At 37.7% G+C, this 70,514-nt stretch overlaps 7 protein-coding genes and 1 pseudogene across 9 annotated transcripts; 6 read left to right on the top strand and 2 right to left on the bottom strand.

The window, feature by feature from the left end:
- The first annotated feature begins 388 nt into the window (after positions 1-388).
- LOC122660402 (ABC transporter C family member 3-like) lies at positions 389-11,068 on the top strand. The gene is made up of 11 exons (XM_043855702.1): positions 389-605; positions 1,800-4,404; positions 4,725-4,811; positions 4,896-5,546; positions 5,654-5,818; positions 8,721-9,015; positions 9,133-9,341; positions 9,503-9,808; positions 10,219-10,282; positions 10,494-10,733; positions 10,854-11,068. The coding sequence occupies exons 2-11, from the start codon at positions 2,023-2,025 to the stop codon at positions 10,952-10,954; spliced, it is 4,500 nt and encodes a 1,499-aa protein (XP_043711637.1). The 5' UTR covers positions 389-605; positions 1,800-2,022; the 3' UTR covers positions 10,955-11,068.
- A 4,572-nt stretch (positions 11,069-15,640) lies between these two features.
- On the top strand, positions 15,641-16,165 carry LOC122659452 (uncharacterized mitochondrial protein AtMg00810-like). Its single transcript, XM_043854562.1, has one exon. It carries the CDS (start codon positions 15,641-15,643, stop codon positions 16,163-16,165), a length of 525 nt encoding a protein of 174 aa, XP_043710497.1.
- A 2,934-nt stretch (positions 16,166-19,099) lies between these two features.
- Positions 19,100-20,473, top strand: LOC122659451 (polygalacturonase non-catalytic subunit AroGP2-like). The gene is made up of 2 exons (XM_043854561.1): positions 19,100-19,187; positions 19,505-20,473. Exons 1-2 carry the CDS (start codon positions 19,137-19,139, stop codon positions 20,471-20,473), a joined length of 1,020 nt encoding a protein of 339 aa, XP_043710496.1. The 5' UTR covers positions 19,100-19,136.
- Positions 20,474-36,237: 15,764 nt separating this feature from the next.
- Positions 36,238-42,870, bottom strand: LOC122660400 (protein-lysine N-methyltransferase EEF2KMT). 2 transcript variants are annotated; one of them, XM_043855697.1, is made up of 10 exons: positions 42,638-42,870; positions 42,424-42,493; positions 42,029-42,166; positions 41,777-41,840; positions 41,589-41,664; positions 40,041-40,125; positions 39,554-39,610; positions 38,960-39,076; positions 37,190-37,260; positions 36,238-36,754 (listed from the first exon to the last, which is right to left on the bottom strand). In XM_043855697.1, exons 1-10 carry the CDS (start codon positions 42,733-42,735, stop codon positions 36,331-36,333), a joined length of 1,200 nt encoding a protein of 399 aa, XP_043711632.1. In that variant the 5' UTR covers positions 42,736-42,870; the 3' UTR covers positions 36,238-36,330. The 2 variants fall into 2 exon arrangements, with proteins under 2 accessions (XP_043711632.1, XP_043711633.1); XM_043855698.1 differs by having other exon boundaries at positions 41,589-41,661.
- Positions 42,871-47,922: 5,052 nt separating this feature from the next.
- Positions 47,923-49,991, top strand: LOC122659810 (GDSL esterase/lipase At1g54790-like). Its single transcript, XM_043854943.1, has 5 exons — positions 47,923-48,168; positions 48,403-48,603; positions 48,725-48,891; positions 49,158-49,428; positions 49,690-49,991. The coding sequence occupies exons 1-5, from the start codon at positions 47,931-47,933 to the stop codon at positions 49,962-49,964; spliced, it is 1,152 nt and encodes a 383-aa protein (XP_043710878.1). The 5' UTR covers positions 47,923-47,930; the 3' UTR covers positions 49,965-49,991.
- Positions 49,992-53,239: 3,248 nt separating this feature from the next.
- On the top strand, positions 53,240-56,550 carry LOC122657448 (GDSL esterase/lipase At1g54790). Its single transcript, XM_043852152.1, has 5 exons — positions 53,240-53,613; positions 54,177-54,377; positions 54,975-55,141; positions 55,390-55,660; positions 56,197-56,550. The coding sequence occupies exons 1-5, from the start codon at positions 53,298-53,300 to the stop codon at positions 56,463-56,465; spliced, it is 1,224 nt and encodes a 407-aa protein (XP_043708087.1). The 5' UTR covers positions 53,240-53,297; the 3' UTR covers positions 56,466-56,550.
- Positions 56,551-57,392: 842 nt separating this feature from the next.
- On the bottom strand, positions 57,393-59,302 carry LOC122658883 (annotated as a pseudogene).
- Positions 59,303-59,602: 300 nt separating this feature from the next.
- On the top strand, positions 59,603-63,304 carry LOC122658884. 2 transcript variants are annotated; one of them, XM_043854031.1, is made up of 8 exons: positions 59,603-59,978; positions 60,174-60,253; positions 60,562-60,622; positions 61,247-61,304; positions 61,534-61,591; positions 61,915-61,987; positions 62,528-62,647; positions 62,870-63,304. In XM_043854031.1, exons 1-7 carry the CDS (start codon positions 59,646-59,648, stop codon positions 62,618-62,620), a joined length of 756 nt encoding a protein of 251 aa, XP_043709966.1. In that variant the 5' UTR covers positions 59,603-59,645; the 3' UTR covers positions 62,621-62,647; positions 62,870-63,304. The 2 variants fall into 2 exon arrangements, with proteins under 2 accessions (XP_043709966.1, XP_043709967.1); XM_043854032.1 differs by lacking the exon at positions 62,870-63,304 and having other exon boundaries at positions 61,534-61,585; positions 61,909-61,987; positions 62,528-62,627.
- The last annotated feature ends 7,210 nt before the right edge of the window (positions 63,305-70,514 follow it).

The following is a 70,514-nucleotide window of genomic DNA, read 5'->3' as shown; positions in this document are numbered from 1 at the left end:
ACTCCGACAATAATTTCCTCACAATCCTTCTGCAAGACCAGATCGGTAGTTGTTCAGTAGAACCAATGCGTTGATGTTTGAGAGAGACATTTGATATTAGATTCCTAGACTTTTTTTTTTTTTTTGGTAATATTAGATTCCTAGACTCGATTACTTATTTGAACTCAATCACCTTTTATGGATTCCTAAAAAGAAAATAAAATAAGGAAAATGGAGGAAGAGAGATGAAAAAGAAAATAAAATAAGGGAAATGGAGTAGTCTTCGTAAATTGATATGAAACGTGGCACTAGGAGAAGGTTATTGGACAGGAATCTCCTCAATGTTTTTGGAGAGGATCCGGACTCATATTCCAAGGTAATCCATCGAACACGGTTTCCAAAGTTTATGGATCCACCGTTTCCTATTTGTGAGGAAGTACGCACGTTTCCGAGGACACAGACCTGCCACTGTCCTATTTCTCAGGAAGTCAGGAGTTATGAGGCAAAGTCATACACGCCCTTTTCCACTGTAACTTAGAAATGCTCCTCTTTTGTTCTTTGAAGAAATACAGGGGAAAATTTTTGGTCGGTTGAAACAGGGGATAGTTTGAAGCTTCTTCATCGAGGTGCACATCTCTCTCTCTCTCTCTCTCTCTCTCTCTCTCTCTCTCTCTTGAGAACCAATGTGTGATTCTTGTTATTGCTTGTTGGGCTTCTGATTTCATTATTTTCATAGTTTGCCGCATTGAGCTTTGCTGTTTCTGGTGCTGTTTGATCTCTTGGGGTTAATTGGTCAATACATAGGGAGTAGAGTTCTACTAGTTGTCTTGTATAATAGGAGAAATTAAGGCAGAGGTTGGTGTGCATTCCTGGAATGCATTCTAGGTCAGCATTCTGGGATGATAAAAATAGTTGTTTTTATCACTGAGAATGCAAAAACGACTTAAAATGCATACAAAACACAGCTAAAAGCTAACTAGCATCTCAAGAATGTGGTTAACTTATATATAACAAATGAATTTGTATATCTTAAGAGATGAATTGAATGAGTCACTTGACTTGGTGTATGGCTCAATCCAGTTATTGAATTAAAGATAAAATCAGATTGAGTGGTTATTAGAAGTGTTATATCAGTATGATTCCCCCCCCCCTTTCACATTCGATGATCTTCAAGTTGCGATCAATGGTTTGGCAAGGTTTCTTGCATAAAGCCACTGTATTTCAACATTTGACAGTTTTATGCACATGTTAATTATGTAGCTGATGTTGTTTATATGGTTACATTATTTTGAACTTTGTTTATGGATATGATATTATGAAAATTCAGTTTTTCAAATTCTTTTTATCTTGCTATAGAAATGTATTGCAATGCCTCACTTCTTGTTTTTATGATATGAAGTTTTGTGCCTTGCATTTTGCTTCGATGTGTTATTTTTATTCTATATATTGCTTTATTTTATCTCAAATTACTAAGTTTTTATTTTATTTTTGGGAAAAAGATCTCTGTCCGGGAGTGTGGCCTACGCCAGCACTCCCATGAGTCTATCTCTTTCCTCCCCATGTGACAAGACCCCTTATTCTAAGGAGGAGAGAGATAGACACATGGGAGTGCTGGCGTAGGCCACACTCCCGGACAGAAAACTGCTTCCCTTTATTTTTTGATAAAAACTACTAAGTTTTTATTCTCTATATAGATGTTCTCAATTGAACATGAACTAAATCAAATATAACTGCAATTTTTCCATTCTAATTTTTCCAACTCTCCTACTCTTTTATACATGCATTTTCAAACAGTTTATGCTGTATTTGTTCTCTAACAGGTTCAACTACATTTATGGGTGATATCATGAGACTTCAATATCGGGCTAAGTCTTTTGGAACACATAAGGTGGAAATGCTTGGAATTTAGATGCTAGAGTTTCAACAAAACTTTTGCAAATGGGCCTGTATCAATTCAAACTGTGGTAAAGTTGATAGGATTTGTATTATACCTACTTGAGCTAAGCCATCAAGTTAGAAACAAGAGAAAAGAAATTTGCAAACATGGATGCTTTTGAGGAATCAAAGAATGACATGAATAACTGGATTTCATTTTCTCAGTCTTCTACAACCATTTTTTTGCACGGGTTTTCTGCTTCTTCACACCTAATTTTGTTGTTAGTTTTATTCATTTCCTGGGCTTGCAAGAGACGCACGATGCCTACCCTTGAAAATTCAAAACCGATATTGAAGAATACATTCTTCTTATACTATTGGTTAGCTCTCATATCTTGCATGGCTCTTTCTTTCTGTGATCTTCTCCTATGCGTGTTAAACTACCTCTCTGGATATAGACATGGCTGGCTTGATTTACAAATTTTTGCCCAATTAGATTTTACATTTAGAACACTCACTTGGTGTGTGATCTCTGCTTACTTGCACATCCACTTTTCTCATTCAAGCGAGCGTCGATTCCCCATTTTGCTAAGGATTTGGTGGACTTTCTACTTCATAATGTCTTGGTCCTTTCTTATTATACATTTTGATTTGTATTGGAAACATTCGTCATTACCATTCCTAGTATGGGTCTCCGATGTGTTATCCATTATTTCTGGTTTGTTTCTTTGTTATGTTGGGTTATTTGAAAAGGGGCGACAAGATGAAGATCATCTTTTGGAGTCTCTTTTGAAAACTGGTTCCAATCAAAACAATGGTGACGATGGACAAGAACCAAGTGTCGGTGGAGATAGTGTAACTCCTTATGCAAATGCCAATCTTGTTAGTATTTTTACTTTCTCTTGGATGGGTCCTTTGCTTGCACTTGGTTATAATAAAACACTAGATCTTGAAGATGTTCCTCAGCTTGACAATTGTGATAGAGCCAATGTGGTGTTTGCTCGTTTTAGAAATAAACTTGAATATGATTGTAATGACAGTGGTAATGGTGGTCAAGTAAACACAGTCATGCTGGTGAAGGCATTGGTTTTCTCAACGTGGAAAGAAATTCTATGGACGGCTCTATTGTCCATTGTATGCACATTGACTTCTTATGTTGGACCATACCTTATTGATGTCTTTGTTCAATATCTCAACAGCAGTCACCAGATACAAGATAAAGGTTATATACTAGTGTTTATTTTCTTTCTTTCAAAGCTCATAGGGTGCTTTTCAGAGAGACACTTGTTCTTTCAATTGCGAAAGATGTCACTTCGGGTTCGCATTGCCTTATATGCAATAATCTATAAGAAGGGTCTTAGGCTTTCAAGCCAGTCAAAGCAAAGTCACACTAGTGGGGAGAATGTTAATTTGATGAGTGTTGATGTTGAGAGGACTGGCCTTTTCAGTTGGTACTTGCATAGTATATGGAAGGTGCCTCTTCAGGTTGTTCTAGCATTATTGATCTTGTACAAGAGCTTTGGGCTTGCTTCACTTATAGCTTTGATTGCCACAATGATTTTGTTGTTAGCAAATGTACCATTGGGAAAACTACAAGAGAAATTTCAGGGGGAATTGATGGATTCAAAGGATCGACGAATGAAGGTGACATCTGAGGCTCTGAGGAATATGAGGATTCTCAAACTCCAGGGCTGGGAGATGAATTTCTTGGATAAGATAATTGAGCTTAGGAACTTTGAAACAAGATGCTTAAAAAAACTACTTTATTCATCAGCTATGGTTTCCTTTGGCTATTTGTCTGCTCCCATGTTTGTATCCATGATTACTTTTGGGTTTTGTGTGTTTATGGGAATTCCGTTAGAGTCTGGAAAGATTCTATCAGCACTTGCTACATTTGAGATAATGCAAGGCCCCATATATAATCTTCCAGATCTAATATCTATGGTAGTTCAGACTAAAGTTTCCCTTGATAGAATAGCTTCATTCCTTTGTCTCGATGAACTTTATCCTAATATAGTACAGAAACTTCCTAGAGATAATGCCAATGTTGCAATTGAGATAGTCAAGGGGAATTTCTCTTGGGACCTTCATTCCCCTAATCTAACATTAACAGATCTTAATTTTCGAGTGTACCATGGTATGAGAGTGGCTGTTTGTGGTTCTGTTGGGTCAGGAAAGTCAAGTTTACTTTCATGCATATTGGGTGAAGTGCCAAAGTTATCTGGATCCATTAAATTGAATGGAACGATGGCCTATGTTTCACAATCAGCTTGGATACAGAGTGGAAAGATAGTAGACAATATATTGTTTGGTAAGGAGATGGACAAGGAAAGGTATGAGATGATCCTTGAAGCATGTTCATTAAAGAAGGACCTAGAATTGTTTGCCTTTGGGGATCAGACAATCATAGGAGAGAGGGGGATCAACTTAAGTGGTGGGCAGAAGCAAAGAATCCAGATTGCACGTGCTTTGTACCATGATGCTGATATTTTTCTACTTGACGATTCTTTTAGTGCTGTGGATGCTCATACAGGAACTCATCTATTTAAGGTAAAAACTCTTTGACCTCTACTTCTAAAGCCTTCATTGATGAAATTGGCTTGAATATCTGCATATTATTGGTTACATCAAAATTTTATTTAATTAAAATTGAGTTTAATCTAAAAATTGATCTAAGAAGAATGAATCATGGCTATATAACAAACAAGACATACAAACACATGATACTAAGAAATGCATGTTCTTGCATAAATCTATGTTTTGATATTATTGTTATGAAAGTATATTATATCTATAACTATTTGTGTCTTTTAAGTAATCGAAAATTCTTTCTGAATATCTAAATGTGAACATCTGAACTTTTTTTACAGAAGTGTTTGTTGGGAATTTTAGGTTCAAAAACAGTAATATATGTTACCCATCAAGTAGAGTTTCTATCTTCTGCCGATCTTATCATGGTAAGAATATGTTATCTTTCTTTTCTGGCTTCAAGTTTCTTAATTTGGTTTAAGAGTGACTATTTACTTTCACTTGTTTAATAGGTTATGAGAGATGGAAGGATTACTCAAGTAGGAAAGTACGAAGAGATTCTTACTTTAGGAACTGACTTTATGGAATTAGTGGGTACACATAAGAAAGCTTTGGCAGTCCTTAATTCTGTCGAACGTGGGGCTACTTTGGATAATTTAATTATTGGTGAGGAAGATGGCAATATGTTGTGTCATGAGCAACCTAATAAAGATGATAAGGAAGGGGAACCCAAAAACTGCAAAATAGAAGAACTTGTTCAATCAGAAGGGCAGCTTGTCGAAGAAGAAAAGAGAGAAAAGGGTGGAGTTGGTTTTTCAGTCTATTGGAAATATGTTACCACTGCATATAAAGGGGCTTTTGTACCATTAATAATGCTAGCACAAATTCTTTTTCAGATTCTCCTAATAGGCAGTAGTTGTTGGATGGTATTGTCTACTCCCGTTTCAGAAGATGTGAGTCCCCATGTTAGAGGATCCACACTTATCTTTGTTTATGTTGCTTTGACCCTTGGAAGCTCTCTTTGTGTCTTTATAAGGTCCATGCTCATTGTAACTACTGGATACAAGACTGCCACTCTACTTTTCAATAAAATGCATTTGTGCCTTTTTCGTGCTCCCATGTCGTTTTTTGATTCTACTCTGAGTGGAAGGATTCTAAATCGGGTTAGTAAATATGATTAGAGTTACTTATGACATCCAAATGATTTTATTTGATTAATGTAAATGTGAATTAATTTTAAATTCTAAATAAACTCTATTTTTGTATACAGGTATCCATAGATCAAAGTGCACTTGATACCTCTATTCCACATCAAATTGAAGAACTTCTTATGTCAATCATTGGATTTCTGGGAACTACTGCAGTAATGTCACAGGTTGCATGGCAAATGTTAATAGTTTTTATTCCAATGACAGTGACATGCATTTGGTATCAGGTAATTCTACAACCACTTCCACTTCTCATGATTAAAATTTCAATTCAAGCTCAGTCATATTTTTCCCATGGTTAATAGACTATAATACAAATTGATTCTAGTTTTGTTTGATTTTGAATTTGCTTTGTTCACACCTAGATTGATTTAGAGGTGGATGCATATGCTAGGGTGTGAAAGTGATGATTATAATTTTAATATTTTTTTCATCTTATAAAGAATAAATGAAAAAAAAATCATTTTTTCAATCACACATTTTTATGTGAATTAATAGAAAAGACGTCTTCTTTCGTATACCAAAATCCTTTTAGACAAAAAGAACAAACAATGCCAATGTTACCTAACTATAAAGTGCAACTAAAGCAACATGGTTGCGCTTTTAACATACATAAAATATAGATAAAACTATATAATGGTCTATTTGCTTTTGTTGGTAGCTCTATCGATTGAGAATTTACTAAAAACAAAATAATAATTAATAATAATTAACAAATAATAAATTAGTAAATAATTTCTCAATTATGCACTAGCTAAATATTAAATCAGTTCATAATGTGAAAATAAATTAGTAGATAATTTTAAAATCATAAATTGGTAAAAATATTCGAAAAGTATTAGATTAATTTATAATTCTTAATAACTAAATACTAAGTATTAAAGGAAAATGTCCATTGCAAAGCATTGCCTTAGTGGTCCAAAATCTTGTATCATCTGGATGGATTCTTTAGCCAAAGCGGCCATTGGATAATGGTTCCATATTTGGATTAGTCATGTGCTGTACTGAAGTGCCCAAAGTTGCAAAAGTAAAATTCCAAACCAATTATTCAAATTTGATAGATGGAAATTAATGTCATGTTGTAGATACTTGGGCAATCAAGAGAAGACTATAAGTGGACCTCTTAGGAATTAATTAGTTGATAATTTCCAATAGGAAAAACTTCTTCTTTCTTCCATCCCTTCCATCTTTATTTTTCATTTCCCTTTGTTTTTCCATCTTTCCTTTACATCCCTCTTTCTTTTTTAAGTGAGACACATGAGCTACACTTTATTCGAAGCATGAAAAAACATTGAATTTAGCCTAAGTGAAGCACCTAGGCTGCACTACTCTGCATTTTTTTAGTTAAGTTGCACATTCATGTGCTTTTGGCGATAGTAAATAAGGCCATATAGTCCAGCCCATCATTAGCAAATTTAGATTTGGAAAAAAAAAAAGGGTATAGACACATGAGACTAGTAATTGAACTTAAATAAATGATCAAACTTTTTGAATGATGGTGCAGTGACAACTGTAAGAACTGTGGTGGGTTCAAGGTAATGAATCCCCAATTACAATTGGGTTTTTCAAGGATAAACTTTAAGCCCTTATTTGTTTGCCCTTATTATGGGTGATTTAACCAGAGGCATTTAAGATGAGGTTCCTTGGCGTATGTTTTTTGCTGATGATATTGTTTGATGAATAAGACAAAAGAAATGATTAATGCCAAGTTGGAATTATAGAGATCAACCTTAGAATCAATAGATTTTAAGATAAATAGAACGAAAACGGAAAAAATGATGTGTAACTTTGGTTACACTAGGACGAATAATGAGGTGGTGAAAATTGACGATAGCTGAGAGATTCTGCAAAGTGATTATTTTAGGTCTTTGAGCTCATTCATAAATAAAGAAGGTGATATAGAAGATGATGTTTCATAAAGTATTAAAATAGGATGGATGAAGTGGAGAGGTGCGTTCGAAGTTAGACATATTTAAAACTTAAAAAGAAAAATTTTATAAAGGGAGGTAGTTTTCTGTCCGGGAGTGTGGCCTACGCCAGCACTCCCATGTGTCTATCTCTCTCCTCTTCAAAACAAGGGGCATAGGTGTCTTTTCACATATGAAGGAGAGAGATAGACTCATGGGAGTGCTGGTGTAGGCCACACTCCCGAACAGAGTTCTTTTTCCCTTTTATAAAATAGTTATACGACGGACTACGATGTATGTTGCAGAATGTTGGGTAGTTAAGAAGCATCATATAGATAAACTCAATGTAGTGGTGATAAAGATGTTGATATGGATGAATGGCATAACTAGGAAGGATAAAGTAAGGAATGATCATATTAGAACTGATTTGGTAGCTCCGATACATGATAAGCTATGAGAAATTCATTTGAGGTGGCATGACCATGTTCAATGGAGGCCTTTGGATGCCCCAGTACGGAGGAGTTATTTTATTCAAATTGAAGGAACTAAAAGAGCCTGGGGTAGACTTAAAATGAGCTTAGGAGAAGTAGTGAGGAAAAACATGCATAAATTAGACCTTTTTATCAAGTATGACCTTGAATAGAGCTGATTGAAGGGCAATGATCTATATAGCCGACCCCATTTAGTTGGGATAATGTTGTTGTTGATTAAAAATTTTATAGAAAATTGGATGCCACAAATTCCAGATACAATTATGTTCATGTTCAATAAATTTCTTATCTAAAAATTTTGGGATAGACATTTTAGGTTATGGTCAACATACGAGTAATATATATAATTCATTGAACGTCTAATCAAAATAAAGGGGAAAAAACTCTATACGAGAGTGTAGCCTACACCAACACTCCCATGAGTCTATCTCTCTCCTCTTTATGTGAAAAGACACCTCTACCCCCTTGTTTTAAGGAGAGAGATAGACACATGAGAGTGCTGGCGTAGGCCACACCCTTGGATAGAAAACTACCTCCCTAAAAATAAGCATTCAAAAGAGAAAAGTAGAAGTAAATAAAATAAAATATTTTCCTAATGTAAGCAACTTAAGAAATCCTTCATAAAAAATCCTATATCTTTTTTATCAATAACAATACATTTATTACACATTTTTTACATTGTACCTAATTTCTTTTTTATTTTCTTATTTTTTATGAACCCTGTCTTGTAGCAATACTACATACCTGCAACACGAGAACTATCACGACTAGGTGGAGTATGTCAGGCTCCAATTGTACAACATTTTGTTGAATCTATTTTAGGTTCAACAACAATTAGGTGCTTTAATCAAGAAGAAAGGTTTCTAGATACAAACCTCAAGCTAGTGGATGTATATTCTCGTCCCAAATTTCATTTCTCTAGTGCGATGGAGTGGTTTTGCTTCCGTATGGATATGCTGGCATCCATCACATATGCTGTCTTTTTGGTTTTCTTGATTTCAATGCCAAAGGGAGTACTTAGTCCTGGTAAAATTTTGAATTTGAGATCTTCTAAAATCATTCTAATAATTCTTTAGGGGTCATGTTTGATTTCTCACATGAAAGCATGATTTTGAATTTTTTTTTTTTTTTTCTCTATTAAAGGTATTGCAGGTTTAGCAGTTACATATGGGCTCAGCTTAAGTATGCGTGGGGTCGTATGGGATTTTTCCAATCTTGAGAATAAAATCATATCCGTTGAGAGAATACTACAATATGCCCGCATCCCTAGTGAACCCCCTCTGTTTGTAGAAGAAAAAATGATAGATCATGAATGGCCATCACAAGGGAAAGTAGATATTGTTGATCTACAGGTAATGCCCAATTTAGACTCATCAAGTCTTAATCTCCTTAATTTAATCAAGTCTTAATATGTTTACTTATTTTCTCATTTTATGGAATAGATCTTCTAAAGCCTAATGATGTTGGATAATTTTTCTAAGTTTCATGATTTGATTATTTAATATGTATGTAGGTTCGCTATGCACCACACCTTCCTCTTGTCTTGCGAGGTCTTACATGCACTTTCTCTGGAGGGAGGAAGATTGGCATTGTTGGGCGAACAGGAAGTGGTAAATCAACTCTTGTACAGGCTCTCTTTCGTATGCTTGAACCTATAGCTGGTCAGATTTGGATAGATGGAATCAACATCTCCAAGATTGGCCTCCATGACTTGCGGTCTAGATTGAGCATCATCCCACAAGACCCCACAATGTTTGAGGGGACTCTAAGAAGCAATCTTGACCCACTTGAAGAGTACAGTGATGAACAGATATGGGAGGTGGGTGTTTTATCATTTAACAAACAATCTCTAATAATGACAAGGATAGGATAGACATGTCTTCTACATACTGACGAGTCACATATAAAACAAACATAACACAATTGATTGGCTAAGAAATGTAACTCAATGAACTCCTTCTTGTGGCTTTCTTTATTTTTTGTTCAATATTTGAATTACTTTTTGCTAAGATGTTGAAGTCATTTCATTGGATGCAATGGATCATCTTTGGGCCAACCTAAGTGATTGTCTTAGTTACAACCAGGAAGTGCACTGGTTTTATTTTCTTGTTTTTCATTTCCACATGGCATCCCTTTCTTATTTATAATATCTTTTTCTTAACTAACCTTTAACAATAAATTTTGTGTCATCTTGAATAATGTGTTGACATGGATTTTTTGTTGTTTTAGACTTTAGATAGATGTCAACTCAGTGATGAAGTTAGAAAGAAGGAAGGCAAGCTTGATTCTGCAGGTCGGTTTCTTCATATATTCACTCTAATTTAATTTTTTTCTACGTCAATTTATCCATGCATAAGTGCATTATTGTATGATATATCAAACTTCTATAGTATAACCCAATTTTCCTGCCCTCAACTCCTTTTCCAACAAGAAGTAGGGTAAGAAAAGTTAATGAAATTTAGATACCGAATGGCTAACCCATTTTTATATGGTGGCTGTCATAGTGACTGAGAATGGAGAGAATTGGAGCATGGGTCAAAGACAACTAGTTTGTTTAGGGAGGGCATTGCTCAAGAGAAGCAAAGTATTGGTACTCGACGAAGCTACTGCATCAGTGGATACTACAACTGACTATCTAATTCAGCAAACGCTCAATCAACAATTCTCAAAGTCTACTGTCATCACAATTGCACATAGGATAACATCTATTCTTGATATCGATATGGTCCTCCTTCTTGATAATGGTAAGTAACTAGTAATTAGTACACAATAATCAAATGGTTTCAATTGAGTTTGGTAATATGTCTTTTCAAACTTTTTTTGTGCATACCTAATCCGATTGATATTTTTCTTGTCTTAAGCAGGCCTTGTATTAGAGTATGATTCCCCAACTAAATTGCTAGAGATCAAGTCCTCATCATTCGCAAAACTTGTTAAGGAGTATACTCAAAGATTTAGTTCCTAGTGTTTGGAAGGCTAAATATGTGAGTTTTGAATGTTCAAAGTATTGATGCCAAATTGAAGTGAGGTGTATTTTATTTTGAGCATGACAAAAATTTGTAGGGAGATCGAGGCTACCTGTAATCACTAGAGTTGAAATTCGAATTTAGTTGATATATTGAGGGTAAAAAAGAAGATGAGAAGGGAAAGCAAAAACTGTTTCTTCATGCATGTCTAGTAACATTGGGAGAAATTTTAGTTATCCAACGGCATCTCTAAACTACCACAAACATCTACTGCATGGAACATTGAATAGAGCTGAAAATCTTTGGATAAGTAGAGCCCAAGTCCCATGCTCACATATGAAGTTCTAACGAAAATAAAGTTGGCCAAATCGAAAAGTAAATCTTTGAAAATCAAGTTAAAAATGTAATTTTTTAAAAGAAAAGGGCGGCTGAAAATACATGTGAATCTTCCAACACATTGGAACGATATGCTTGAATCCGAGTCTAAAATTTGACCTGCGAACATTTTAAAAAATAAATATAATTGAAACTGCCGCATCATCCATCCATGTGCTAAAACTTGGTTCCGATCTTTAAATGCAGAGGTATAATATAAAAATAGAAACCTTCGTGTATTAAATTAAAAGGTTGTAATGTACATAATGAGGTTGTTGCTCATTCAGATCAAAATATACAATGTTATATTGCCTATATCAGTCCTTAGTTGCAAACAATATAAAGATCTAATCAGACAATCATACATAATGAGAATTAATATCATTTAAAGTATTAATATTGGGTTTGATGGACAAACATATCCAACACTTTCCAGAGATTTTTATTCTCTCAATTTCTAATCTGTCAATTTCTGTCAATTTCCTCCTTAGAATATCGACACGTGGCTACTAGGAATCAAACGGTCAGATTTCAATCCCCAAATTTCACCCACCCAACTCTAACTTGACCCGAGTTACCCATTTCTCTCTCCTCACTCCTCCCTCTCTCAATGCCAATAAGCACAACCTCGACGATGATGATGGAAGACTACTCAACATGAGGCGGCGGTAGGAGATCAGGATTGGGTCTAGTGAGGTTTCAGTTGGAGTCGCTTAGGCTTCACTTTACTTGGTCTTCTGGGAATGAAATCGAAACCACACATCGAAGGTGAAGCAGAAGGGAAAAAAGATGGAGAAGAGAAGAGATTATCCAGAGATCATATCACACCATATCCAATTTCTTTCTATGTTTGCCATTGCTTGAGAATCAAGCATGCAATCCCTTGACAATCCATGATCTCTATATTATCTCCCTCAATCTCTCATATATAGTATTGTAATCTTCTCTTTATGGTATGTTTATTATAGGTGATTGAGTTTCCAACAAGTGGATTCCCTCACCTATTTATACACTCACAATTGTAATTCAATCAAAGGATTATCAGATAAAATATCAACTTTTATTATGGTATCATGAGCCTCTAGCTCCACCGAGCAAGAGAATTTTTTTTTCTCACCTCTTCCATTCCAACGTCCTCCCTCTCTTGGACGACATGGGCTCTCCTCCCTCCACCCCAAACACCTCTTCCACCTCCTCCACCATTGTACCATCCAGTACACCTAGCCTCACATAGATTCTTTCAATCAAGCTCTCATCTAAGAACTTCGTCTATTGTAAAACCCAGATTGTCCCCTATCTATAAGGCCAGCGCTTCTATGGTTACGTTACTAGCTCCAATCCTTGCCCCAAGGATGCATCGCAGGTTGAATCATGGGAGGAAAAAGATTCTTTAATCATGAGTATACCCATCTCTTCTCTATATGACGAAGTTATGTCCCTCGCCGTCGAAACCAGTAAAGAGATTTGGGACGTTCTTCATGCTGCCTATAGCAATGCCTCCACACCACGGATCTTATCTCTCAATGTTTCTCTTCAACAACTTGTTCAAAAACCAGAAGAACATGTTACTCAATTTTTAAGTCGGGTCAAGGCCCTTTCTGATGAACTCGGTGCAGCCGGCAAACCACTCCCCATGGAGGATCTCAATCTTCATATTTTTCATGCTCTACGTGCCGAGTTCCAACCCCTTGTTCCAACCATGATGGACCGTAAAGAACCAATCAGCTGCACTGATTTACATGGGCTCCTTGTCAGCCATGAGTACCTGCTTCAATCACGACAGGCTGTTGTTGACCCTGCTGCCAATGCAACTGCAAATGTTTCTCAATATACTCACAGCCCCCCTACCTAGCCCTATGGTCGTGGCACACTTGGTGGTTGCGGTCGGGGCAAGGGTGGTGGTGTTTGTGGCCCTCCCAATGGTCCAAGTGGTTTTGGATGCTCTAATGCATTTGCACATAGTCCTTGCATAGTCTGTGGTCGCACCAATCATCAAGCTCCCACTTGTTACTACCGTAATAAGGCCGTTGGTCAACAATCTCATCAAGCTCCCTCTCCATCTGCCTACCTTGCCATGCCCAACCCTCCATTGCTACCTACCCTGCAGCCTTACCCAAAATTTTCCCAACCCCAACCGTCCTACCCCCCCCAACCAACCATGGTCATTATCCCCCACCCACTACTAACCCTGGCCTAGCGACTTGGATTCCTGATACTGGGGCTACTCATCATGCGACACCTGACTTGCAGTCTCTCTCCTCATATGCACCCTACACTGGTAAGCATGGTTTGTTGGTTGGTGATGGTAACTCTATTCCCATCTCTCCCATCCCATCTCTTCTCGTTCTTTGTCTCTTTCTGATATTTTACATGTACCCTCTCTTTCTAACTCTTTACTTTCAGTTTATAAATTTGCTTCTGACAACAAGGTTTTCTTTGAATTTCATGCTACCCATTTTCATGTGAAGGATCCAACGTTCAATCGTATACTACTTACAAGGCCTAGCAAAGACGGTCTCTACTATCTGCTATCTCCACCGTTGCCTGTTCCCTCCACCAATATTGCTCAAGTTTCTTCCTATGATCACTGGCACCAATGTCTGGGTCATCCTCATGATCGCTCCCTTTGCCTCATGATTAATGATATCAAGCTTTCTTCGTCTCCGCATTTGTGTTTTGCTTGTCAAATAGGCAAATCATGCCGTTTGACCCTTTGTGAATCACATAATCGTAGTAGTTCTCCTTTATTTTTAATTTTTAGTGGCATTTGGGGACCCTCGCCCACTATTTCATCTGATGAACATTGCTATTTCTTAATTTTTGTGGATGACTTCACTCGGTATATTTGGTTTTATCCTCTTAAGGTTAAATCTGATGCTTTCTTTGTGTTTAAACAATTTCAAGTATTAGTTGAGCGTCAATTCTCTACCATAATTAAAAATGTGCAACCTGATTTGGGGGGAGAGTTCCGCTCTCTCCAATCTTATTTTGCCACTCTTGGCATTCACAATTGCATTTCTTGCCCTCACACTCATGAACAACAGGGCACCGTTGAAAGGCGTAATCGCCATATTGATGAGACCGGGCTGACTCTTATGAATCATGCCTCGGTCCCTCAATCTTATTGGAGTTATGCTTTTGAAACGGCAGTATACCTAATCAATCGAATGCCCACTCCCACCCTTTGGAACCTTTCCCCCTGCCATCTAATTACATCTCACCCACCTGATTATAGCTTTCTGAAAGTTTTTGGGTGCCTCTGTTTTCCTTTTCTTCACCCTTACAATAATCATAAAATTGATCCCCGATCTACTCCATGTGATTTCCTTGGGTACAGTTCTCATCACCACGGCTATCGTTGCATGCATCTTGAGTTCTGTCGCATTTATATTGCTCGCCATGTCCGATTTAATGAGCTTAGATTTCCATTTCGTGAAAACTAATCCCCTCCCCCTCCCTCATCCCCCTCACCACCATGGGCTTCCCTACCATTAACCACCTTACCCGATCCGCCATTACCCATAGTCCAAACCCCAACCCCTAACTCGCCACAGACCCCCTTACCCCAATCCCCCATACCTGGTGTTGATCCCATATCCCCCTCCCCTAGTCCGCAACTCTCCCCATCCTCAACCCCTCCATCGCCTCCCCCACATCACACATGCCTTCTACGTGAGCTTTATGATGGCCCCTCCATAGCACTTTATGACAATCTTACCCAAATTACTTATGACCCTTCTCCTCCTTTAGAACCTACCTGTTACACTCAGGCTGTGAAGGATTCTCAATGGCGCCAGGCCATGTCTGATGAGTTTGTGGCTTTGCTCAGAAATGGCACTTGGTCATTAGTGTCTCCCCCTACTAATGCAAATTTGGTTGGTTGTAAGTGGGTGTACAGGATCAATCGCAAGGCCTATGGGACTATCGAGTGATACAAGGCGAGACTTGTGGCCAAGGGGTTTCATCAACCACAGGGCTTAGATTATGATGAGACCTTTAGCCCTGTTGTCAAGCCTATAACTATCCACACAGTGCTAACTTTGGCTATATGCAATGGATGGGGTATTCGACAACTTGATGTCCAAAATGCCTTTTTACATGGTGTACTTAGTGAGGAGGTGTATATGACTCAACCTCAAGGGTTCAAAGATGCTAATTAGCCAACTCATGTATGCAGGTTGCACAAATCTTTATATGGCCTCAAACAGGCCCCTCGTGCCTGGTTCAGTTGGCTGTCCCAGTTCTTGATTCAGTTTGGTTTTCGGTCTTCCCAAATGGATCCATCACTGTTCATTTACACACAAGGTCCCATGACCTCTTATGTTCGTATGTATGTCGATGACATCCTTGTTACTGGTAATCAGCCCATGCATATTGATACGCTACTACAACAGCTTGTTTCTGAGTTTTCGATCAAAGATCTGGGCCGCTTAAATTTCTTTTTAGGGATTGAGGCAACTTACAACTCTGATGGCCTTACTTTATCTCAGTCCCGCTACATTGCTGATCTTCTCCAACGGGCTGGCATGTCGGATTGCAAACCGGTTCTTACACCTATGACCACTACTTTTAAAACATCTGCTGCAGGGGGTGTACCTTACTCTAATCCAACTAAGTACCGGTCGATAGTTGGTGCATTACAGTATATTACTCTCACTTGTCCAGATGTAGCTTTCTCTGTGAATCATGCCTGCCAATACATGCATAACCCTATAGAAGACCATTGGACCATGGTAAAGCGGATTTTATGCTACCTCAAACACACTGTTGATTATGGGCTCCATATCACCCAGTGCTCATCTCAAGATCTCCAAGCTTTCTCTGATGTCGATTGAGCTGGTGATCGTGACAATCATAAATCCACTGGTGGATATGCCATCTATATGGGAAATAATTTGATTTCTTGGGCTTCCAAGAAACAAAAGACTGTTGCCCGGTCCTCCTCTGAGTCCGAGTACAAGGCCCTTGCTGACGCCTGTGCTGAGCTCACCTGGCTCCACTCTCTATTTGGTGAACTTGGCCTCTCTACTTCTTTGGCCCCTGTGTTATGGTGTGACAACATCGGCGCCACGTATCTCTCGGAAAATTCAGTTTTTTACGCCCGTACCAAGCACGTGGAAATTGATTTTCACTTTGTTCGTGACAAAGTTGTCAAACGTGACCTTCAAGTCCGGTTTATTTCTACCAAAGATCAAATTGCCGACATTATGACCAAAGGGCTCAGTACGGCCAGATTCTCGTTTCTTCGGGATAAGCTGAAGATTTGTTCGCTCAAATCTTCATCTTGAGGGGGTGTATCAGACCATATCACACCATATCCGATTTCTTTCTATGTTTGCCATTGCTTGAGCATCAAGCATGCAATCCCTTGATAGTCCATGATCTCTATATTATCTTCCTCAATCTCTCATATATAGTATTGTAATCTTCTTTTTATGGTATGTGTATTATAGGTGATTGAGTTTCCAACATGAGGATTCATTCACCTATTTATACACTCACAATTGTAATTCAATCTAAGGAATAACACATAAAATATCAACTTCTATTACAGAGAAACAGAAGGGAAGAGAACTCAAAATCAGGCACTGCAATGGAATTTGAAGGGCATTGAAAATATATGAGGTGCCATTACAGAGCACAAGTGAGTTTCTTACAGGAACTAAGTATAAAGGAGTGAGTAATTGGGAGGGTTAAAATAGAGGTCGAGCTTTTAAGGGTAATGGGTTACATGTTCTAAAGAATTTCTGGGTTCAATTTTTCCAAAAGGTTCAGAGTTGATTTTGCAAGATCTGAGTTTATATCCCTGAGTTATGTTCATATGATTCATAGCTTGGGCTTTGCATTGGTTCATATTACAATTTACAAACATCAAGTTCGGTTAGATTTCTGTTTTTTTCAAGCTCTTGATGAGTGAGAGAGAAGAGGACAGCGAGCGCCGAAGTGAGAGAGGGAGGAGTGGGAGAGGAGAGAGAAACGGGTAACTCGGGTTAGGTTAGAGTTGGATGGGTGAAACTTAGGCATTGAAATCTGACCGTCCAATTTCAAGTAGCCAAGTGTCTACATTTTAAGGGGGAAATTGACAGAAATTGATAGATTAGAAATTGAGAAGATAAAAATCCCCTTCCATGTACTAAACTTGGTGTCGGGCTTGTAACGCCCTCTAGAGTCTGCCAGTCAAAAAAAACAAAAAAAAGAAAATTTCCATAAAGCTTTAAAAACAGAAAGTTGGGCTTATTATTTCTCCATTAGATTGTCTACTGCCAAAATTTTCTTGAATATCAACTATGTTATCTTTTCAATGCCTACATTGTTCTTCCCTTGCTATGACTAAAATTTTGAATTCCCCTCCTCTCAAAGTTTTCCTTCTATGATCATGCATGTTGATCCGAATTTTATAAAATTGATTCCTAGAGTGGCAATTTGAATTGTTCCAAGAGCCAACCATGTGGGATGTTAGCCTGGCCTAAAAAATGTATGGCTTAGGATCTTCACAAAAAAAGTTATAATCTTAATTATATAAAACATCATTACATCAGCTTTTCCATTGGTGTTATTGTTTCAGTGAATTTCTAACATCCAATTTTTGTAAGTTAGGAAAGTCAGAGGAATTAAGTGGTTTAAAACCTTTTTAAATGGGGAGGCTTTGGTTCCTTGAACAAACTTTACTTGGCTACTTTTCTTGCTTTCATTTCCAACTATTTTTTTGTCACAACATTTTGGATTGTATATGTCATAAGTCATTGTTTTAGTAGGCATAATTGTAAAGGAGTATTATGAGATGTAAAAGAGAATTTAATAATTTAGTTGTTATCTGTGTCTTCTCATCAAACTTTCAATTTGGATCCTCTGCTGCAGCTTGTCCATGCTGGTGTGCAGTCTCACAAAGGCAGTGGATAGAGTGGTCATTTCACCTATCTGTGTGAGGCTGCACGCTGACCGCACGGGCAACGGCAACAGAGGATTCGAATCCCAAACTTTTTGGACTGTCAATGCCCTTTTTTGGGTGTATTGGAACTCGAGTAATCAAAATTTTATTATTGGTTGAGTAGGGGACCTTACCAACTTCACAACTTGTATAGTGAGTTCTAATTATCACAGAAATTTAGGTCTCACGTGATTGAAATGGATATAAACAAAACAGTGCAAATCCCAAGGTTTTACACCCATTGCCATTAATTAAAAGAATTTTTAAATGGTTCATAGTAAAATCCACTAAATATCATAGGAATCCTCTATTGAGTTTGTTTATGTGAATTGGAAGGTACCATTTTGGATTAGACATATTAAAAATAAGGGAAAAGAAACACTAACTGGTGTTGTGTGTGGTGTGTACCTATGTTTAGACACAGTCAGTATGAAAAAAGGGCTGTACTACCCCTGAACCTTTTCACCTTTTCAAGGGGTGTGGCAGTCTTTTTGCGCCGATTAGCATTCTTTTTCCCTAAAAATAAGTAAATAAAAAATGTTTTGGCTCCATCTCTATTGTATGGTCCACCATAATTGGGTTTCTACCCTTTGATTTTCAGTGGTAACCACAAATTTGTGAAAGTTGAATTATCAACCAATTTTTGTGACATTATGGCTGCACGTGTTTGGTATGCATTCTTGAAATGCAGTGGATTCTATTTGTGTTTCTAAGTGCATACGAGAATGGTTCTCGTACGAGGCTGCACTCTTTTATTTGTTGGTACTACAAAATTTTTCCTCTATATAAATTCAAACACTCCATCTCCATGCAAGCTAACCTAACTCATTCCCATAAAGACACAGACCCAACTTATTCCATCCTCTGTTTCATTCACCATGACACATTCCATTCTGTTGCTTGGACTTCTGATATTAGCATACTTTAGTGTAAGAAAAATGACTCTCCAGATCTTCTATGGCGTGCTGCCCGTAGCGGCCTGTGTGGCGCAGAATGGGTTGCGCATGCAATGACCGTCTTATCCCCGTTCGAGCAAAACGTTTGGGCAGGGGTAAGGCGGTCATTCCGTGCGCAGCTCAATCTGCGCCGCAGGTACGGGCAGCGTGCCTTAGAGGATCTAAATTAGAAAAATGATGTTTTTTTCCATTATTCATTCATTTCAACATGGTTATTGCTTTATCCTTTTTTTTTTTTTTTTTTTTAAATCTTTCTTACTTGTTTGATATTTTTAATTTTCATGTTGTAGGGTTCTCAAGCTGAAAATACCTTTTCACAGTACTGGAAAGAGAATATTGGTCTTCCACTCCCTCCACATTGGTTAGCTGCAAAAGCTTCTCCATTAAACCTCCATCAATTGGCAATTTATATGCAACTTATGGAGGAAAATGAATTGGCTTCTCACCTCCATTCATTCTGTAAGCAAGCTAATGTTGCTTGTTCTACAAATATCCAGGTGAAAAAGACAACAAATGACACAACCCTACCACCAATTGCTCAATGGAATAATGATAGAATTGTTTATGAACACTCTCCAAATGATACACCCCTATCAATTGCCAAACAAGGGGGATTGCCATTTTTTCGAGAATCAATGGTAAAAGAAGGAGGTTTCATGCTTGTCCCTGATTTAAGAGACCCAATTTCATATAAATCATTCTTGCCAAGACCTCTGGCATCAAAAATCCCATTTTTCTATTCCCAAATCGAGGAATTAAAGAAGCTTTTTGGTGTAGTAGATGAATCAAACATGGATGAGTATATTCAAAATACCCTTGAGACATGTGAAAAAAGCCCCATTCAAGATGAGCACATCTGTGTGATTTCCGTCGAAGATCTCATTGATTTTATTGTCAAGAAATTAGGGCATCACATATGTGTATGGAGTACTGAAAGCATCGAAGGATCTTATGAGAATGTCACAATTGGAGCTGTGAAACTCATATATGGAAACCTCTCCGAACCACCAGTGTTATGTCATAGTCAGCCATTTCCATTTCAAGTCTATTATTGCCATGTTTTGCAGGAAGTAAAAATATATGCGGTTGATATGCATGCTCGAAAGAAAATGAATCATGCGATAATGGCATGCCACTATGACACATCAGCTTGGAACCCAAACCATAATGCTTTTAAGTTGTTGGGTTATGGTCCAGGATTAATTGAAGTCTGTCATTGGATAAACGAGAATGCATTGGTCTGGACAAAGAATCTCTAGGTTGAGCAGCATTCGAAAATATGATTATATCTTTCTAGTCTCTTGTTTGTGTTACATGTTACTGCTTATGCTATGAATTTCAAGCATAAATAATGATCTATTTTGCTTGATTATTATACCATTCATGTTTCAATATAATTTTTTTCTTCAATTTTATAACTTAATAGATGACAAGTTGAAAAAAGAAAACCCAGCTCAACTTGACCCTATCGCACTCTCAACTACCCTACACTACAAAAAGCAAAAGTTGGAAAATTATCGTCTCCATTTATCTGCCCCTCCATTTCCTCCATTACATCTAATATGCATGATCAACCTTAAGTAAAGACAAAAAAAAAAAAACCAATGAATGATCTACACCCTTTAGAAAAAAACGTTTTTTTACATGCATCAAAACAAACATATAGTCTCTTGAAGACTGGTTCATTGACATATCAAGCTTTTCATGAAACTATAATCTGAAATTGTAAGGGTATTTATGTAATATCCCTTCATATGTTCTAATATAATCCTACTTGTGTTTATGCCCAGGCTGTGAGGGTCAATCTAGTAATTAGCCCATCTGACCTAAACCCTAGTTTCTCTATATATACTAGCTGGAGGCAGCAGTCTGGGTATTCCAAACTAGATACTCAGGGTGTAATGCTTTAAGCAACCTTGTGCTTAAACCCTAACCCTAACATTCTTAAAGCATTAGGATTTTCGTTTCTTTGTGATCAAGATCGGCTTTGGATTTCGGAATCACGTTCGACTTCGTCTCAATTCTGGTTTTTTGATCGACTTTAGAGTTTTTATTTGATCGACCTTTTGGTGATCACGGAATCTAATCACGGTTACTGTTTTATCAAAGACGGCATCGATCAAAGCTCTTGCATCACGGTTCTAGTTTGAGAGGTAATTCTTTATCAAACGATCAATCAAGCTTGGAGATCTGTCTTCACGATTTTGTTCGAACGTGCGTCACGGCTTTCGTTTCTCAAAGTTTTGTTTTGATTTGGTTTTAAAACAAAGCTGCAACGTTTGCAGACCTTGGCAGAGAACCTTTATCAAAGGTTTTTTATTTGGTTGTTTGATTACAAAGACAAAAGCAATTAATCCCTTTTGATTTGATTGGTTTGAAAAAAAAAAAAAAAAAACCAAATCAAAAGAAGTTTTGGAGTTTACCTTTTGGCAGAGTACGTTATTGGCAGGGAGCTTCTATTTTTCAAAGCTCTTTTCTACTTCCTTGATTTGACTATTCAAAAAAAAAAAAAAAAAACAAAGGAAAAGTAGAAGAAGACAAAAGGCTTTAACTTTTGATTTGTTTTTTAGATCGGTCACTACCTACGGGTTGCGATCAGTGCCAGCCATCACCAAACAGCAGCCAGTGACCCGTGCCTGCCAGCACTAGGGTGCCCACCACGACTGTCGACGTCGCTGCACCGCCACCATCCTTTCCTCCGTCGTCTAAATCCAGGGTTCTCCATCTCAGGTGTGACTGTTCCTTGAGAATTTATTTTTTATTTGAATTTTTGCTTGGGCATATAAACAAATCACATAAATATGGAGAAACACGTTGTTCCAATTGAGATGATCAAATTGGAAAGCTTTAGTGGCTCTGAGTTCAGTTCTTGGAAAAGGAGGACTCAGTTTGGACTGAAGTAACTCAATATTTTCTACACTGTAGTAAATAAATTTTCTGATTGTACGGACCTAACTGAAGCCCAATGGATAATTGATGAGGACTTTTGCAAAGACTACCTATTGAACTACCTGTCAGATAGGCTGGCAGAGACCTATAGTAAATATGAAACTGCAAAAGAGATTTGGAAAAACCTAGAAGCCCAATTCAAAAAGGAGGAGGACCTATCAAAAACTCACTTGGTTGACAAGTTTATGGACTTCAAGTTTCAAGAAGATAAGGAGATACTTCCACAAGCAACAGATTTTGAGAACTTGAGAATAAAATTGAACCAAGAAAACATCCCTGTTGTTGATGCATTCTTAGGGGGTGCAATTATCTTTAAGTTACCCTCTACCTGGCATTCCTTTAAAATAGAGATGCACAGAAAGAAAACACAAGTGGGGCTGGATGATCTCAAACGGTTCATTAGAATTGAAGATGAGAACAGAGCCAGAAATAACTTGGAGATGGTGAAACAACAACAGGCATCTGCCAATTTGGTTTCACAACCCAAGAAATATCCTAGACAGTCCAAGCCATCTAAGAAAGAACCCCAACAATTGGAGGCCAAAAAGACTAATTTTAAAAAGAGGGGCAAGTGCCACAACTGTGGATAGTGGGGTCATTATGCATCTGAGTGTAGGGGTCCTAAGAAAGGGAACACTGACACACCACAGAAGGAAGTTCACATGCTAGTGGACAAGACTGAGCCTACTAACTTTGTTGCTATGGTTGGCAAGGGTAAGGGGTTGGCCAGTACATCTTCAGATTGGTGGTTAGACTCTGGAGTGACTTGTCATGTTTACAATAGCAAGGACCTGCTCACTGATGTTGTTCAAGTAGTAGAGACTGTCACTGTTGCAAATGGAGACGTTGTGGAAGTGGTTCAACAAGGGACAGCGAACCTGGTTCTATCATCAGGTAAAATATTAACTTTGAAAAATGTTAAAATCTTTCCTGATTTTGAAAAGAATTTAATTTTCATTGGAATTTTGCTTGATGCTGGCATGTCTATTACTTTTAGTAGTGGTAGAGTAACATTGTCTGTTAACTCCTTTTATTTTGGATGTGCTTATAATTTGAATGGTATGTTTAGGTTGAGTTTAGCTAATGAGACAATAAACTAGGTTAACCATAATTCACTTGATCCCAAAATACTACATTGTAGGTTAGGACATGTGAACTATAGGAAAATACTCAAACTAGCTAAAACTCATAATTTACCATTAGACACTTCAATTAGATTTAACAGATGTGAAGTGTGTGCTCAAACCAAAATAACTAGAAAACGGTTCAGACCGGTTTCTAGGAGCACTCAACTTCTTGAACTTATACATTCTGACATTTGTGACTTTAAAAGCTACACAACTAGAGGAGGTCGGAAGTATTTGATAACATTTATAGACGATTTTTCTTGATATTGTCATTTATACCTGTTAAAATCTAAAGATGAAGCATTTGAAAGATTTAACAGATGTGAAGAATAGGGTAGAAAATCAGTTGAACTTAAAAATTAAAAGATTTAGAAGTGATAGGGGAAGAGAATACAAATTGACAGAGTTCAAGGAATTCTGTGCCTCTGCAAGCATAATCCTTGAAACTACTGCTCCTTACTCACCTCAATCAAATGGCATAGCTGAAAGAAAGAATAGGACGTTAACAGAGATGTTAAACTCCATGTTATTGACAGCTGGCATGCCCTCTTGCTATTGGGGAGAAGCAGTGTTGACTGCAAATCACATTCTAAATAGACTACCACATTCAAAACTGACTTCTACACCTTATGAACTATGGCATAATCATCCCTGTAGATATGACACTCTTAAGGTTTGGGGCTGTATAGCTTATGTTAGGATACAAAACCCAGGAGACCTAAGGTGGGAACTAGAACAAACACTTGTGTATATCTAGGTTGTGCAGAAGAAAATGCTACAGACCAATTTTTGGATCTATCAACTAATGTGGTGATAGAATCTAGGGATGCTATATTCTTTGAGGATAAATTCCTTAGAGATAAAGGCCTAACCTTGCCTGGTTTGACTGAAGTGGTTACTGAATCACATTTAGAATCTGAACCAATTGTTTCTGACACTACTCCCACAATACTCCTTGAATCAGAATCTAGAAGAGTATCTACTAGAGATCGAGTACCCAAGAATTTTGGTGAGAATTTTATGACCAACCATTTAGAGGCTGATCCATCCACCTATAAGGAAGCGATGAGATCTAGGGACTCACTGTTATGGAAAGAAGCCATTGATGAGGAAATGAGCTCTTTAATGCAGAATGAGACCTGACACCTTGTTGATCTGCCCAAAGGGGCCAAGACAATAGGGTGTAAGTGGGTACTGAAGAAGAAACTTAATCCGGATGGGTCTATAGCCAGGTATAAAGCACGATTAGTAGCTAAGGGCTATAAACAGGTGAGAGGGATAGATTATTTTGACATCTATTCCCCGGTCTGCCATTTGACAACAATAAGGATTCTTTCTGCCATAGCATCTATTGAGCACTATGTTATGCATCAAATGGATGTAAAAATGACTTTCCTTAATGGAGACCTAACAGAAGAAATCTACATGAACCAACCTGAAGGATTTGTCATGGAAGGTTTTGAAAAAAGAGTTTGTAAATTAAACAAATCTCTCTATGGTCTTAAACAAACACCTAAATTATGGCATGAGAAGTTTGACAAGACAGTAAAGAGCCTTGGTTTTCAAACCAGCAACTCGGATAAGTGCCTTTATTTTTTGTCTAAGTCAAACAAGGTCCCGATTATTTGCTTGTATGTAGACGACGTGTTGATTCTTGGTTCTGATCTCTCTGTAGTGAGTGACATTAAAAAAATCTTGTCTAAAGAATTCGACATGAAAGGTCTTGGTGTGGTAGACACCATTCTTGGGATGAGAGTAAGCTTCAGTGAGCAAGGGATCACCCTTAGTCAGACTCATTACATTGAGAAGCTACTTTTTAGTTGGGGATACAGTGATTGTAAACCGATTGAGACACCCTATGACTATAACAAACGGTTGAAACGTAACACAGGTGACACCGTGAATCAGTTAGATTATTCTAAACTGATTGGTAGTCTCATGTATGCAATGAGTTGCACTAGGCTAGACATCGCCTTTACTGTAGGCATGCTGAGTCGTTTCACTAGTAATCCTAGAAAAGAGCATTGAGATGCCCTATCGAGGCTGATGAGATACATTAAGGGTACTCAAGGTTATGATTTATGTTATACTGGACATCCTCCAACTTTGAAAGGATATTCTGATGCATCTTGGTGCTCAGATTAGGGAGACAGCAGATCCACCAGTGGTTATGTATTTACACTAGGTGGAGTAGTTGTAGCATGGAAATCCAAGAGACAGACTAGTATTGCTCTGTCATCTATGGAATCGGAAATTTATGCTCTAGCTTCTACGGGAGATGAAGCAAAGTGGATAAATGATCTAATCATGGATATTTCATTGAAGAGTTTTAAGTTAAACTCTATATCTATATTTTGTGATAATCAAGCAACAAAGACGATTGTGAATAACTCACTCTTTAATGGTAAGAGGAGACACATCAGGCTGAAACAGGCCATGCTGAATTATAGAACAGAACAAGGGATTATCACTTTGATTGATATGAGATCGAAGGATAATACAGCAGATGCCCTTACAAAGGGATTGAATAAAGATTGAACATTCAAAACTACAGGGGAGATGGGGTTAAAGATCATTTAGTCAGGTCTTAACCTAACCCAGTATTATTTTGAATTATTCGAATCTCATCTAGCCTTGGTAAGCATTCGGGACAGTTTACATGTTTCAGATAACTTAGTTAGGTTACTAAGTATGGGGGTTTGTGAAACCATTCTAAACTTGATAGTGTAGCAAATTTTCATATGAAGTCTCCTTACTTTGTTATTCTACAAAGGAATATGGAAAATGTCTGATATGTTTCAATGATATTGTGCTAATCTTTATGTCATTCTAAATTTGATGGCATGTCTTACATAGTATGGTGTACCATTCCAAATCTGATGATACAACATAAATCTATGACTGATATGACGAACACAGTATTCCAAATGGAAACATGGTACGGTCCTTATGATAGAGACTATATAGGATCGAGTTCTTGTAAAGAAACTTGATGATGATGCTTATTGTTTTTTGATTTATCTTCAACCATAAATGAAATGTACTAAGTTCTTATTGTTGAACTAGATACTATTGTGCAAATGATTGAATTCATACTATCTTATAAAATTCATATTTGACAAATTACAGAGAATGGTGAAGATGGAGGAGAACGGTTAAATCTGGATCTCGATGAGGATGACTTACTTGATGAGTAAAGTCACATGGATTGCAAGGACTTTTCCTTTTGATTATTTCTTTTGGTTTAGCTACTTGCATGTGAAACTTCGGATTTATTGTTGGGTTTAGTTTTGATCTAAAACCCTAGTTTTATTTCTTGAAGTTTACTTATTTCTTATTTGATTTATTGGATTATTGATATTCAATTTATTTAATTTATATTGATTCAATTACTGATTGAACAATGGTTCCTATACATGTGTAATGGATATATGTAGAACATAGGAGGAGATTGTAAGGGTATTTATATAATATCCCTTCATATGTTCTAATATAATCCTACTTGTGTTTATGCCCAGGCTATGAGGGGCAATCTAGTAATTAGTCCATCTGACCTAAACCCTAGTTTCTCTATATATACTAGCTGGAGGTAGCAGTCTGGGTATTCCAAACTAGATACTCAGGGTGTAATGCTTTAAGCAACCTTGTGCTTAAACCCTAACCCTAACAGAAATCACTTCCTAGATTCTTTTCCATGACTAGATCACCATACTTGGACAGCCAAGAAAAAGAAATTGCATTACATGGCTGCCCTCATTCTCTTCCTTTGCTACCTTTTGGCCCTACACAACTGCATTTTATGGAGATTAATCTCATACTTCTCATTGAGATAAGCATGCATGCTTTCTGGACTTATATCTGGATCTTCCCTTAGCCTAGCAGCAATTTTCTTTGTTATTCATGTTGAAGTAGCATTGGGGTTCTCTATGAGCCTTTGACATGTATATCTTAGGCTGTCATTATTTTATGTGCTCTTGGTTGCTGCTCTACTGGTAGTATCTACATTATAAGTACCCATGCCCCCGAAAAAGATCATGTGCATCCGGGCAGTCGGGCTGCATGTGCAGCGTCAGGCTCAAGGCAACGCGCTTTGATCGCCTTACCCCTACTCAAGCAAGGTGCTTGGACAGGGGTAAGGCGGTCAAAATGTGCCACCTTGATTCTGGCGCTGCACATGCAACCGGGCTGCCCGGATGCATAGGAGCCAAGTCCTCGTCCATCCGCATTCAATTCACATCAATCCTACTGGAAACTTTACAAGTAGGAGCTTTATTCGATCTCTCGAGAAGGAGGATGGCAGAATGACCTCTGATCAAGCGGATGTTGCATCTTATATTGTAAGTTTTTATGAATCTTTTCATCGAGCTGTTCCGTTGGCTTCTCACTATGACTTGCCTGATTTCATTCCTCCTGAGATTGATGATGTGGACTAAACCCATCTTCTGAGGAAATTAAAAGAGCAGTTTGGGACCTTGATCCAAACAATGCACCGGGCCTGAATGGGTGCTCATGGGTTTTTTTTAGATAGTGTTGGGATGTGTTGTCTGATGACTTTTGTGTTGCGATGAAATTCTTTTTCTCTTCCAGTCAGCTTCCCAACAATGTTAATAACTGTTTTATCACTCTAATCCCTAAGGTGGAGGGGACTCAATCATTAGATAAATTCAGATCGATCTGCATGAGTAATTTCTTGTGTAAAACAATCTCGAAGGTGATGGCTATGAGATTGGCGGATAAGCTCCCCAGGTCCGTATCTGTCGAACAGGAGACATTCCAGAAGGGCGAGATAATTTCTGAGAATATCAGTTTGGCTTTCGAGTTGGCGAATTTGATGCACTCGACGACCAAAGGTGGTGGTATGGGCTTAAAGGTTGATATCCAGAAAACGTATCATGGGGATTTTTGTTTGATGTCCTCCGAAAAATGTGATTCTCAGAGGTGTGGATTGGGTGGGGAGCCAAAGACAAACCCAATCTGTAATTAGATTTAACTGAGAATTCCCCTTTAGTATGGGGTCCCCAACACAAATGATCCTGCCCTCCTTCAGAGCTAAAAGGGATTTTGAGGATGGCCTCCACCTCAATCAGATCAAAGAACCTCCTCAATTTCTCCACCCTCCAGTGCGCCAACGAGGAGATAAGGTCCGCCACCTACCACTCGCTACAATCTGGAGGCCTGGGGAGCGAATTTTATCCTTTGAGATCAGGCACCCATGGGTCATTCGAAATTTGAATAGAGTTACCCTTAGCTACCACCCATCTGAGTCCTTTGACCAACACCTCCCTAACTTTCAATATACTTCTCCATGCCTTGATAGCTTTGCATCCAACTGTTCGGAGAGGAACTCACCATTTGAAAAGTAGATGCTTCCCATCAATCATGTCTACAGAAAGTTTATTCTTTTCAACAACTTTCACTTTGTAGGCAAAAATGAAGGTTATTGAGTCATTGAAACAGCGTGTTTTTCGTTTGGCGTCGTATCATTGCCAAGGAAATTGAAGCAAGAAAGGAGAGACAATGAGAGGGGGAAGATCAGGTTCTATTAGCCGGAGTCTTAGGATTCAACATTTTTTTTTCCTCTATCACCACTTTTATCCTCTCTCTCTTATATAACTATATAATTTTTGGGAAAGAGAACACTCTACCTAGGTACGAGTGGTGCGCTGTCCCGACCCTAGATACAGGGACGCTCGAAATAACCATTGTATTCCCAAAATTTTCCGCCTTGGGGGTGTAACGATCATTTCTCACACCCAGGTAGTGTTCCTTCTCCCATATTTTTTCTTGTGTTGATGTTTTTTGTGGGGGAACATGGCCTGCACGTGTACGGGGCAAATGAGAACACACACATTAGCATCATGGGGTGGGGCGGTGGGCAATTGACTTTTCTACAAAAAGACATTTCCCCTTTTTTCTTTATCCCTCTCTTTATGACGTATCCAAATGTGAATCATCGCATCAAATCACTTGTGGAACGCATAAGTCAAGCGAATGCAAAAATCAATCATCATGTTAACATCTCTCATGAACTTAAAAAAAGGGTCCAACGGTTGAATTTTTATTGTATGTGGTTCCCTAGTGTCTCTCACAAGAGGAGGGTGGACCCCACCTGGGCAGAGTGTTTGGTCAGGTACCCCAAGTGGGTCCCACACCCCTCTTGTGAGAGGCACTAGGGAACCGCACAGATCAGGGAACCGTAGACGATAACGATGGTCCTCCATCCGCCAAACCAACTCATCAATGCATTTTGATTAACAAAAAAATCAGAAAAATGGAAAATCAAAAGAAAAAAAAAAAACAAAGAATCACATATCAATGCATTTTGAGTTTATTACCACTGAACATGAGATGGGAGTTGAGGAGTTGGGGGCTTCATACCATTGGAACATGAAATTACTAGTTTACTCAACTCGGATATCAAGTGAATAAGTTTCTATGGGTTTTTTTAAAAACTACTAAACTCGCCAAGTTTGTCATGACTTGGGTAAATATACTGATTCTTATTTGTCTCAGACGATTTATGACCCAAGCTTGTCATCTTTTACCCTAGTCTAGTCGACACGATTCTTGACCAAGTTTTCCAAAATGTTGACTCAGCCCGGTCAAATTCCAATTTTATAATTATGCTCCAAAATAGTAAACCAAGAAGTTGTAATCTGTTTTTTAATTGCCCCTTATCTTATTACGAAGTATTAAATGTGGTATTTATGTGAAATGACAAAATTGATTTTTCATTAAAAAAATGTTATCTTAAAAGGTAAAAAAGTAATTTAAACCTTCTTCGTTCACCAATTGGTTAACATAAGATTTTTTATTTTTCAAAATTTTGGGAAGTAGTTTTTAGTGGGGGAGTGTGGCTTGCTAGCACTCCCATGTATCTATCTCTCTCCTCCTCAAAACAAGGGGGCAGAGGTGTCTTTTCAAATGAGGAGGAGAGAGAAAGACTAATGGGAGTGCTGGCATAGGCCACACTCCGGGATAGAGAACTTCTTCCTTTTTTTGGATCTAGCTCCTATCCAGCCGTGGGGGGAGCTGAACCGTCCAGCACCCCCCTAAGATCCTTCAACCTGGCCAGCTATACATCCAACGGTCAGAAAGTTTAAACTCTCGTTTTAACCCATCTTCCTCTCTCACCCTCTCCTTTGACAAAACCCGACCCGACTTCCCCCATATTCCATCTTCCTCTCTTCAAAACCCTCGATTCTCTTTTTTTGTCCTTTTTGGTCATGCAAAATGTGTTTCATAGCCCCTTTATCATCTTTTTTTTTTGTTGTTGCCCATGGGCTTATCTATAAAACATGTATTATATTTTTGGGAGAAAGATCACCACTCGGTCCCGTCAGACAGGCTACCCCTACACCCTGACACAGGGGCACATAAAATGATTGTAACACCCGCCAGAACCTTGGAAATGACCAAGGATATGATGGTCATTTCATGCACCTGTGTCAAGGACAGGAGCAGCTGATGCGCTTTTGAGTCATTTAATGCCTACTTATTTTTCCTTTCAATTTATGGAAAATTAAAAGTGTGCAAATGTAGTACGGCATATGACAACCGAGAGGAACAAGAAGGGAGAGAGAGAGAGAGAAACGAATTAAATCACCATTGAGGCTATAGAAGGTTGGTTTACCTCTTTCAGTTTAGATTTTTTTTTTTAATATAAAAAATCTCATGAGAGATCCATTTTTGTTTTTTTATCAGTTTCTTTCGTAATTCGTAGCCTCAGTGTTTTGTTGATTATATCAACTACCATGAGGTTCGTAATTTCCAAAGAACCTTTATCACATGAGTTGGTTGATTTAGTCCCTAAGGAAGCTTACTGCTTTTATTATATTACACACCTACTTGTTTAGCCTTTTGATTATTTTTTTTGCTGTATTTTGCCCCAACCTTATAATTCTAGAAAAAATATTTGGTTTACTAATTGTATTCTTTCTATTGATGTTCTTAATTGAACATGGATTAAATCATATATAACTGTAAATTTTTTCAATTCTTATCTTTCTATAAAAAAATTACCAACTATCTTCTCTTTATATATTTTTAATCAGTTTTTGTATAATTATCTGTTCATTAGAAGGTTCAACTATATCTAAGGGTGATATTAAGACTCCAATATTGTGCTAAGTCTTTGTGTAACACATATAAGATGGAAATAGTTGGTATCTAAAAGTTGGAACTTTTATAATGTTTTTATAAATGGATCTGCATCAATTGAGAAAATAGTGAAGTTTGTAAGATTTGTATTGGATTTGCATAAGCTAATCATCAAATTAAAAAACAGAAGAAAAGAAAATTTGCAAACATTGATGTTTTTGAAGAATCAAAAAATGATATGGATTTCTGGACTTTATCTTTCCAGTTTTCTACAACCACTTTCCTACACTGTTTTTCTACTTCTTCACACTTATTCGTGTTGTTAGTTTTATCCATTTCTTGGGTTTGCAAGAGACATGCAGTGTCTATTCTTGAAAATTCAAAACCAATGTTAAAGAATACATATTTTTTATATTATTGGCCATTTCTTATCTTGTATTGGTCTGTCATCCTATGATCTTCTCCTATGTGTATTAAGCTACCTCTCTGGGTATAGACATGGTTAGCCTGATCTAAAGGTTTTTCCCAGTTGGATTTTGCATTCAAAACACTTACTTACTTGGTTTGTGATCTCCGGATACTTGCATATCCACTTCTCTCATTCAAGTAAACGTAGGTTCATTGTCAAAAGCAAGCAGATTGGAAACTATACTGTATTCAGCTGGAGTTTGAGCACATACTTGATGTCACTTTTCGATACGACTTTTGAAATTTAAGGCCTCTATGATTGGCCAAGTATTATATATGTTTGGTACTTTCCTAAGATAGGTTTCAGGATTATGGAGCATTAGATAGAATACAGTAATGGATCATTAATCAAAATTGGTGACTAATTAGAGCATGGTAACCTGCTGTATCTGATGGTCAACTGGAAGTCATGAGTTTCATCTGGATTAACTGTTGGTTTTCCTTTTTCTTTCGTATTCCCTCCATTTTTTGAGTTAATGTTCACTTATAGATTGTGAATGGCACCAAATTTATCCGAAAGAAGTTTCCTCACTACCCACACTGAAACATTGGCACATGTAGCTGTGATGTGGAGGATTGTTTTGATCATCTTGGCACAGTGTCCCCATATATATATATATATAAAGAGCAATTTAATTTTCCCATAGAAAAAATCATATTTCTCAAGAACAGTGTAAATCAATGATGAGACTATGAATACTAGAATAATGGTTATCTACTATGTAAATTAGCTAATATAAGCTGGATCACAAGTGTTGGGTCCTTATATTCTACCCCGCTTAAAAGAAATTTTAGTCATCTAAATTTGCATTCCTTAAGGCTGAAAAAAATATGGTTATCCGGACATGTTGATTGATCGGTACAAAGCATGTTTGGTTGCAAAGGGGTTTTATCAACTTTCCAGGTTTTTATTTTGATGAGACCTTCTACCCAGTTGTTAAGCCCGCAACAATTTGTATTGTTTTGTCCCATGCCATTACTTTTGATTGGTCGATCCGTCAATTGGATGTATTGAACGCTTTTTCACATGGGGACTTGATTGAGACAGTGTATATGACTCAACCACTAGGTTTCGTTGATGCGTCTTTCTCGGATCATGTTTGTCGTTTACGAAAATCCCTTTATGGGCTCAAATAAGCCCCACGGGCATGGTACAATAAGTTGAGTTCATTTATTGTTTCCCACGACTTTGTGGCATCTCGCATGGATACGTCCTTATTTGTCTATCAATCCAACAGCATTGTGATTTACTTTCTCATCACGGGAAACATTGCTACTGCAATTTCCAACCTCTATCAAGCTCTTTCAGGGTCCTTTGCTCTAAAGGATCTTGTTGATCTCAAGTATTTTCTTGGAATTGAGAATTCTAAATTGCTTCCACCTAGGCTAATCTGTTATATATTCTTGTATTGTCAGGAGGCGGTTACATTTTATTGTCCACCTAGGCTCTGTTAGCTTCTTCAGTTTATTATATCCTTGTATTACAAATATGATTCAAGTCAATAAAGTGAATCTGAGAATTCTAAATTTCTTCACCTTGAATGTTTATAAAGGGAAGAGCAAAGAGATAAAAGGGAGCCCCCAATTAAAAAATCAGTCCTTAAGCCCGGGACCCCTACAGCCCATACTCCCTTAATAGTAGAAATAGTTCCAAATTTAGAATTGGCACAATACCAAAAATCAGAGACAGAGGCATTAAATACTTGAACTTCTAAAATTTCTGAAACCACAGAAAACAAGCACATATTGAGTCTAATTTAATGCATACACTCTTAGGAAAAGCAAAGCAACTCATCCAAAAAGAGGGAACAGCAACCAAGATAGACTGTACAAGTACTAATTGGCCTGCATGAGTAAGCATATGGGATTTCCATGTGCTCGAGTTTCTTTTCTACCTGATTCACATCCCTTCTCAAGCTTTTGACTCTAGAGCGACAGTGAAAGAGATTAATACCGAGATACACAACATTTATTGTCATCAATTTTACACTCAATAAACTACTCAAGGCTCTCTTATCCCCAATAGAAACATTTGAACTAAAAAAGACACCACTCTTACTAAAATTATATGTTGACCGGATAAGTCCGAGAACATATAAAATGAAGTTTCAAAATTCCTGTGTGTTTCTGTTCTATTCGACACTGGTCAGTTTTGATCGAAGTTGATTGTGTCTCTTAAAGGGACACATCCTTTGGGAAGGGTGTCTCCAAGGGGTATGGTGTTGACTTTTTCGTTGCGTCTCCGGAAGGGACACATCCCTTGGGAGGGGTGTCTCCATGGGGGTGATCTGAGTTTCGTTTTAAAAACCAGGAGGTGACGTGTAATTTACCCATTTGTTATTTAGGCAATGAATTCTTAACCTACTATGATACGTTGGGATACATTGATACAAGGTAATCGATACAAATTATTACAATTGAATCTACTGGTTTCCCTAATAGTGGAATAGTGGAAGGTTAATTAGTTATGGTTCTGCCTCCCTCTTCCCCTCTTGTCGTCTAGCCATCGCCCTGGCCACTTTGATGGGATGCCTAGAACCTCACCAAGAATGTATGAACCTGACCCATCACACATCTTGGATCATGAACCTATCGAAATTAGAGAAGAATTGACTTATGTTGAGCAATCTGGTTAGATTTTAGATTGGAAAGAATAAGTTCTAAGGTCCAAGGTAATTCCAATAGTGAGGGTGTTGTGGCTACATCACTCCTTCGAGAATTTAGCTCGTCTCCGGGGAGCCCAGCACACCCAGGGTGCTGCCAGCCGTTGGGCTGTGCCACACACATCTCTAGGCGTGCACCGAGATGTGTGTGTCACAGCTCAACCACTGGATGCCCCCTGGGCACTGGCCTCCCTGGAGACGATCCTGATCCCTCCTTAGAAGAGGCTACATCGGAGCATGAGGCTAACATCAACGAGAAAAAACCATATCTTTTTCAGCCTTAAGGTATGCAAATTTAGATGACTAAAATTTCTTTTAAGCGGGGTAGAATATAAGAACCCAACACTTGTGATCCAGCTTATATTAGCTAATTTACATAGTAGATAACCATTATTCTAGTATTCATAGTCTCATCATTGATTTACACTGTTCTTGAGAAATATGATTTTTTCTATGGGAAAATTAAATTGCTCTTTATATGTATATAAGGGGACACTGTGCCAAGATGATCAAAACAATCCTCCACATCACAGCTACATGTGCCAATGTTTCAGTGTGGGTAGTGAGGAAACTTCTTTCGGATAAATTTGGTGCCATTCACAATCTATAAGTGAACATTAACTCAAAAAATGGAGGGAATACGAAAGAAAAAGGAAAACCAACAGTTAATCCAGATGAAACTCATGACTTCCAGTTGACCATCAGATACAGCAGGTTACCATGCTCTAATTAGTCACCAAATTTTGATTAATGATCCATTACTGTATTCTATCTAATGCTCCATAATCCTGAAACCTATATTAGGAAAGTACCAAACATATATAATACTTAGCCAATCATAGAGGCCTTAAATTTCAAAAGTCGTATCGAAAAGTGACATCAAGTATGCGCTCAAACTCCAGCTGAATACAGTATAGTTTCCAATCTGCTTGCTTTTGACAAAAAATTTGAAAGGTACCAAAATTCATCCAGGGACCATGCTGAACAAACAAGGAGGCACCTAAGGCAATGTATATAGTAAACCAGGTCCAACTCCAATGCATGCCTAATATTTTTTTTTAGGGTGTAAGGAAATGTTACAAATCACTGAAAATTGATTCATAGCCAAAGGTAGCATAATTCTTAAACTGGAAAGGGCTATTATCATTTATTCCAATATGCATGAGTTTCAAATCAAATGATTAGAGACTTTCATGAATGCAATACCAACACCCAAACCATCCTGGAATACTGCTATTTAGATAATCCAACAAATTGCATTGCAGAAAACAAAAACTTCAAGGAATATTGTTTTTCCATTCACCAAGATAAAATGAGAGCAACAGAATTCCATGTGGAATAACGAACCCAATTACAAAACATATTGTTGGTTGCAATGAATGGAAAATTTTATTTTAGTGAGCATGATTTCCACCAAACAATGACTTTGAGAAAGTATATTTGACAAGATTCTTAGGCTAATCATTATAGGTTTCAGACTGTTTTTCTGTTCCCCAACTATAGAGCAAAACACATACACCAACATTTGCAGTAGCATAAACAAGATTTATCAGACAAGAAAGTATAAACTGCAATAACAAAATAATTGGGGAACAAAAGGAACACCTCCTTTAACCAAACAATCATGATACAATGCTTATGGTTTACAAGCCCCAAGAAAATTAAAAAAGAAGTTTACTTTAAATCAAGGACAAACTGGTGAGGGTGAGTTAAACATAAACTACAACATAAAGAGCTAAAAACATGGATCAAATTAAAAGATATGATCCAAAAAAAGAGGTTTCAAAATTCTTGGATCCAGATTTACGGTCATCCAGCAACCATGCCGGAATTTTGATCACCTGAAAAGGAAATAGAAAATAGTCGTATACTGGAGCGATTGTATGATTGCATGTATGGGAGCAATTCCAATGGCTTCTGAGTTTCAGTTATATCTACAACAGAGAGATGATTTTCACTTGATAGTTTGAGGAAGCAATGAAATGTGTCTAGATTGCGTATTACAGTAGCTATATAAGCCACCGTGCCTTTCTTTGAAGTATCAAACTGAGATTTAGTGTTTGAAGCATCACCATAGACTGTTCTTCCTAGACATGAACCAAATGCAAGATCATTATCATCAGGAGCACCTCTTCTTTGACAGGGATTTGATTTATCCGGGTTCAAGAAAATGGCAAGTACTCGAATTAGATGTGGCACGCATATTGGATCATAAATTACATCTGCTCCCAACCTGGGGAATAAAGAGAAGTAATGATGTAACAACTGTTTTTTTTTTAAAAAAAAAAAAAAGCAAAAGAGTCAAAGCGACGAGAAACTACAATAATTCTGGTATTGATGCTTATAGGCACTGAAAACCACAATCAGTCAAACCACCTAACCTACTTGTCCAAGTAATTGGACTCCTAGGATGGTCAAGAAAGATATGAACAGGCAAAGGAAACCTTCTAAAAAGAGAAATTTGATTGATCAGGGTTGATGGACCCATTTAATTTGGAAAACTAATCTGATGATCAAAGCTCCTAACACAGGCAACTCCCACCCCCCTCCCTTTTGAGGTGTGTGTTTTTTTCACCATTTGGGGGGGGGGGGGGGGGGGGGGGGTTAGTGCGTAAGCATAATTAAAAACCCATTGTAGTCTCCGTCATCCTTAAATAGAACAACTCACACTATATCGGGCCTGAAAGCTCGAAGTCGACTTTCTGATGCTGATTCCCATGACAAATGTATGCACTCCATCTGAAAATTTAATCTGACAGAAATTAGAAATTCTATTCGAGTTTCTGTTCAAAATATTTTTCTCAATGTAGATTGCACTATATTTTGTACAATAATATGGTAAGTTCACAAGCTAGCATACTAAAATGAGGTGCTCAAACCAAGGAAAATTAGTGAGATAAACACTTCCAGTTCCTTTATTAAATCTAAAGAGAGAAGACCTTTATTAAAAAGAGAAAGAAGAAAGACGGGACAGGAACAAGGAACAAAAAAATCTGAATCCTAAGAACTGAACCCCCAAAGAAAAACCAAATAAAAGAAAGCCTGCTACACAGGAGTACAGATTATCACATCCTAATCTCTTACTAGTGTATTGAAGAATTTGTAATGTAGACCAATCACAAGTGATGACCAGTCCACAAGAGGATCACAAACTTCAGGTCCAGCAGCAGTAAATACTTCGATCAGTTCTCAGATTTGCAGGAAATTTCAGAACAATAAAATTAAAAAACAAAAAATAAAAAAAGGGAGGAAGAAGATAGGGTAGTCTCTCTCAGAGTCTTTCACTCACAGCCTCTCACCGTATTTTGGTCTCTCACCAATGGCATCTCACTTTACTCTCTCATGGAGCATCGCACAAAGCTACGTTTTTTTTCCCCCCTCTCTCAATCTCATTAATCAAATTCGTGTACAAGGCCGTAGCCCTTTACAAACTTATATCGAAGATTCAAAAACAGACTCAACACTAAAAAGGAAAGGCCTAACCCAATCCTTAACAAATTAGGTAACATAAACTGACTAGGAAACTAAAATAATGAAAGAAACTAAATGAAGGTTCAGGGGTACGTGACAGTCACCAATTTAACCACCAGACATTCATTAAGCTAGAGTACCAAAGTCCCCAATTTCATTCCTTCGAAATGGACCAACAAATTGCGAAGTGCACCAGATTCAACACCTTTCCTTCTTTAGTCAAGCCATCAGCCAACATGCATTCAGGTTTTCAACACTATTGGCAGTGCCCACAGATGCAAAACCTTCTCAGAAAAACACTATAAAATGAGGGTTCCATGGGTCTGAAAGGATTGAAACTGCTATGTAACTCAAATGTTTGTTGAGTCAGTTGATGTTTTCTCATTGTTAAAAGCCCTGATTTAGTCAAAATCTACTTATCTCATTCCAATTTCTCCATTTATAGAGGAAGTTATCAATCATACTAGACTTGAACCAACATCCTGAGGAAGAATAAAAAAAGCGCTGTCTGCTTGAGCTATAGCAACCCCCACCCCACCCTAAAAAAAATCCTCTGGTTATAACTGCCTATGCTGGATATATTCAGCAGCTTATTCATTGACTCTATCATTAAGTTCTGAAAGAGAAAGGTCATATTTGTCTACACTGCCCCTCAATGGCTCAATTCTTCGGCTTTAGGTTCCTATCCGGGATTCTCTCTTATGTTCAATTTCAATGGGTATTCTTATGCAGCCAAAGTTTACAGTTGGGTCAGATCTTCTTGTAGAGGTCCATTTTTGGAATCATGGGGACTATGAAAAGTTTGGACTATAACTCGCATTATCATGGAGGACCTGCTCAAGTAAATTCTGGTCCCCACTCAATTGTGCAGGGTTGCACTGTTGTAGTGACATGAAATAATGCCGCTTTCATCAAAAAAGAAAAGAAATAAATAAGAATAATTATATGTAGCATTACGATGACTCACCAAATTTGGATCTTGGAGTGTCCTGTCTGGCATATCTGTTCCTGTGATCAACTGGTTCATTTCCAAATTAAGCTTCAGATTTGCTAAACTTGAAAAATCACCATCACTCAGTACCACCTGCAGAAAAGGCTCCACTATCATGAACCCTGTCATGCTAGACAATACAAGGTCTTAAAGAAATATTAATCATAATTGTCAATGTATTTTTGAGACACCAGGTAACAATGTGATAATTTTCTATTTTTTGGTAGAACGATGATTTTATTGAATTCAAGTCCCAACAAGGGGAAAGAATAACAATGCAATAAATGAGTTACTATGTTATTATGAAACTGCATTGGTGCATCCCTACTGGGCACATCATGACAAAAAATACAGAATGCAGACCATCCAGTGCATTGAACATAACCCAATTCCATTTGGCAGTGAGAAGGCATGGTTTAAGGACAACCAATTTATATGATGTTCAGAGTAACGTGCAATATAAGAAAGGACCTATCTACCAAATAGTTAGGATTGACAAGCATATGCACACCAAGTATACAAGGTAATCCAGATTTCAGTGTTCACAAATATCAGTTCCAAATGACAAACCTTCTTGGCTTTCACATAGGCAAGAATCACGCCGACTAAACCAACACCCGAACCAACCTGTTTTTCAACAAATATCCAGCACAAATCAGAAGAATAGAAATTTTTTAGTATGTCAAGCTGCTCTTCATAAAAAACTTACTAAGCTAAAAGAAGAATAATAGTAGCAACACGGCAAGGGAGAAGAAGACAATAAAATAGTAATAGTTATTGATAAGAACCAAATGAGATTGTCAATAGCAACTTAAGATAATAGGTAAATGAAAATAGGAATTGAAAAAAAAAAAAAAAAAACAACAACCAAAGAAAGCTTTGCATCAAATTAAGTTTTTGCCAATGGATGCAATCCCCATATTCAGGGATGTGACCAGGCAACCAAGCAAGTATGGAAAACGATTCTGTAGGCCAGTGACAGATTTCAGATCTTTCATGTGCACCAACATTATTCATTAAACCAAGGGGATGAGGAATTGAAGTATTGTTGCCTTACCTCAAAACACGATTTATTAGAGAATAACTCAAGATGAGAAAGTATAAACTCCGATAAGAAAAGACTTGAAGGCCAAATGGAACATCTGTATAACAAGTGATAAGGAATCAAACGTCACTTTTTTCCCAGCCACAGAAAAAGGAAAGGAAATCCTAACAAAAAGCAGCTCCAACTGACTTAGCTAAGAGCAAACTGTTAAACATGTGCACCACTACAATTGTCTGCCCATGCAGTACAAATCTTCAAAGGAGAAGTAACAAAATGAAGTGAAAACTTATCCTGAAGATATGGTTATACAGCTCAACTCAACTCAACTACACCATATCCCAATTAACGGGGTTGGGAGCTAAACACTATTTCCCCAGTCAACAATATTTAAATTCATATTTGCTTTTGACAACAAGCCATCCATATCTTCTATCACCAGTTCTCTCAAGTCACTTTCAGTCTACACGTAGTTCTATCCTGAAAACATTCCTATACAGAGCAATATATTAAAAATAAAGAAAAGAAAAGGAAAAAAAGATGGTAATAACATAAATACTTCTTTAGCAATCCACAAGCAATGATCAAAAAATTAAGAAATTCACTAATCAGAACCTAAAAGTTAGTCCTTCTCATAATGATGACCATGCCAGGAAACTATAAAAAAGAAATTAATAATTCATTTCTTACATAAATCTATGATTGAATCTAAAGAAATTAATAATTCATTTCTTACATAAATTTATGATTGAATCTATCTAAGAAAGAAGAACAAAAAACACTAATGACAATCTAAACAACCTTATGAGTGAATGCGCTTCACTTCATTTTTGAGATAAAAAGAGACTTGAAACTGTTCATTCACATAGTTTGTAGGAAGCTAAGAGTCTATCCCCACCCCCCTATGGAGCGTCCCAGTGCATGAGGCTCCCGCTACTGCAGGGTCTGGAAGGGGAAAATGCACACAACCTTACCCCCGTTTCATGGAGAGGCTGATTCCATGTTTTGAACCCACAACCTGATGGTTGCAATACCGCAACTTGACCATTGGGCCAAGTCTCGCCCACTATGAAAAGAAACTCATTTCCATCATGCCAACAGCCAGACAATTATCAAAATGCTGTGGTTATAAATTTCTTGCCCTGTGTTCTAATAGTATTGAAAACTTTTATGATAGGAAAACAAGTATAACAATTATGAGAAACTTGCGAGAAATGCAGAATGCACACTTGCATAACATGCTCTAGCCCCTACAGTGTCACAAAAACTTCTACAAACTCCCCTACACTAACAAACTCAAGTCTAGATGAAAAAGGAAAATAGACCACTCCATAACATTAAGATTCTTTATAGTGGACTACACTTCTATAGAAACAAGTCAGCAACTTGATTGTGGATTTGTGTCACATGTTTAACTCCAACAGAATCAAGCAGGTTGAGAAGGTCTATGGAATTGCACAAGATGGTGGGGAGTAAGTTATTTCATAACCTAGTATTATATTGTTCCAACTTAAAGCACACTAGTCAATAAAACCATCTGGAAATGACAATAATTAAGCATACCCAGTATCTCCTTCAAGCATGTCAAGAGAACATCGCAGTGGAACTACCAATTTCGACGTTGGACGGCTAGGACCTTCTGAGAAGTGAGGAGAGAGATGGGGCAGGAGAAAAGGTAAACATCAGAACAGAAAAGGGGGGGGGGGGGGGGTTGACAGCAATAACAGTGACACATGAATAACATAACCTACCATCAGGGAAGAGAAATGAAATGCTTTTGCACACCCTTTTATTGGCAATCATCGAACTATCATCCTACAGAGAAAAAAAATTTAAACAGCCATTCGTCCTTAAATATTTGCAAAAAAAATTAGTTTTTGTCTTAAGAAGCATTTAAAATGATCCTTGTCATGAAACATAATAATTTCCTTTGTCATGTAATTTAATCTTTTAGTTTTAGATGACCATACAATTCTATTGGCTGTGCAATAATTACCACTAACCTTTAATGCCGTCAAATAATACGCATATTGTTCATATAACCCATCGAGCACATCAGAACAGTTTGATTCAACATCCACAATGACCTTCTTCAGAAAATTCTTTATGTATGAATCGCTCGGCCGATTAATATTGCACGCCTACAGGCAAAAACTCAAATCATTCCAACACAATCCAGGACAACAACTCCACCTATTTTGTATAAGCCTTATGGGTCCCATCACTATCAGCTCTACATTTTTGGTTGCATTTTTTTACTTTGAGCAACTTCTCATTGATCATCCAAATATGAACGAACCCACATGCCTAGATGCGCATCAACCAGAAAATTGACAACTCTGGAAAATTGCCCCAGTTAAGGTTTATATCACAAACCAAAATGCAAATGGACACTTACAGCTCTATTTATACATTCCTCCCAAATGAAACTCTGAACTTCCATTGTAATCGACCCTCCACCACATTCTCTAAATGTAATTGTAACAGTACAGCAGTACAAATAAAGAGATCAAATAAATAAAAGGAAGAAGCATTAACAGATAACACACGCAGTGGAAACTTAATAAAACCTAAAAAAAAAATTGAATAAGAATGGAGAAAATAATCGGTACCTTGCCAAAGAGATTAGACAATCTGTGGGTTCCATAGCGAGGAAAGCAGAGACCAAATGGAGACACGCAGTGGTTGAAGGGTTGAAGTCTTCGTCCATGAAAACTTCTCTTAGGATTTTCGTCGAACTATTCTGCTCTGAGCTTCAGCTGTTTGCTGTCTCAGGTCCGCCACCCTTCAAGCGCACTTCAAACCAGAGTTTGGTAACGATAGCGCTCCATTCCGTATTTCCGTTGCTTTAAGGCGTAGGTTTGCAACATAGACCCCATGGACTCATGGTCTTGGATATGTACCTACGTACGAGGCAACGTAAGAAGCGGAAACAGGTGTGCCCTAAGATAAGATAAGATGGGGCCGATTCCAAGAAGTTCTCTTAGAATCATTTTTCGGTAAAATAGCTCTACAAGGAGAGTGGGATTTTGAGGGAGATCCCAACAAGATGTGGACTGAGATGACGACTTGTATTAAGAAGGTTGCTAAAGAAGTCCTAGGGATTTCAAAAGGTATATGTCTGGCCCCTAAAGAGACTTGGTGGTGGGATGACGAAGTTCAAGCAACCATTAAGACTGAGAAAGCTCATTTTAAGACTTGGCAAAGGACTAACGAGGCAGAGGATAAAGTGAGATATTATGCGGCCAGAAAAGAAGTTCGGAAGATTATGGAGAAAGTAAAAGCGAAGAAATATGATGACCTCTATGAAAAACTTAATACAAAGGAAGGGAAAAATACAATTTATCGAATAGCCAAAATAAGATAAAGGAAGAGCAGAGATTTGGATCATGTTAGATGCATTAAGAGTGAGGAAGATCGAGTACTAATACGAGATGAGGACATTATGGCGAGATGGGGTGAATATTTTTACAACCTACTATGGAGCTACCTTGACCGATAGGATGGATTCGGAAGTGGAGGGGAATTGTCTTGAAACCAACACACGTCATGGACATCTACAACGAGTTGGTGAAGCCGAAGTTAAAGAGGCCCTACGAAAGATGATGGTTCGGAAATCACCGGGGCTGGATGAGATCACAATTGAAGTGTGGAAGAGTTTAGGAGCACGGGAGATATCTTGGCTAGTCAAGCTGTTTAACAAGATTTTAAGTACAAAGAAAATGTCAGATGAGTGGAGGAGAAGCACTGTAGTCCCAATTTATAAGAATAAAGGTGATATCCAGAACTGCAATAACTATAGGGGCATAAAAACTAATGAGTCATACCATGAAACTTTGGGAAAAAATCATTGAAGTTCACTTAAAAAGAGAAACTATTATATGGGTGAATCAATTTAGTTTTATGCCAGGGAAATCCGCGACAGAAGCTATTTACCTTTTAAGGAGACTTATGGAAACATTTAAAGCTTATAAAAGGAATCTCCATATGATCTTTATTGACCTAGAAAAGACCTATGATAGAGTCCCTAGAGAGCTCATTTGGCATGTCCTAGAGAAGAGAAGGAGCTCAAGTAACTATGTGGATATAATCAAGGACATGTATGAGGGCGTGGTGATGAGTGTTAAAACTGCAGAGGGTCAAAGTAGTGAATTCCCTATTACAATTGAGTTACATCAAGGATCAGCTCTAAGCCCCTATTTGTTTGTACTCATAATGGATGATTTAACCAGGCACATTCAAGATGAGGTCCCTTGATGTATGCTTTTTGCTGATGATATTGTTTTGATAGATGAGGCAGTGGAAGGGATTAATGCAAAGCTAGAGTTATGGAGATCAAGCTTGGAATCACGAGGCTTTAAGTTAAGCAGAACAAAGACAGAGTATTTGATGTGTAACTTCAGTCAAACCAAGAGAGGTGATGAAGTGGTGAAACTTGAGGAGCAAGAGCTACCACAAAGTGAATGCTTTAGATACTTAGGGTCAACCATTAACAAAGAGAATGATATAGAGGATGATGTTTCCCACAGAATTAAAGTAGGATTGGATGAAGCGGAGAGATGTATCAGGAGTGTTATGTGACAAACGCATGCCTATTAAGCTTAAAGGAAAATTATATAGGACAGTTATAAGACCAACCATGACTTATGGAGCGGAATGTTGTGCAGTTAAGAAGAGTAATATAGATAAAATAAGTGTAGCGGAGATGAGGATGTTGAGGAGAATGTGTGACAAGACCAAGAGAGATAGAGTAAGGAATGATTATAATAGAACCAAATTGGGAGTTACAACAATCCAGGACAAGCTTTGTGAGAGCCGCTTTGTGAGCCAAACAAAAGGAGAAGACAAAGAATCAGTGAAGAAACATGTACCAACAAACGCATGATTGAAGCGTTGAGAGAAATTAGATGCAAGATGACCATCTTGATGGCAGATTTGGCACTGCAAACCAGTCACAGAGGTGACCGGAGGAGAAGAAGCATACTGCCGAGGTCCAGGTGATTGACCACTGCGATCGGAAGAGCGAGTAGGCGGAGTATCAACGCGGCGACTATTACGATCGCCTTGATCAGCCGTCGGTCGATAATAATGATGATTGCCCTAAGATTTGGTGCCACGGTATGAGGAGCATCGTTGATTGTAAGAACCAGAGCCAGAACCAGATCTGGCATTCGTAGCTGGATCAATTGAACCAGATCTCACAATCGTAGAAGAGGCAACATTGGCAGTAGAGAACTGAGTAGCAGAATCTTCGGACGACTTGAGAAAATTTTCATAACTCAACAACAAGCCGAAAAGTTCAACAAAAGACACCGGCATCTGACGCAAGCGGATGGAAGTGGCGAAGTCGCAAAAATCAGAACCAAGACCTCGCAAAGTTGCGAGGACCAAATCTTCATCAAGCACTGGCTGATCAATTGCTACTAGAGTATCGGTGATGGATCGGACAGAGAGTAAGTAGTCCGTCACAGTAGCGGCGCTCACTGAAGACGGAACAACTGATCCTTCAAATCTATAATGCGAGTGCGAGACGAAGGAGTAAAAACCCTCGCCAGAATGTTCCAAGCATCACAAGAAGTCAGAGCACTGGCCACATGAGAAATGGTGGTTTTCGAGAGGGAGGAGATAATCCAGCTCAAGATCAGTTGATCTTGGCGCTCCCATAGTGCAGCAGCAGCGGAATCCGCATCAGGCGATGGACAAACGAACGATCCATCAACATAGCCCAAGAGATTGTAGCCTCGCAAGAGAGGCAGAAATTGGGCTCGCCATAGCAGATAGTTGGTGGAGTTGAGCTTCAGTGGAAGCTGAGGTGAAACATTGGTGGAAACTAGTTTGTAGAGACTCCACCGTCACCGAAGAAGATGGAAGAACCATCAAGAACCAGGAACGGAAAAAAAAAAACAACAAAAGCAGAAAGAACTTGTCAGAAAAAGAGACTCGTTGGAGAGAAACCTACTGATACCATGTAGAGTAATGGAATACCTTTTCTCAATAATATAATGAATGTGTACATCAGGTTATATAGACATCAGTGACAGCTAACAAATAACTAAACAATAATAATTTTCCACATGACATCTAACAAACCAGCTACGTCACAGGTGATGAGCTGGACACACTAGGACTAATACATGGAGCTATATCCATAACAGTATGGTCATGTCCAACAAAGACTTATGGATGCATCGGTAAGGAAGAGTGACTAGATTCAGTTTGACGGAGCTAAGAGGTAGGGGTAGGCCTAAAATGACTATTGGAGAAGTGGTAAGAAAAGATATGCATGTGGTGGGCTCGATCCTAGTATGACCGCAGATAGAGGTATTTGGAGGGCTAGGATCCGTGTAGCCCCACCCCTTGTAAGGGAATGTTCCTGGGATGTTGTTTTGACTTTTTTCCTTCACTTATTTTCTATTCTTGTTTCTTTTACTTCTTATACTTCTTTTTACTTCTCTTATTTCTTTTACTATCATAGCCTCTTCGGATCCATGTAGCCAACCCCATTTAGTTGGGATAAGGTTATGGTTGTTGTTTGTAAGGCGTAGGTTTGCAAACCAATCTCTCATTCTTCAATGCAAATCAAACCCGGTTTGATTTTGAGGCGTTCTGCGAGGTAACTGGTAACCACACAAAAGCCGGATGCAAGGAGAAAACCAAGGATCGGGATGATCCTCTCCAATGAGGAGATAGCCCAATGATTACCCAATTAGGCATCCAACGGCTGGGCTGCCTGGCACACATTCCGATGCATGTCTAGATAGCCTAGCCATTGGATGCTCATTGGGTGACCATTCATGTGACCATGGTATGATGGTCACAGCGGCACTGTCTGACACTCGTTTCAGTTTTTCTAGGTTTTCTGCTCCGATGGGTACTCTTGCAAAGCGGGAGGAGTGAGAGATTAGGTTCGCAGTGAGAGAGGAAGGAGGGCAAAGAGGATTAAGAAAGTACAGGAAAGAGAAGAGAGAATAGAGGATGTTAGGGTTGAGGTCAAAATTTTGATCATTCAAAACAGCTCGTTGGATCTCGAGTGTACATGTTATGTGTCTGATGGGGCCCACTCTAGTGCATGGGCGCTAGATTGGGCCAGCCTAGTATGGGATAGGTTAGAAGGCTTGATTTAACGAGTTCCATCAGCTTTGGAGCTTTTGGCGTATTGGTCAAATACCTAACAGTACACATGTCGTCCATCTAAGGGGGGAAATTGAGGAACTTAAGGGTGTCAGAAATTGAGGTGATAAAAATCCCTCATTGGAGAGGGTCCGGATTCACAAACCAAAGGTCACAACCTGGAGTCATGAATTCAATCGAAATAAGTGTTACTGAGGGTGGCCAAATAGAAGTCCCAATGCCCATTTACTAAGGCTACGTTTGGAAATCAATAAAATAAAAGAAAATTTGACCATTGAGATGAATGCGGAGTCCTCCATCGCACATACTAGTCCATGTACTGACATCTGTCAAGTGGCATCTAGTGAAGAGTTATACTTCACTAGGTATAGTGACACCTAACTAAAAGAACCCAAATGGAAATTGTAAGATAGAACCCTCATGATGTATGATGTGTTGGAGATGTGGGCCCAGTCCACTCATCTTTGCCTTGGATAATTTGATTGGCTTAGCCACTGGCATCATCAACTCAAGCGTATTATTTTCATTAAAAGAAAAATCCATGTATTATTACATGCATTGATGATTGATTAGTTCATAATGTATGAGGAATCATGGGTGTGTTTTGAGTAAGCTGCTTAGAAGTCCACCCAAAATTTATCCAAACTTGAAAGGAAGAATGAGAGACAACCAATTTCTTACCAACCAATCCCTCTCTTTGCTTACCCGTTACTTTGATAAAAATGCCTTATAATATGGTTGGCATTAATACCTTCCAAGATCTCTTCACCAGCCATGGCTATGAGTGTCTCATCTCTCTATGTTCTAACCTTAATTTCCCTTTTGTTCTACCCCTTTATTGAAGCCATAGACTTCAGCTATCCTGCAATCTTCAACTTTGGGGACTCAAATTCAGACACTGGTGGTTTGGCTGCAGGGCTTGCCTTTCATGTGGACTCCCCTAATGGCCAAACATATTTCCTCAAGCCGGCCGGCCGGCTATGCGATGGCCGTTTAATCGTCGATTTCCTTAGTAATACACCTCAATTAGTTAACTTGGAATGCATTCTTGGAACAGATTATGGGTCTAGAACGCATTCTAAAACCCAATTCTTCTCTGTTTTTACGCTTCAGAATACATTCTAGAATATATACCAAACACAACCTTGACTTCTTTGACTAATTAAGGGTCTAAGCATCTATTAGACTAATTTAGCTTGAGTTGCCTTCTTTATTTACAAATGTGATTTTTATGAACATGTTGCAGTGGAGGCAATGGATCTTCCATTTCTCAATCCATACCTGGATTCTGTTGGCTTGCCAAGTTTCCTAAGGGGTTGTAATTTTGCAACTGGAGGATCTACCATACTTGCAGCAAATGCAGCATCTATTAGCCCATTTTCCTTCAGGATTCAAGTGGCTCAGTTCCTCCATTTCAAAGCTAGGGTTCTTGAATTGCTAGCTAAAGGTATGTGTTTATCCAGCTTATTTGCTTAAGAAATTTGAGAACCCAATTACCTAATTGGATAGTTTCTTATAGGTTCTTAAGTACATAACAGAATCATTTTTTCTTGATTTTTTTTCCTCAGGTGAAAATTTTGATAAGTTCCTCCCTCAAGAAGATTATTTCAAGCAAGGGCTCTACATGTTTGACATAGGCCAAAATGATCTTGATGGAGCATTTTCTTCTAGTTCTGAGGACCAAGTACTTGCTCTGATTCCAACTATATTATCAGAATTCGAAACAGGAATTAAGGTCAGGGAATGTCATTTTTGTGCTTAAGGGTATGTTTGGAATGCAAGAAAAGGACAAAAAATATATATATTTATTTGAAAAGAATAAGAGAGAGATTAACTCATCATTATTTTTGTCTCATTATAGTTTTTTTTTTTCTTTTTTATCCATTTATTGCGTTACAAAGATAGGTATAAGATTCCAATATTTTTTTCTTATGATTTTGGAGTCTATGAACAAAAAGATTTTTTACTTTGTATTCATTCCTCCTCTTTCTTTCTTTCCAGAAATTATATGACCAAGGTGCAAGGTGGTTTTGGATTCATAACATAGGTCCCCTTGGATGTTTGCCTAGAATTATTGCTACATTTGGGAAAGACCCATCAAAGTTTGATGAGAACGGATGCGTCGATTCACATAACCAAGTTGCTAAGATTTTCAATTTGCAGCTACAAGCACTCTGCAAAAAGTTGCAGGGACAATTTGCAGATGCAAATGTCACTTATGTTGATATTTTCTCAATAAAACACAATCTTATCTCTAATTTCTCGGAATATGGTAATTACAAAAGCTATTAATTTACTTACATACCCAAGTGAAAAGAGAATCTCTTTCATTCACAATAATTTGACGATATGATTGGACTTTTAGAATAGTGAGTCTCGAAAATCCAAAATATCATTCCTCAGTCAAATCAAAGGGTCAGATCTATGGCTGAAAAGATTCTCTCTTCACCGTGAATGAATGAAATTTTGATTTTGAATTTTTTTTATGGGAACTACTTTGATTTGATCACCATGGACAATGATTTAATTTCAGGATTTGAACACTCCATAACAGCTTGTTGTGGATATGGAGGGCCTCCATTGAACTACGACAGTCGGATCTTGTGTGGGCAAACAAGAAACTTAAATGGGAGCACAGTGACAGTGAGACCTTGCAATGACACTACAGAATATGTGAATTGGGATGGGAACCATTATACTGAAGCTGCAAATCTTCATGTTTCATCACAGATTCTCACTGGAAAATATATGGATCCACCACCTCTTTCAAACCATATGCCATTCCTCTTCTTTAAGTTCAAGTTCTAAGAGTGAATTATGGTTATGGCTTCATTGTACACAATTCAAATTTTAATTTCGTGCAAGTAATGGAAACATGGTTCTTTATATCTATGAACCTTAGACCTTTGGGTGTAAGCCCCAAATAAACAAGGAAGGACATAGTTTTCTTTCGTTAATGGTGAAAGAGGAATCCCTTCACCGATGGTCATCATTATGATTGTCTGTGAACAGTAAAAGGCATTTTGAACCTCCAACATGTAAGGGTAGGAAATTATGGCAGTGGATTTGTAGGTGAATCTTTCTTCGTGGATAAAAATAAATTTTATAACAGGAAAAATGCCTCAAAAGTGAGTTCAAAGTAACCCAGAATTATCGGTCACACCTATGAGATATTCAACCATATTATCCATATGTATCATGTGGCAAGTAGTGATAGAATCTAGAGATGTACACAACAATGTACCTGTCCATTCTAGGCCTAAATCCATCACTTAATTAATTCAAAGGTTGGTGAATGAAACCAATTAACCCTTGGCAGGTAGAGTTCCTTAACGTCAAAGGCCACGTTTAGTACTACTCTGGCAAAGTGTTTCTGATGCTTTTTTACTTTCCAAGAGCAGAAAAGTTTGAGAAGTGTGTTTGGTAGTAGTAATCATCTTTTGTACTTCCATAAAGTCAGAATAGAAATGGAAAAGCATTTTAAAATGTTTTTTCACTCCCAAAGAATTTGAACTCGCAATGGAGGAGAAACAGAAAATACACAAGCCCTCGTTTTTCAAGAGGTATACCTACTGATAGCCCTCAATTGGCCCTCAGGCTCCTCCATTGCTTAGACTCGTCTACGACGCTATGAATTGGCCTATCTGTTGGGGTTGAAAAGACAACATTTCCAACTTTCTCTTTACAGAAATACATGAGCCCTCGTTTTTTAACTTTGGTTTTGTTATTCTTCAAGAGGTCTTTGATTTTGTTTCGTATTTTTTAAGATCGCGGTGAATACTGACTATTGAAGTTTCTGACATTGGTTTTTTTGTTTCTCTTCACTGTTTCTGAATGGTTCAATCTTATGGGTTGAGGAGAAAAAACCAGAGGTGATGGGGCAGGGTTGTAGATGGGAGTGGGGTGGGGTTGAGGTGCAAAGTGGGGCTGGGGGAGGAAAAACTTGGGTGGTAAGTTGCAAAGGGAGAGTCTGTCACTGTTGAGGGTGAAGACTGCGGATAAGGTGAGGAATGCGGACAGGAAGAAGAAGAAGTGGGTCTCATTATAAATAGAAGCAGTTATTTTAGAAAGTTTAATTTTGTTTTCAAGCAAATTTGGGGGATTAAGTAAATGTTTTCAAAATTGATACTTATGGATGTAAAATAAATTTTAAGCCTACTTATCGTGTAATTAATTTTTGACCAAATGTTCTCTGTGCCGCCGAGGGCGCAGGCTGCACCCAGACAGATGGGAGTGGACGAAATGATCACCTTGTCCCCCTGAATGGCAGACCCATGTCTTTGGGCGCAAGCTACGCTGCGGCACAGAGAACATCAATCCTTATTTTTTTTTTATCACGTGGATCTGGATAATTTTCCCAAGAAAATACGTATATACACAAAAGAAGAGGCAAAAGATTTACGTGGTTTGGTAAATTCGCCTATGTCCACAAAGTCACTAACTCCCTCTCTCTTTCTCCTTTTATAGGATTTCTTCTCTACCTTATTGTTTTCTTTCTCTTTGGAAAAAAACTCATTAACTCTCTCTCCTCCTCTACGTTATTGAGCAAGATTTTTCTTTCTCTCTCTTTAGAGAAAATCCTCTACACAACTTCTTCCAATGTGTCTTTTGGAAGACTCCACCTTACTTAATATCGTTAACCATCAATCATTTCCACTCCTTTGGAAGATCCAATATTATTGAAGATTCCATCTCCTCCACTTTCTTCTCATGGTAGAGAAAACCCATTAAGAAAAGTGTTTACCAACTCATATGGTACTTGCACACATAAATTTGGATGCAACATAGACCAACACCAACAATTTTTTTTATTTTATCCATTAGTCCATCTAGACCATTGAACCAAACCTTTAATTGGTCTAGATTAAATCCACCAAATTCAACAGTATCAAATCATCAATAATCGAACAATTCACCAATTCAATTCCCTATTCTTGAAACCTTGGATACAAATGGCTATGTTGGATCACTAAGGGCATTGGATACTAAATTATTGAAAGGGAAGTCATCCCCAATAATTTAAGAGACCTTAGAAGCAAGGATTTAAAATTCATAATCTGGCTCGAATCAGTCTCTGTTGATTTTGATCCAAAACCCAAAAACCCTAGAATCTGCCACTCTGGAATGTCCATAATAAAAGATAGATCATGGTGAATTTCGATTCGATTTCGATCCTAATTGACCTGTTTGATCAATCCGATTTCAATTTTTGAGACAATGGTTAAAAAAAGGCCACAATGGTATTGTTGGAGCTGGACCATGCCCAACTATATTTTATCATTTTCTATGTCTGTCCTTCAGGCAGTCAGGCTTCAACCCTTATTCTTTGTTCACTTCACTTGGAGGACAATCATGGGTAGCCATTTGTGGGAGGAAAACTCAACTGAAAAAGCCTTTGCGTTCAAGTTACCAAGTAGAGGGTGTGATTTGGGTCCCACCACAAACCACACATCTTTGTTTTCTTTTTGTGTTTTTGCTTAATGATTGAGAATTCTATGTTGTTGGAAGCTTCACTAAATCCAAGACAAATTAGCTTGCAACAAGCAAAAAAGTAAAAAAAATTAAGGGGAAATTATAGATCACCCCCTGATTTTTAATCAAAACTCAGATTATCTCTGATTTTTGAAAAAACTCAAATCACCCCCTGATTTAGACCCCAAAATGATAAATTAGTCCCTAACGTTAGTTTTATGCTGTTAAGTGATGATGTCAGCGAGTTAAATAAATTTAAATTTCTAAACTACCCTTGACCAATGTTGAAGATGAAGGAAGGGTAGTATTATAAATTTAATTCTAATGTTTTAGTACAAGAGTAAAATAGTTCTTTCACACCAATAACTAACAGCAAACTAACACCGTTACCGTAGAAGGGGACATGCGAGTTTTTTCAAAAACCAGGAAATGATCTGAGTTTCGATTGAAAATCAGGGGATGATCTGTAATTTACCCAAAAATTAATGGGCTATTATCCAATTTGGTGATTTGGGTTTGATTGAACCAGGTGAAATTCAGCTCCCTGTTTAGTTCTCCAGGTTTGAAGTGAAGTGAAGATGTTGAATTAGTGATTATGAATCAAGACTGAAAAGGGAAACTTGTAATTCACACAATTCCCACCAAACTCCACAATATCTGAGAATTTTCATGAAGTGGTTGGTAGTTTGTATACATAAAGCAAGCAACAGTAAGGAATTGAATTCTGTATACTGCCTTGTTCAAGCAATGGTTTTCAAGATCTTCTTCCTCCAAATCCTCCTCACCTTGATTTCCCTGCTATTACCCCTTGGAGAAACTATTGACTTCAATTATCCAGCAGTGTTCAATTTTGGAGATTCCAACTCTGATACAGGTGGGCTTGTGGCAGGTCTTGGTGAGGAGCTAAACCCACCTTATGGACAGACTTATTTCCACAAGCCTTCTGGCCGTTTCTGCGATGGCCGTCTCATCATTGATTTCCTCAGTGAGTTCTCTATAAGGTTTTAAGTTTAACCATCTAGACTGTTACAAGCTTGTTAGTCAAAACCCTATGTTCCTGGTATTCATTTCTTCCCTTCTGGATAGCCACCAACTGATCAAGAGCTAAAGCTTTGTGGTCATTGAAATCTGGTTAAAGGACCAGTAATGTCCATGTATGAGCAATGTGTGTGGTCCTGAACCCTGAAATGAAATGCTTTTTGAACTCCTCTCTGCTGTATAAGAAAGGTCCTTAATGGTTTCCATTAAGAAATTTTTTAAATAGTTGCACTAACAAAGGTTGGATCTTTATGGGCTAAATTGTTCAATTTATTAAAGCCCTATTAATTTAGTCTTCTATGTTTCAGTTTGTAGTGCTGGTAGTTCTCAGTGCAGGCATCTCTGGGTGTAACTGAAAATTTATGAAATTTTATCAGTACAATATCACTCATTGAGTTTTGTTGAGGAAACATCTTATCTCTGTTTTTGATCACCAATCCATGTAACAAAAACCGCCTTTCTCTTTTTTATCGAATGTATTTTCATGTATTCTTTTTGTTTTCTCTGTAGTGGAAGCCATGGATCTACCGTTTCTTCATGCGTACTTGGATTCTGTTGGCAAACCAAGTTTCCGAAATGGGTGTGACTTTGCAGCTGCGGGATCGACAATACTCCCAGCATCTGCATCAGCTGTGAGCCCTTTTTCTTTTGGGATTCAGGTGGCTCTGTTTTTCCGATTCAAAGATCGTGTTCTCGATTTGCTGTCAGAAGGTATATTTTCATGCCTAATCATGAGATTTTAAGTTTGATCATCTACACACTGGCTTTGTATTCTTGACCGAAAAATCAAGTGACACTTTTATTCAGCCCATGATTTTGTTTGACGCAGCAACATTTTATCACACAAAATTTAAAACCTTATACAAATTCTGTTAATGTGATGTCTGTATTGTGGTGTTCACTCATTACTAATTGATAATTTACATAGAGAAAATGTATAAGATTGATTACTTATAGTATTTTAGTTGGAAGTAGAATGTTGGCAATTTTACATGGTTAAAATCCTGAAATTAGTTAAGTTCTTGATCCAGTACCTGAGAATATAGACGGTTAGACCACAGAGTTGCATAGTTTCTAATATACCTGTTTTTCTCTCACATTGAGACCAGACCAAATGGTTGTCCCAAGCACATCATTTTAGGTTACAGTCACTATGGTTAGAGAAAGCATCATATCATGTATGAGTAAGAGCCCCATATACATCAGTAATTAAACTGTGTAAAACCATGAACATACTTGAAAATATCTAATTTTCTATTGAGTCATTATTATCATGAAATGATTCCCACTTTCTTAAATCTCTTGTAGGCAAGAAACTGGACAAATACCTCCCTGCAAAAGATTATTTTGAGCAGGGGCTTTACATGTTTGACATAGGCCAGAATGATCTTGCCGGTGCATTTTATTCAAAGTCAGAGGATAAAGTGATTGCTTCCATTCCGACAATCCTGTTGGAATTTGAAGATGGGATTAAGGTCTGGTCACGTCGTCCCTAGATATATGATAGGTTTTTCATTTTAATTTTCTTTTTTTTGTAAGAAACTTGTTATTTTGTCCTTTTTAATGTAAAAAAATGCACTTATATATATATATTTATTGACTTGTTTCAGGCTAAATCCTTCACACTATTATTTCTCTGAATCATGTAACAGTTGATCTTATTTTTGGGTTGAATGAATTTGATATTTCCTGTCTGTGCTCCTTTCTCATTTTCTCCTTTCAGAGATTGTATGAACAAGGGGCAAGGAGGTTCTGGATTCATAACACGGGGCCTCTTGGATGCTTACCTCAGAATATTGCCAGATTTGGAAATGACCCCTCTAAGCTTGATGAGTTAGGATGTGTCGGCTCACATAACCGTGCTGCTAAACTTTTCAATTTGCAGCTTCATGCTCTCTCTCAAAAATTACAAGGGGAATTTGTGGATGCAAATCTTACTTACACTGACATCTTCTCAATAAAAGTCAACCTTATTTCAAATTACTCTCGATATGGTAAGTAGATGAATTATTTATTGTCTTTCTTGTTTGTGCTTTGTACTAGTGAATGAAAACTTCTCTCAACCCCTCCCCCTCCTGCAGCAAACCCCCCCTCCTCCCCCCCAAACAAAAGCAAGCAGAATCATAGTCACTGTTCATTAATCAAAAACTCTGTTTAACTATGATGTGCTTGCCTGAGAGGTAAAATGACTTTTATGCATGTCTTCATAAATTAGCCCCTCTTGCCATTAGATCAAGTATGTTATTCAGCCATTGGAATTTGAACATTAAGGTTCTTTCTCTTGATTTCTCTTATGCAGAAAAATTAATAGATCAGTATCTCATGTAATTCTTAAAATAATTTACCATGATTATCAAGAGACAATTGTTTTCCCGGTTATGTAGTTCCATAAACAAGTTGAAGCCTTTTATTTATTTATTTATTTCTCTTTTTTAGTAAATTATGGAAATATGATCAGAATATTGGAAATATTTGTTTAACATGCACCACAAAGAAAGAGGCCTGACTTCTCAAATTTTATGATTTTCAGGGTTTGAACAACCCATAATGGCTTGTTGTGGGTATGGAGGTCCACCACTGAACTATGACAGTCAAATCTTCTGTGGCCAAACAAAGACTTTGAATGGGACTTCAGTGACAGTAAAAGGGTGTAATGACAGTACTGAGTATATAATGTGGGATGGGATCCACTATACGGAAGCTGCAAATCAATATGTCTCATCTCAAATATTAACTGGAAAATATTCTGATCCGCCTTTCTCAGACCAGATGCCATTCCTGCTCAGTCTCAAGTTCTAGGGAGTCAATGTCTTGCTATTTCTCTTTTCCTGATCTATTAAGTTATACACATTCATTTTAAGCAATTAATGGTTATGTCTACAAAAACAGTGAAAAGCAACTCAGTTGTGGTAGCTTACTAATTCTATATTGACAGGTTATTATAGGATTTGAATGAATATTTTGACTCAACTTATTATACCTCAAAAGCAATAAGCTCATAAGAGGAAGATTAGTGTGAACTATCACTTATTGATCTCAAATATACAATTGGAATGTTGATATAAACTCAAGAAACAAATTTTAGATTTAAGTGTTGGAAAAAGAATCTCCCTTCAGTTTTCTACATTTTCGTAGGCATTGTCCGGACTTCGCTGATGCCGCAGTTACAATTAGTATCTGCATGAATCTATTATTGTTTTCCAAACAGCTATTGAATTGTCTTCCAAACAAATCTTGAAGTACTTAAGATTCAGGACTATATAATATGGAGAACGCATCAAAAGTAGAGGATTAATGAATGGAGATGGAGAAGAATCTCAACAACTCAGCTCAACTCAACTCCGCCTTATCCCAACTAAATAGCTCGAATGGAGAAGGAGAACAATGAGGTTCTTAATCCCTTTTATGATATGTCAAGCTTTATGAAAGATATGTTTTGGACAAGTCAAGACTCAGAGGAGGATGGGGGGAAGAAGTCCAGCATCTTATAGTATGTTGCATTTGACCACTGAAGTGCCCTACTTCTGCATGTAATTAATATATGTTTTCTGCCCTTGGGTGTTTTGAATGTATGCCACAAGTCTGATCACCAGTTTGCTTAAAGTTAACTTTCATGAAAGAGCTCAAATTTCTTACTTCCACAGTTCCAGTTGACATATCACATCCTAAAAGCGTTTTAGAATTTATATTTGATTTTTCATACTTGTGAAAATATTCAAGCAAAACAATTTTGAAATACATATTCATTAACATAATTCAAAATTTTGTTCCTGTCCTGTATTCAACAATTTCATGTTAACCCTATGCTCTATATAAGAATTTGTACAACTAATGTTGATACACAGATCACTTACTTTTTGGAGACATAAGCATAGTACTGTGCCATTGGAACAACAAAGGCAATTACCAACAAACCTCCAACTACAAGAGTGAACTGCCCACGTTTCTCATCAGTTTCTTCCCGACTTTTGAAGTTGGATTCTCGTTTGTTGTCCTGAAACTTAGGCCCTCCAGGATCCGGCAATCCATCAATAGCAGCAACTAGTCGTTTGGCTGTGCTATACATGGCCTCATTGTACTTTTCATCCATAGCCAGGACTGAAAATATGATCCAATGTTTTGTTTTGATCAGTCATCTATAATTTTCAAAAGCAAAATTGTATTTATAGCCAAGGTTGGAGAAGGAAATGAAATGGAAAAATGAAGTCTTTTCCTTCAAAATTGCTGTCTTCTTGAACACTAGAAATGCTTACTTACAGTTGGAATTATCGACTAAATACGCAATTTTAATGTTTTATGGATAGGAAACATATAAACTGTTTATTGACAATCTCTTTAGCCCCTCACCAACTATATTTATGTTTAAAAATTCTTAATCAGAATATGACTCATCAGGCAAAAAGTATTTTTAGATTTATACGCATCCTCAAGAACAGAATGAGCAATAAAAGAGCAGTAGGAATCATCTTTCCTTGGAGTCACAGTAAACAAAAGTGTCAAGAAATGTTAAGGAAATTGGCCTTGTCCCTTAGTTGCCACTTTCACCTTTAGCCTTTAACCTTATATTCAGAACAGTTCAGTACCTTGACCTATAGAGTCTTATTTGGGTTGCCTGATTCTGAATGGGGGTACAGTAACCGAGCCTGTCCAAGGATTTGGGCTTTCTCCTTTGTGTTGCTCTAAAATGTAGAAAATGATAATGAACTTGCTTAAGTTCCTAAATGTAGTGCAAGGTTTGTGAAGGTTCCAAGGACTCAAACTTTTACTCCTGATTCTGGTAAAATGTTGGCAACTAAAATTTTCCAATTTGTTTTCCTAGAGATGAAACATGCCTCAAAGAAATGAATTGCAAATCAAAGAGATGTTAGAGAAAATTTAGATGGGCAATAATGCAATTGAAGCTAAGTCCATTAGTACCAGGAAGGTTTTCTAATACTGAGGCATCAAGAACAGTCTCTCCAACAGCTTAGATAAATGCAGGACCACCAGTGATTGCCCCTTCTTTTTGACTGGTAACAAGCACAACAATCGCTTTATTGTTGCCTTCTTCAATTGATAGATACCAATGTTCTAATACTTGGTCAGCATACTCAAAAGCATCAGCTTTACTCTGCAAATGAAATGTTTTTGATATTCTGACACTGGGTACTTATATAATCAAATTGCATGTGGTAGAACTTACAGTAAGCTTGCGAACTGTCACAAAATTAATGTGGAAGTTCTTTCTCGACTCCAAATCAGACAGAATTTGTTTCAGATCAGATTTAGTTACTCGGCTAAGAACACCCGCATCATCCACAACATATGATTCTGTTGGTGGTTTCTCACTGAGGATATCAAATTCAGATGCCAATGCTGAATCAATGGAGGAAACTGGAAAAAAGTTGATAGCAAGAGAGAGGGCTAAAGCTGCTAATCCTTGTTGGAGATGAGAAACCCAGCGAGAATAAAAATGGAGTAGATGACTTCTTGAGACTTGAATTAATAGGTCTGGTGAGATAGAAAGAATTAGACCTGGGTTGCAGAGCAGGAGATAAAAGGATCTTTGATTGGTATGATTTAGAGTTGAACACAGGACAAAATGAGTGAGGAGAGAAGACTGTCTCCATGGAAGAGAAGTTGATCACTCTCTCTCTCTCTCTCTCTCTTACAATCTCTGGTTTTGGTAGATCAGAACTCTAGATTTGGATTGGGTGGTTGAGTTTGAATATGGATAAGATGCAACTTTCTTCCAACGTCTCTCAGCCATGGAAGCTGATAAGGGCTTTTCAGTCATTTCACAACCAATCTGGCACAGTTAGTATATCTCAACATTATCACTTTAATAATTCAAAATTTTCGCTATGTTAACTCCAAAAATAAGGTTCAACTTGTGTGAAATTTCTTTAATACCCTCCAGTGTGATCACCATATAATCTTCCTCTGTGAACCACGTTATCTACTTCGTTTACTCGCCATGGATGATATCAGCACTCTCCCATGGCCGTTCTTTCCCTCTCTGCACATCCAACTAAACCTCCGCAATACCCTAACCCTAATTCTAACTCCAAAACGTTTGACAGATTCGAAACTACGAGTATCTGCAACTTATCCAAGCGGGATTTTGCTCTCAAGACCGCTGCAATTTCCATTGTCTCCCTAAGCCTAGTTTTAAAGTTCCCGCTGGGGAACTCAATCGCTTCTGCGGAAGAGGCGACTTCAAAGAAATCGATTCTATCTGGCATTTCGAATACGAAGTCGTGGTTTCAATTCTTCGGTGATGGATTTGCCATTCGCATACCGCCTCTGTTCGAAGATATTATGGAACCAGAGGTATTTATTTGAATGATTTGACATATTCTTTTAGAACATTTGTCCTATTTCTTTAAAGATTAAATAGATGAATGAGATAATCTCTGAAGTCTCAAGGCTATTATATGGTATTTGAGAGGAATTTTACCAATTCAGATTTGAAATGTACCATTAAACATGCTAATTAACTAAAGTTTATATCTTAAATATTTCTAGGATTACACTGCTGGGTTGTCTTTGTATGGAGATAAAGCAAAGCCCAAGACTTATGCGGCTCGCTTTTCATCTCCTGATGGGTATGTATTCTCATATTTAATTTATTTAAAAGTCTCCAACAACTAAGAAAGTTGAAATTCAATGCTTTTGAATGAAATCACTGAAGTTTCTCCAAGCTCTTTCCTTTAATTTGTTTATGGCCTTGTTTATTTCTTTCAAGTAGAGCTTTCTCATAATGGGGTGGTCTTATTCATGTGATATTCTGTCTTTATCTCCTATAACATATGCTGAATGGAAAGATTTAATTTTTATCTTTTATTTGTAGCTGTTGCATTCTGTATTCAATTTATATCTCATATTACTTTTTAATTTTCATTGGTTGATGCAGATCGGAAGTTGTGAGTGTTTTAATTCGCCCTTCCAATCAGCTGAAAATCACATTCTTAGAGGTTTGGAGAGTATAGATATGATTATTTTGCTTTGGAAATTCTGTCTAAAACTATTACATGATTAAAAGTGGTTCTTGCTTAGAGGGAAAATCTGCTCTATCTAATACTTTGAGGGCATCATGTGCTGGTAATTGTATGCTACGACGGTAGGACCATGTGCTACTGCTAGCAGTTCTGTTCCTTACAACATGCCATGCTAATTTAGCTTGGAATGTGGATTTTAGGGGATGCAATTTCAAGCCCACTGTAAACTGGCCCGGGCCTATATATAAATCCAATTTCATGGGGTGAGGCTGGTCAACACATTGGCACACGTGACAAGTGGCAAAAAAAATCCAGATTCTTTATTTTTTTTCCCCTTACAAGGCAGCACTGACAAGTAATGAAGTTGCACCCCCCCCCTCCCCACCCCCCCCCCCCCCACCCCCAAAAAAAAAAAGAAAAAAGAAAATGAAGAACCCTCTATTCTTAATTTGCTCTAACTAGTGGAATATCTGTGTGTTACTAGTTACGAAAATTCTATTTATCCCTTTTTTACATTCATATGCAAAAACATTTACACATGTATGTTTGGGAAGTTCTTGAGATTTTGACTTATCCTCCTACCATTGCAAACTTTAACAGGCTAAAGATGTCTCGGATTTAGGCTCCTTGAAAGACACAGCTAAACTCTTTGTTCCAGGTAAGCATCTTTTGGAGATACTTTGCATTGTAATCCCTCATGACAAGTATACTTCATGCTTTTTGAAACTTTGTAGTGTCTAATATTGATACCCATATCAATGTCCTTGTGACCTAATTGAAATCTCTCTTTGATAATGTAAGAAGGATACACTGTACCTGGTGCACTATGTGCTATCAACTTCTTTATGGGAATAAAAAGTCTGGATCTTGTTATATTGTTATTGCAGGTAGGGCGACATTATACTCTGCACGTACAATAAAAATCAAAGAAGATGAAGGTTACAGGTATACTTTATCTTCAAGGTGCAGATTCCATAAAGACAGCAGACTATAAGATCCACAATATCTCAAGAATAACTGAATAAGATATTATAGTGCATTTATTTTTATGAGGAAAAAATCAAATTATAGTTAGCATGTGCTAATACCTTCGACATGGGCTGCTGCTCATCCATAATTTTCCTGAACGGGTGTCTACTTCCACTTGGTTGCCAAAGGGATGCCTTGCTGTGAGGAAATCATTCAAAATACCGTGTTTCTCTGTTAAAGTTCTCTTTTATTGGGAATTTCCTAAGGTCATGGTTTGATTTATATTTGATCTATTTCAGGACTTATTACTTCTATGAGTATGGCGTTGATGAACAGCATATTGCACTAGTAGCTGCTGTCAACAGCGGGAAGGTATCCAGGCCTCATGCATTCTCTTCACTGAGGGACATGATGATTTCTTACTTAATGCTTAGCTGCTAGTTTGATGATTGGTTTGGGGGGGGGACCTTTTACTGTCTCAGACCTTCTGTCTTACTGAGGGACATGATGGAACAGATCTATCACAACAACCAAAGCTTTAACAGTTTTCCAACAAGAATGGGGGGAAAAAAGAGGCTCTAGAGTTTGTACAAATGCTATTGGACTGGAATCTTTACATTAGTGCATAGGATCTGCGCCTGATACCTCACAAATTTTGGAACAAAATTTGCAGATTTGTTTGTAAATAATGGGTCTGTTTCATTTCCCCCTGCTACTAAATCAGAGAACAAGTTGGTTAGCTTGAAATTTCTTCTTTTGAACCATCAATGTTAAGCCTGTGCCAAACTTGGCAGTCAAAGTAGACATACCAGTTCCCTATGTGTATTAATAGTCTTTCACTATTATTGTATTGCCTATTAGTGAATAGAGTTTTTCATATCAAGTAGACTTTGAATGCCTTCGATGTTATAGGTATATGTTGCTGGTGCTGCTGCCCCACACTCTAAATGGGAGGATGATGGTGTGAAGCTACGTTCAGCTGCTATATCACTGTCAATTCTCTAGTCATCCATAAAAATTTTCTCTAAGAAGGTTTGTGAATTGATGTTCTCTTGTTTGTTTAGCTCAAGCAGTGTGAAAGGATGTTAATCCACCTTCCTTTCTGCCACTGTGGAAGTATTCTCTGTAAATTTTTATGTTAAGAGTGGACTTCACCCACTGTCTGGTAGATAACAGTTTTGAAATAAGCTTTAAGCAGAAGGAGCTTAGTTTGTATTTGTAGCTAACTCAAGTATGGTTTCATGGTAATTGCAGATGAGGCAGATCAGATGTTAGACCTGAAATAGTTGCAAGATTTTGTTCCATCCTAATGATGGAGACCTCGAGAAGGTTTTTGATTCCAGTTTGAGGCACAGGCCTGCGCGAGTTTGATAAAGCTTCCCCCATTTGCAGAAGCTGGAGTTTTGAGTCCCATATCAGCAAAGGTATTGATTCTAAAGTCAAGTTCCGGGTCAGGAAATTTTCCTTGCAAAATAACCTGAGTTTGGATATGACTTGTCAATAAAATTTGATGTTATGTAACTTTTCAGAAAACTGATAAGATCATCATTCTCTTATGCATCTTGACATTGTTCATTACTTAATGCTAGTGTGAGGAACAAATGTGATGAAGCTACACTTGCCATCAATTCGACCTGCTGCAGCCACCAAATTACATAGTGTGGATCATTGATCATCTGGTTTGGATCATCCAACTGATTGTACTGTTGGTTGGGTTGAATTGCCTGATCCCAACTAGAGCTGGGTGGGTCGTAGGGTGTAGAAACAAGGAATCGGTATCTGAATTGGGCCCAGCTGATTCCGAAGTGATTCCATTCCGGATTGGCTGGAATCGGCTAGAGATTCTGCCTGTACCCTAGAAACCATGTATAGATCGCCTGATCTGATGCCCATTTTTAAATCCTTGGTAGATCAATTGCAATGGTCTGCGTATTCATTAGCGTCATTCTTGCCCTATAAAAGATTAAGTGTGAGTTGCCAAAAGCCACTCCAGACCTACTGCATCAACTGGTGGGAACTTATGGCTCTAATTAGGGATGTAACTGGATAATCGAAAATTTGTATTCGATTCTTGTTCATGTGTGTTTAAGGGAATCTGTATTCGAAAATCAGATGCAGCTATGGATATTTCAATTTCAAATTGGATATTATTTTATTACCCAAAAAAAAAAAAAAAAAAACTGGATATTATCCAATCCGTTTAGGTCCAATTATAAAAACATGGTAAAATAATAGTTTTATAATAACATTTAATAGGAAAAAAGAATGTTATCCGGTTGCGTGGCTCCCATGCCCAGATGTAGGAGCACGTGAAAGTGCCGCTCTGCCCCCCATGAAATAAAAAAAATGCATCTGCATTTTTTTTTGGGGGGGGGGGGGGGAAGAGACTGTTACTTGGTCTCATGCGGCACACGGCCCTTGTGCCAGACATAGGGCCACACGAAATGGTTGTCACACCCTCAGGAATTTTCACCTTTTCATGAGGGCATGATGGTCATTTTGTGCAGTCCTGTGTCTAGGCACAAGGGCCATGCACCGCACATGACTAGGGAGCGTTCTTTCTCCTTTTATTGTGAGAGAAAATCGCATCTATGTTAATGCTCTTGCATGCGCTCTCATGGGCCCCCATGTACCGGTGTAGGCACTATAGAACCAAATAGAAATCTCTTAACCTCTCTTATAATACTAAAATACCCTTATCAAATTCACGATATATTAAAAGTAATCAAAATAAAAACTAAATGAAAAAGGAAAAAAGATTCGTGAAGACATCTAAGTTCAAATATGACACTTCAACATCAACTAGTGGAGTAGTAGATTCAGCCCTTATACATGTTGGAAACAATCTTCCAAAACTGCCGCCAGAGTTTCAAATATTTTAAAATATTTGATTCTCAACTTTTTCTTGTTCTCCAGTTCTCCGCCCCTTAAATTGCCTTAATTTAGGTAGTGAAACTACAACTTTGATCTCTCTAGACTCACGACTTAAGTCTCCAATTTCCACTAGGGATGTAAATGGATAATTGAAATTTTATATTCCATTCATATTTATATCTGTTTAAAGGAGGAATCCTATTTTTAAAAAAAAATTGGTTTTTAAAAATTATTCGAACCTGTTCAAAAGCTAATCAAATTAGTTTTTAAAAATTATCCAAAACCCATTCAAAAGCTAATCAAATGCGGATAGGGTAGTGTTATATTAGATTCAATTTTTTAAAACTAGGGGTTTTTAAAAATGATCTAAACCCTACTCTTCTGCTACAATCTCTCCCTCTCGTGCTCTGCCAAGTCTACCTTTGGATTACTTCTCGATGTTCTTTGATGGTGCATAGAATCAGATGTTCTTTGTTCTTGTTTTGACTATTGTAAGAAAAGGCTTTGCTTCTTCCGTTTACTTTCTATAAATAAATTTTTGTGTTTCCTACCAAAAATAAATAAATAATAAATTTTGGTGTTTTTTTAATTAAAAAACTATCGATCTGTTCACATCCCTAGCTCAAATACAAGGTGGGCGTTGAGCCTGAGCCCATAATGCACAGATGGAGTTGGACTCGCACGTAGTTGGTATGGCTTTTGTCCCATGGCAGTTACGAAGAAGAAATGAAACGATTGATTAACCAATGAGAGTATTAAAAAAGGAAATAATTGGGAGGTCTCGGGCTTGGGCCACTATTACAAAAATGCGTACCCATTTTTTACCCTTTTAAAATCAACAAAAAAAAAAGCAAACAACAAGTATTCCCGTTTTAAACGCGTTTAAAATATGTTTAAAACATGTTCCTGGGTTTTTTGGTATTTTTTTAAGACTATGAATTTGTTGAACAATGACTTACTTAACTGATCATATATTTCTTTTCCGAACTCTGATCAAACTGATTTTTTCACCGACATAGTAATGACTCGAAGGGTTTCATTTTTCATGACATCACCTTCAACTCAAGGTCAATGCACGAACCCCCAAAATTGAGCTACAAACTGATGCACCTACTAAAAAAGGTTTCTAAAGCAATGACTGCCCCCAACTTCAACTAAACATGCATCACTCCATGAGTGTATTGGTTGTGTTGACAACAATGAGCAACACCAAAGCCAAGCCAATGCTCAACTTTGGACATTTTGGTGTATGAATTGGGAATCGATATTGGATGTTATATTTTGGATGATATTTAGATGACATGAATTGGAACTTACAATGGGTTGTGAACATAAAAAGCATGTATATTTCTACCCAAAAAAAAAAAGCATGTATTTCAAATAAAAATTTCTCAATTTATATGAGAAAAGTGCCATTTTTTTTAAATATAAACGTTTAAAACTCATACTATCCATTTTTCATTTTTTACTATTTTCTGTTTTTTTACTGCTTTATTTGATCGTTCATTTGCAATTTTTTACCGTTTAAAACTTGTACTGTCTGTTTCCTTTTTTTCGTCGTTCCCATTTTTGCTAACTATAGTCTAGCCGTTTGGGTCAACCAGATAGCATTGTAGTAAAGATTAGTATCACCAAATTATCGAATTAATAAATACTTAAAGGATTGAGTTTTCTTTCACCCAAGTTGAAGAAAAAATCTCTTAGGCTATGTTTGGTTGTAAATAAATGAAAAGAAAAGAAAAAACAGAAAAAAAAAAAAAAAACATAATAAGATAAAAATGATGATGACACAATGATTGATTTATGTGTCTATTTCTCTCTCTCTCTTAAAATTGAAGAAAATGATTTTTTTTCTTTTCTTTTCTATCAATTTCTTGCCAACCAAACTCAACCTTAGCCTATGTTTGAATGTCATGAAAAGAAGAAAAAAAAAATTTTAAAAATGAATTTGAAGAAAGTGATAAGACTTTTTTTTTTGTAAAATGAACTTTAATTAATGAAAACTGTGACATCCACTTGAGATGAGATGGGGGTAAGAGTCCTCCCAAATGACATCCACTTGGGTTGCAGCACCAAAATCCGTTAGAGCATTTGCCATTTCATTCCCTTTATGGGACTATGGGAGTCTCTGCATACGCCTCCTATTCCCGCTGGACCAGGGTTACACCCACTGGCATCATCCATGTTGATTTTCACAAAATCGGAAAATGAAGGTGACCAAGAAATCAGAGGGTATTGCCTTGAGTTTGAGCCTAGGAAATAATGTTGTAGAAAATCTGTAGTATAAGTCTTAGCTCTGTGAATGAGCGCCCGGATAGACGTAAATTTTTGGCGGAAGAGTAAGTCTAAATAAGAAATCCATATCGACCAAATGAGTCAAATTTTGATGACGAAATTCTTATAAGGTGGGGGGAATGTTATACCCGTGCCTAAAAGTCCAGGCTAATTTGAATTTTCGGTTGTAGGTCCGGAACCCGAGGTCATAACCACCCGTACCCTATGGTGTATTAACCGGGTACTCGATTGAGAGAAAGGAACTTTAGTAGTGAGATCTCACTTACCTGCAAATAAGCGGATACCTTCCCCGTGCAACTGCAAGGTCCACCACCAAATGTACAGCTCATGGTAAGTACCCCTAGTTAATGAATCCTAATTCTAATTTAATGTTTTAAGTCTGGGAATCATGTTGGGAGTGATAAAATGCGAAGACATCAACAACCGAAGGGTGATGGAACCAGTTGTGTTTCAGCAAGAAACACACGATGGACGATGACTCTGGTTAACCCCTCCCATCGACAAGAGATGATGTATTGTCAAATCTCTGTCCCATGAGTGCGAGACCCGGTGTCGTGAGTCAGGGATCTCATCGCTGTGTCCAAATTACCTAGTAGAAGTGTTCCCCGAATGATGTAGGTACGCGGGACCCATGTATCGATCCTTGTACACAAAGTCAGATTAATAAACAATTTTTGGACTGTTGGGCCCCAACCAAACAGACCCTAAGTCCCATCCTATAAAACCAGAACTAAACTCTAAACCTATTCTACTGTTGCAATTGTTAGAAGAAGGAAAAGAGGAGGAGAAGGAGAAGGAAAAAAGAAGAAGAAGAAGCAGTAGAAGAAGGAAGAAAGGCCTATGCTTCTAGGTTAGGTAAGAGACCTCATGTTCCTCTCTCTCCCCTTCAATTCTGTAGAACTCCATAGTTTAATTATTGAACCTAAGTTTTTCTTTTATTTGTTTAGCTTGAGTGTGAAGGATCAACTTGGAATCCATTCTTCCTACTTTCAATTTCAAGGTAAAAATCTATGGCTGAATCCATGCGTTTAGAACCAAAATCCTCATGCATGGATGGATCCCATGTCAATTCATCAACTAACCCATTTCCCAAACCTACACTTGAATGCAATTTGGATAATTTATGCCCTAGACATCAATCCCAGAGTCAATTGGACAAATCCAAGCCAAAACCCCTCCCAAAACCCTATTTTCGTCCTTAGAAATTCTATTGCAAAACCTCTAGTCGATGTCTCTGGTCAACCACTCGCATCGACCAGTGAATGTTGTCTCAGGAAATTTATTAACTTAGCTACTGTAATCCTCTGGTCGGCGTCTCTGGTCAACCACTCCTACCGACCAGAGTTGCTATCAAACTTAAACTGAAACTGTAACTCAACCTAGGTTGAACTTATGGTCACCCTAGGGCCCCACCTTCTTTCAAACATAATTTGACTTGTGTGTATGACTTGTCAACCATAGGATAGAACCACTCGATCGGCGAAATCTATCGGCAACCGTCTCGAGGACTAGTTCGATTACGCGATCGCATACACAACAATGTGAGTGGGGATATGCCATTCATGTAGGTGTAATACTTTCTGTTTAATTTTGCTATTAAAGTTTAATATGTACATCATTATTTAATTCTTGTTTTGTTTATATGAAACTATTAAATGAAAATGTTGAGATACAATGATGTGTTTGGAATGCATGCTAATGATGGTCGATAGATTAAATGTCATAGTCGGCTTGGAAGTGAGGAGTATGGTGGTCCGTAGTATGAGATGCGGATGACACCATCAACTCATGCGATGTCATATAGAAGGCATGTGGCTAAGGATTAACATCACTCGTACTACAAACCCTTGCCAACAAGGGTTACGATGTTGGATACCATAATTGTGTGAGGTCAATACCTTGGAGGAGCATTGGTCGGTCGGTAGACCCATCAGTCAATTGGGTTGGTGGTAGCACAGTGGTAACCTAGAGGGCAGGTTGGGCTGACCTTGAGAAGGGATGCTGGAGTTGACTGGTCTTCTCCGATAGCTTAATATGGTTACTACCAGGTACGGAATGCAACTCTGTACCTGGACTGCAGGTATTGGGGATTGTAGTAGTACTTACTTATCTAGTGACGTAGTTTTGTTGTTAGATGGACTAGAGAATAAAATATGATCTCATGCATATATGATCATGTTGTATTGCATCTACATGCATGGCTTATTATTCATTCACTGGGCTCAGTGGAGCTCACCCCCATGGAAACCTTTTTTTTTTAGATGTGAATGCAGGTTCTATATTACCAATGGGCGATGAGGTTGTTGATGGAATTACCAGTGATGATTGGTGGATGCCCGAGAATGAAGGGCATGGCCCGGAATGTACTTATGAATTATGTGTTTCTGAGTTGTGATGGAACTTTTGATCTTCCTTATTTTGCTGGTCTGCGATGACCTTGTGAATATTTTTATTTCCCTTTCTTTTAGAAGTGTAACTATCAGCTCTTATACTTTTTGAGCATAAAAGGATTATATATATAATATAACATAGGATCTTTGGGATTTTACAATAAATCATGTAATCCATCTATGGGTAGTTCAAGTCTTCCGTTGCACTCTTATATACATTTATTATCTTTCTACCCTCATTGTATGGTTTGTGATATGCAAATACTGCTTTTGGATCCTGGAGGATTGATGGATATCGTAGGGTATCCGGATCGCTAACCAGATCCTCCTAAGGGATGGGTTCAGGGCGTAACACTAACTACTACTAATGCATTTTCAACAAGCATTCTAATAATGAGTTAGACTTGATTTTTGGATGTCAACCCATCAAAGGGATATTTAGTATAGAGGTCATGCATTGAAAGCGGTTACACTGCTTGGATAGCTAGTACCCTAGTTTGTCATCAACCAAATGCATTCTTTAAATGACATGAAATTGTTGTATTTTTTAAGCACTAATATTTATATTTGGACAATCAATAATACCATGACTGATGGGTGTGAAAGCAAATTTGCATGCATCTCATGATTGGGATCATTTAACTGAATTGAAACAGATGCTATAGAAGAGGTGACAAATTGGATGGTTGAAACTGATATTCTTGTGTTCTTTGTTTTATTTCAAAATCTTCCTTCTAAATGTTATTTGCAAACGTTTAGAAGATGTTTCAAAATCTTCCTTTTAAATGTTATTTGCATATGCAAATAACGTTATTATTGTTACCTCTTATATAGCATATGCAAATAACGTTTGCATATGCAAATAATGTTTAGAAGAAAATTTTTAAAACATATAAGATATCGCAAACCTCAGCCTACAATACAACCATGTATAGGAGAGAAAACTCAGTAAACTCACTTATTCCAACCTCACAAATTCATTTATAAAAGCAAGAACAGAACCATCTATAATAAGTTCTCTGGGGTTTCTGGAATCAGGGATGAAGCAAACCTGATTATGAGAGGAAGTGATGGATGTAGGAAGCTGTAAGAACCATGGATGACAATCCACCCCGCTAGGGGGTTTGGTCTTGTGCGAGCCAGATCTCGCCAGTATACCCTAAAACAGTACCCTGATCCCTTCTAAGAGGGTAAATGAGTAAATAGGAACCACCACCTAGATAAGGATCTAAGACCCGTAAATTTCTCCCACTGAAGGGGAGAGACTAATGACTCTCAATGCATAGGCAATGATCTGTCCAGATTACTGGGTAAGTATCAATTTACGGACTAGGAATGTG

This window comes from Telopea speciosissima, chromosome 4 (genome assembly GCF_018873765.1).
Source record: "Telopea speciosissima isolate NSW1024214 ecotype Mountain lineage chromosome 4, Tspe_v1, whole genome shotgun sequence".
In the NCBI taxonomy this organism is placed as follows: Eukaryota; Viridiplantae; Streptophyta; class Magnoliopsida; order Proteales; family Proteaceae; genus Telopea; species Telopea speciosissima.
Note: the sequence above shows the minus strand (reverse complement) of the source record. Positions and strands in the feature narration are given on the sequence as shown.

Bases quoted from the DNA above. Each gene is read 5' to 3' on its own strand.
- LOC122660402 (XM_043855702.1), top strand. From the start codon at position 2,023: ATGGATGCTTTTGAGGAATCAAAGAATGACATGAATAACTGGATTTCA. The intron at 5,819-8,720 runs GTAATTCTACAA...CCTGTCTTGTAG, and splicing joins TGACATGCATTTGGTATCAG to CAATACTACATACCTGCAAC. The intron at 9,809-10,218 runs GTGGGTGTTTTA...TTGTTGTTTTAG, and splicing joins GTGATGAACAGATATGGGAG to ACTTTAGATAGATGTCAACT.
- LOC122659452 (XM_043854562.1), top strand. From the start codon at position 15,641: ATGACCTCTTATGTTCGTATGTATGTCGATGACATCCTTGTTACTGGT.
- LOC122659451 (XM_043854561.1), top strand. From the start codon at position 19,137: ATGACACATTCCATTCTGTTGCTTGGACTTCTGATATTAGCATACTTT. The intron at 19,188-19,504 runs GTAAGAAAAATG...TTCATGTTGTAG, and splicing joins TGATATTAGCATACTTTAGT to GGTTCTCAAGCTGAAAATAC.
- LOC122660400 (XM_043855697.1), bottom strand. From the start codon at position 42,735: ATGGACGAAGACTTCAACCCTTCAACCACTGCGTGTCTCCATTTGGTC. The intron at 39,611-40,040 runs GTAAGGCAACAA...GTTGAAAAACAG, and splicing joins CTAATAAATCGTGTTTTGAG to GTTGGTTCGGGTGTTGGTTT. The intron at 36,755-37,189 runs GTGAGTTGTTCT...TTTATTCCCCAG, and splicing joins GCTTTCAGGCCCGATATAGT to GTTGGGAGCAGATGTAATTT.
- LOC122659810 (XM_043854943.1), top strand. From the start codon at position 47,931: ATGGCTATGAGTGTCTCATCTCTCTATGTTCTAACCTTAATTTCCCTT. The intron at 48,169-48,402 runs GTAATACACCTC...AACATGTTGCAG, and splicing joins TTTAATCGTCGATTTCCTTA to TGGAGGCAATGGATCTTCCA. The intron at 48,892-49,157 runs GTCAGGGAATGT...CTTTCTTTCCAG, and splicing joins AATTCGAAACAGGAATTAAG to AAATTATATGACCAAGGTGC.
- LOC122657448 (XM_043852152.1), top strand. From the start codon at position 53,298: ATGAAGTGGTTGGTAGTTTGTATACATAAAGCAAGCAACAGTAAGGAA. The intron at 55,142-55,389 runs GTCTGGTCACGT...TTCTCCTTTCAG, and splicing joins AATTTGAAGATGGGATTAAG to AGATTGTATGAACAAGGGGC. The intron at 55,661-56,196 runs GTAAGTAGATGA...TATGATTTTCAG, and splicing joins TTCAAATTACTCTCGATATG to GGTTTGAACAACCCATAATG.
- LOC122658884 (XM_043854031.1), top strand. From the start codon at position 59,646: ATGGCCGTTCTTTCCCTCTCTGCACATCCAACTAAACCTCCGCAATAC. The intron at 59,979-60,173 runs GTATTTATTTGA...AAATATTTCTAG, and splicing joins AAGATATTATGGAACCAGAG to GATTACACTGCTGGGTTGTC. The intron at 61,988-62,527 runs GTATCCAGGCCT...TCGATGTTATAG, and splicing joins CTGCTGTCAACAGCGGGAAG to GTATATGTTGCTGGTGCTGC.